This window comes from Cajanus cajan, chromosome 10 (assembly GCF_000230855.2).
Source record: "Cajanus cajan strain Asha chromosome 10, NIPB_CcT2T_4, whole genome shotgun sequence".
Taxonomy (NCBI): Eukaryota; Viridiplantae; Streptophyta; class Magnoliopsida; order Fabales; family Fabaceae; genus Cajanus; species Cajanus cajan.
In genome coordinates, this window is record NC_138526.1 from 4,505,001 (window position 1) to 4,577,089 (window position 72,089).

The window sequence follows — 72,089 nt, forward strand, 5'->3', positions numbered from 1 at the left end:
TGGTGGAGTATCCCGATTATCCTTATTCGGGTGTCTCTCTTTGATTTTCTGATTTTGTAGCCTCTATGTAGGCTATTATCCACTGGGGGTTCTGGATGTTGATTTTGATTTTGTCTCCACAGTCCACGATGCTGCTTTGACAATTGTTTTTGATTTTGATGCCACTGAGGGCTGGATAATGCAGGGATCCGTCTAAGGGATGTGCAGTCATTCACAGGTTCCTGTGCCCCAACTTGCATTGCATTGTTGGTACCCATGGGGAATTTCTGACTCCTTGGGGTGTAGACACAGATGCTCTTTCTCTCTGAGTTGAGCGATGCCTTATGTTTGGCTGACGTCCTTTGACGTTGGTGGAGTATCCCGGTTATCCTTATTCGGGTAACTCTTTTTAATTTTTGGATTTTGTTGCCTCTGTGTAGGCTGTTATCCGCCAGGGGATTTTGTCATTGGTTGTGATTGGCCTCTTCTGTTAGGCAGATCATCTTGATGTTCAATGATAGGCTGAGAGCCGGATTCCGCTTGGGGAATGATTATTGATCTTTTCGATTTTTTCTCTTTTTTGAAAGAGTGCCTCTGAATAGGCGAATTATCTTGATGTTTGATGATTGGCTGAATGCCGAATTCCTTTTGGGGAATGGTTATTGATATTTTTGATTTTTCTCTTTTTGAAGGGGTGCCTCTTGAGTAGGCGACTGGGGATTTGAAGTTCAGTGTTCGGCTGAGTGCCAAATTCCGCTTGGGGAATGGTTATTGATATTTTTGATTTTTCTCTTTTTGCAGGGATGCCTCTGAGTAGGCGATTGGGGAATGAGGGATCTTATGTATCCCAGAGTATTATTTAGGAAGCCTCTGCAGGCTTAGCCTCACTCAACACTTGAATTGGAGAGCTATCTTCACTGAGGAAGTTTTAAGTCCTTTGACTAGATATACTGCTTGGGTGATCGTGCTTCCATTGGAGATTTTGACGATCTTGCTTGATAGCTCTTGCTGGGGATTTTGAATCCAAGAGCATGAGTTGAGGTTTCCTCTGGGGAGTATTATTTCTGCGAGCCTCTCCAGGCTCATTTATTCTGTACAATTTGTCGAGTATTATTTCGGTGAGCCTCTCCAAGCTCAGTTATTTTGTATGAGTATTATTTCGGCAAGCCTCTCCAGGCTTAGTTATTTCTGAGAGAGTATTATTTCAGTAAGCCTCTCCAGGCTCAGTTATTCTGATGAGAGTATTATTTCAGCAAGCCTCTCCAGGCTCAATTATTCTATACAGTTGGGGGAGTATTATTTCTGCAAGCCTCTCCAGGCTTTAGTTATTCTGAGGAAGTATTATTTCTGCAAGCCTCTCCAGGCTCAGTTATTCTGAAAGATGTGAAATCTTTGTCTTTTTTTTGTCGACTTTTGACTTTTTCTGTATGTTTGCCTTTTTTGTCATTTTTTGGCTTTTTCTGTATTTTTGCCTTTTTTGTCATTTTTTGGCTTTTTCTGTATTTTTGCCTTTTCTGTTGTTTTTCGGCTTTTTCTGTACAGAAATGTCTCAGTTATTATGAGAGAGTATTATTTCGGCGAGCCTCTCCAGGCTCAATTATTTTGAGAGTATTATTTCGGCGAGCCTCTCCAGGCTCAGTTATTCTGAAAGAGTATTATTTCGGCGAGCCTCTCCAGGCTCAGTTATTCTGAAAGAGTATTATTTCGGCAAGCCTCTCCAGGCTCAGTTATTTTGAGAGTATTCTTTCGGCAAGCCTCTCCAGGCTTAGTTATTCTGTATGACGCTGTTGATTTTCTGAATCTTTGCATTTTGTTTGCTGCTGTCATACACAAGCAATTTTTCCTATTTTTTCTAATTTATGTAGTTGCCTCATGACGAGGTCTTTGAAAATTTCTTTATGGCCAATACGGCCGCATCCATTTCAGTACGCCCGTATTGAGTTGAAATTTTGTTCATAACCCTGATTTTAGTACGGGTGTACTGAACATGGTACGGGCGCATTGTTTTTTCTGAAATTTATATTTTTTTATTATTTTTTTTATTATTTTTTTATTTTTTATTTTTTTTATTTTTTTGTTTTTTCAATAAACAGAGAATAAGTGATCTTCCAGTACACCTATCATCTGTATGCATGTATGCAGTATGATGCACCTAATTCTATTTGATTCTTTTTTCAAAAGAATTAACCGATGCGTTTTTGTGTTTGGATTTTGCCATTCCTCCAGACGGACTGTGCTCTGCCGATTTCTGTTACCGAGGAATGATGCATATTTGATTTTGGTGTCATCAACCAAATGATTCTTCCCTTTCTTTAGAAGATGTGTCAACCCTCCTATTGACCACTATATCTCCATGTTTCCACTAGATTATTCAAAAATCGTTGGGACAAGAGAGAAAAGAAGGAAAGGATATATTTTCAAAGGTTTGTGTTTTAGAGGGGATTATTTTATTTTTAAAAAATGGTTTTTGTAAGAATGGCGGGCCAATGGTAGGCTTAAGTGTTTAGGCTTGTTCGATTAAACACTTATGAAGTTAAGCACATCTTTGTTATTAATGATTGTGCTTTGACAACTTGGATAGCTTTTCTTGAGCTCCTTGTTGAATTCAATTGATGGTACCATCATGGATTTATTTTTCTTTTTTGACGGCCCTAACTTTTGCCTAAAACACCCTTTTGTGATGTCTTAGCGGGCTTTTGTTTTTGTTCATTATTTTGTAACCCTAATTTTTGCCTAGGTCACCCTTTTGTGGGATTCCTAGCGGGTCTTTTGCTCTTATTTTGCGCAGCCCCCTTTTTTGGGTTTCCTGCCGAGCTTTTTGTTTTTTAGGATTTTTGTCCTGAATGGATTTCTTTTTATCCATGATGGCACTTATTGAGGCCAAGAAAAGGTGCTCCAAGTTGACACACACACTTCCACATAAAAATGATGTGGGTTTATTATTATTAAGATGATTTTAACCTCATTCATGTTTATTCAAACAGGGTTAAAATAATGTGGTCTAGAATTTTATTGCAAGCGAGAAAAGAAGCAATAAAGAATTAATGAAGAATGATTTTATTATAATCATAGTGGAAACATGTGCCCTATCGAGGCTCGGGGGTCGGGCTGTCCCCGAGGAGTGATCTCTAATAGTCACTGAGTCTATACATCCCTATTAGAAGGACAGAAACATTTTGACGACGACGACCGGCCTTGACGCTTGTGAACCGGCCTTCCTAAAGATCTGGCTTAAAGAACGTCGAGAAGGATCTTGATTCCTCTTCGTTCTTTGATCTTTATAAGGGTTGTATCCTAACCCTTGTTTCCCCGGATTATCCTTGATAATGGGTAGCTCCGGGATTCCTTGGGAGTCCTTGCCTAATCCTTGTCCTGGCAAGTATCCGTTCTTGGTGAGCATGGAGGCTACCTTCTTCATTTCTCGGGGAAACGTTTCGACATTGGCGATTTCCAATGCTTGGAAGGCGGTTTCTAAAGCTTCCTCCGTTGCATCCACGTAAGGTATGGTGGATGGCTAACTGATGAGTATATCATCTTCAGCTTGTACAGTCACCAGCTTGTCACCCACAATGAATTTGACTTTCTGGTGGAGCGTAGAAGGTACAGCTTTCGCATCATGAATCCAAGGTCAGCCGAGGAGACAGCTGTATGCGGGAGTAATGTCCATCACTTGGAATTCGACATTAAAGATAGTGGGTCCAATTTGGATTGGAAGATTGATCTCTCCCACTACTTCTCTTTTAGATCCATCGAAGGTTCGAACGATCATGTTGCTCGGGCGCATTTGGACTCCCTTGATTGCCAATTGCTTGAGCGTTCTTTTTGGCATCACATTCAAGGAAGATCCATTATCTACCAAGACTTTAGCGATGTGATACTCCTTGCACTTTATAGAGATGTGCAAGGGCTTGTTGTGGTTTGATCCCTCGGCGGGGATTTCTTCATCGATGAAGGTGAGGTGATCATTAGCCTTGATGTGACTAACAATCCCCTCAAACTCGTCTTGGGAGATAGTGTGCGACACGTATGCCTCGTTCAAGACTTTCGACAGAGCTTGCCGATGCGGTTCGGAACTTAGGATCAACGACAACAGCGTAATCTTTGCTGGCGTCCTATGAAGTTGATCCACGATGGAGTACTCGCTCTGTCGGATAAACTTTAACAGCTCGTCTGTCTCCTCCTCGGATTCTTTTTCCTCGGTTTTCTTTTCTTCTTTTTCTTTATTCTTGGGGGCTTTATCATGAAGATCTTCGGGAGTGTAGATCCTGCCACTCCTAGTCATGCCCCCAAGTCCAGCGATGTTGGAGATATCGCTGTCGGCAGAAGAGTGGATGTCGTATATCCACGGCACAGCCTTATTTGATTCGTAGGGGAAAGGTCTTGGAGCGGTGATCCTTAATGGTGTCGGACCTTCCCCTTTATTCGTCTTGATTACCAACAACGGAGTTGATGTGCGCTCGCTTGGCGCGGTTGTTGGCTTACACTTGATGACGAACGGCGTGCGATCCATTTTTGAACATACGCATCGATTTAATCCTTTCTTTTTATTTATGTTTATTACTGAATTACTAGGAGGGATGTATGAAATGAATGATTCCTAGATCCCTCCATGATCTATATGCATGAGATGATGATGTTGAATATGCATGCATTGTGTTTATTGAACTAAGCATTATCATGTTTTTAGGATTTTCCTAAGATGATGCATGATATTGCTTGGTTTGGGTAAATACATATTTTTCTTTTGAATATTTTGTATCTTTTTTTTTGTATTTTTTGGGTGAAAAGGGAAACTACCTATATGAATGCAATGAAGGTAGATGTTAACACCATGTACTAGAAGATCTTTATTTCTATTTATTCTTTTTATTTAAAAAAGAATGTTGTATGTTTAAAAGGTGCAAATGTATGCTCATACAATGTCACATAAAAATGCACAAACAATTCACTCATCCACGAACAGTCACGAGCGAATCACGAGGTAGGGGTCTCCTACAGAAAAGTGCATATTCAAGGAGGATCTAACTGTTCTCACTTGGTCAAAGGCCCCCAAGGTGCCCCCATTATAGGGACCCAATTCCTCTCGTCGTAAGTCGATGGAAAGCTCCAACGCACTGTCGGACTCGAGTTCATGGTTATCACCTTGAGTGATGTTTTTCCGACAACGGTCTCGTAGGCTCCTATAGACCCATTCAACCGGCCGTACTAACATCCACTCCCTATGGTTAATCACTCATGCCCCCGGGTATAGAGGGAACTGTTGTGTGCAAAGGTTTGTGTACAGTTTGTATTTCAAACAATTGCGGAAATTTAAACATACAACAGTTATTAAAGCCATATAAATAAAGCATGTTTATACAAACAAGGGGTAATGAAGTAATTTTAACTATTATTTGTTAAAATAATCTGTCACTAAATGGGACTGACTCTCGAGGCTTCCCCAGTGGAGTCGCCATCTGTCGCCACCGGCCCGAAACGGGCTTTCGGCATTCGCGAAGGATGGTTGGACTCTTTTATTTGTTTAAAAAAAATATGGTTTGCTAGAATGACTTATTCTCAAACTGAGACCTTGTCAAACGAGCAATTTTATTAAAAGGCTCACCAATCCATATTAATCCCAAGCGGGACCCTCCATGGATTAGTGGTTTTCGCAAAAGGAGGGTTCGTGGAGTCGCCACCAATGTTTTACTCAAAACATTGGAAAAAGGGATAAGGCAATTGATTTTATAAATCAACTTTGGCCATTACAACCAGAGTTGGGTAAGGGAGTCGGTTACGCGTGGGGAAGGTGTTAGCACCCCACAGCGCCCCTTTCGGGTTCCCTATGACAGATTATTTCTAAAATAATAGCGTAAAATTACTAAATTACCCCTATTTATTATAAGCGATTATAAATTAACTATCTACATGATGACAGTTTAAATATGCACACAGAAAGCAGTAAAAGGAAGGATTTAAGAAGAAACCTCTTGAAGTGTGCTTTTATATATTGAGTAAAACTGGGAAGCTTTTTGGCGTTCCCTCGCTCTACAAGCTCGCTCGCTCCTTCCTAAAAACTTTTGACTATGGAAATCCGGAGGATTTCCCTTCGACTAGGTTCGAATCTCCAAGCTAAGTGCTCGGAATTCCAGAACTTCGTCGGATCGACTCCCAGAGAGATTTCTAGGGCAGAACACTGCTCAAAAACCCCAGAATACTCAAGGAGGGAGTCAAAACTCAGTGAAAAAGTGTCCAATGACGTCCAATTGACGTCATATTTATAGGGAATAGGCGCAATACGGCCTACAGGAGCAATACGGCCGTATTGAAATTTTTGAACTTCAATACGGCCGTATTGAGTTCAATACGGCCGTATTGAAGCTCAGAAATTTCAATATGGCCGTATTGAGTTCACTGCGGCTGTATTGAAGCTTCAATACGGCCGTATTGATTTCAGTATGGCCGTATTGAAGTTTCAGAAACTTCAATACGCCGTATTGAGTTCACTGCGACCATATTGAAGCTTCAATACGGCCGTATTAAGTTCAGTACGGCCGTATTGGGCTTCATTCCCTCCACTTCCTTATTTTAAGCTATTCTAAGACCTCTAGACCTACAGAGAACCCTCCTAGGGCCTTCCAGGAGTCCTTCTGGCTGATCTTCCTTCAGTCTTCGAGAGTCTTCAAGCTTTATTTCCGACCCGGACAATTTTAGGGGTCTACACCATGTTAGGTAATAGATTAAAACAGGAGCTGAAATAATTAGTTCAGTTATTCTAACTCGTGGTAATAGATTACCATCACAGGTAATAGATTATCTCTGTTATGAATATAACTGAAATAACTGTTTCCTTGCACATAAAAATTATCTTTAAATAAGATTAAAACTGAAGTTTTTTTTCCAAGAAAAGAAGAGAAAAAAAAAGAATTTTCACACACAGAAAGAAGAGAAATACTTACACGAACAAGAGAGACTTTTTTTTGAATACACATTACTGCAAAAGAGAAAAAGATTTTCTGAAAAAGAAAGAAAGAACATATCTGCTGAAAATCAACTTTTGGAAAAAGAAGTGTGCAAGATCAATTCAAGAAGATGAAGTTCATATAGAAAATTCATTCTAAACTGGTTTACATTGTTGAAGATCATATCTACACGAACAGGTGTACTCGTTTCTGATCTTTTGTTATTGTTTGAATGGTTTTAACTCTTGAGATTAGAGAATCTCTGGAAGAGTTGTGTAAAGAGAAATCTTGAGATAGGTTTTTCTCAAGTAGGATATTGTGGGATCAATATTCTTGGGTTATATGTTTCTTGTGGAGTCAAGAAATGGTTTGTTAATCTTGTAGGTGTCAAGATTTGCTTGTTAAATTCATTGATTGGATATTGCTTGTGCAGGGTGCATGTAAAGAATATCAATAGTGGATTTGACTGGATTTAGAGGTGTATCTAAATCTGAAACTGGATGTAGGCCTTTGGATGGCTGAACCAGTATATATCTTGGTGCATGATTTTCTTAACTCTTACACTCTTTACATTCTGTATAAGTTTCATGATTAATGTTGTATGAAGAAAAACATTATCTGCAGAAATTGAACTTTAAAGATTCTTGGTAATTGATAAATTCAATCTTTACATATCTTGTTATTCAAATCTTGTTGGATAAGCTGTGCATTTATAACTCTGAATTACCTTTTTTGTTTAAAGGTTTGTTTTAAATCAAGATTTGTTTGGTAAAGATTTAGAAAGCAAAGAAGAAAAGGAAAAATAACATAGAATCTATTCAACCCCCCTTCTAGATTCTAACCGTAGGGACCAACAAAAAAGAGTTAGGAGGCTTTTTGGCGCTCCTTCCCACTACACGCTCGCTCGCTCCTTTCCCTAGAACAAATATTAACTATGGAAATCAAAGAGATTTCCCTTAGTCTTGTTCGAGTCTCAAGCTTCAAGGCTCATGACTCAAGAACTTAGTCGGGTTGGCTCTCAGAGAGGTTCCTAGGGCAGAGAATAGCTCAAAAACCCAAGAATCCTCAGCCCGAGGGTCCAGAAGTCTGGAAAAGTCCGGGAGGACGTGCCAATGACGTCCTATTTATAGGATTGAGGCGCAATACGGCCTGGGAGGTCAATACGGCCCGTACTGGGTTTTTGAACTACAGTACGGCCGTATTGAATTTGGTACGGCCGTACTGAAGTTCAAAAACTTCAGTACGGCCGTATTGATTTCACTACGGCCCGTACTGAGCCATTTTGAACTACAGTACGGCCGTATTGAATTTGGTACGGCCGTACTGAAGTTCAAAAACTTCAGTACGACCGTATTGATTTCACTACGGCCGTATTGTAGTTCAAATGGCTCAGTACGGCCGTACTGAACCTCTAGGAGGGCGTATTGAGCTCCAATCCTCGCACACCCTTATTCTAAGCTACTCTAAGACCTTTAGACCTACAAAGAATCACCCTAGGGTCTTCCAGGAGTCCTTCTGGCTGACTTTCCTTCGGTCTTCGAGAGTCTTTGAGCTTTATTTCCGACCCGGACAATTTTAGGGGTCTACAAAGGTGTGTGGCGTTCCATGTTCTCGGGATGGTTTTGCCACTGAGTTCTTCCAATCGGTATGCCCCTTGTTCAGGTCATCGATTACTCGGAATGGGCCTTCCTAGTTGGGCGCGAGTTTTCCTTCTTATAGGTTCTTACTCGCTTCACCTTGTAGTTGCCAAACTAGGTCTCTGACCCGGAAAGATCGGGGTCCCACCCTTGTGTTGTATCTCCTGGAGGCTTAGAGTTTGTAAGCTTATTCTTTGATCCAAGCTTCCTCCTTGAGTTCGTCTATTATGTTTAGGTTTGTTGTTATCTCCTGGATGTTTTTCTCGTTGTTAAAGGTGAGCCGCTGATGAGATGTCTCGCTGACTTCCACCGGGATCTCCGCGTCGGAACCATAGGTCAGCCTATAGGGTGTTTCTTGGGTTGTCGACTGTGGGGTACAATGGTATGCCCAGAGGATGCTCGGGAGCTCGTCAACCCACTGTCCTTTAGCACTCTTTAGCCGTTTCTTGAGTTCTCAGAGTATGACCTTGTTGGCGGCCTCAGCTTGACCGTTGGTTTGTGGATGTTCTACGAAGGTGGCGAGGTGTTTGATGTTGAGCTCTTGGAGGAAACTTTCGAAGCTTTGGGCGATGAATTGTCTCCTATTGTCAGTGACGAGAGAGTTCGGCAATCCAAATCGACAGATGATGTTTTTCCATGTGAACTTTTGGATGTTCTCGGCGGTGATCCTAGTGAGTGGGCATACCTCGATCCACTTGGTAAAGTAGTCGACAATGACAAGGAGGAATTTAAGTTGGCCTTTGGCGGGGGGAAAGGTCTAAGAATGTCCATTCCTCATTGGGCGAAAGGCCATGGGGACGTCATTTGGTGGAGGGCCTTTGGTGGTTATCGGTGTGCGTTGCCGAATTGCTAACACACCTTGCATTTTTGCACGTAGTCTTTACAGTCTAACTTTAGTGTGGGCCAATAATACCCAACTCGGATCACTCTAGCTGCCATGGAGCGTGCGCCGGAGTGCATGCCGCATATGCCTTAGTGAAATTCTTCAATGACGTAGCTGGCCTGGGACTTGGTCAGGCATTTGAGTAGAGGGGCCAAGATACTCCTCTTGAAAAGTTCTCATGCGACAATGATGAATTGGGATGTCTTATCCTCGTTTTTTGAGCTTCAGCTTTGTCCTCGGGCAATGCTCCATCCTGCAAGTAGTTCCAGATGTTGGTCATCCACTCCTTATCCTCAACGTCGTTGGTGTTGATGACCTTCATGTCTAGGCTGGGGGAGTTGAGGGTCTCTTGAATGATGGTCCGATGTTATCCTGGGCGCTTCATGCTGGCGAGCTTGGACAGGAGATCGGCCCTAATATTCTACTCCCGAGGCACGTGGTGTATTGTGAATTCCTCGAAGGATGATATCCACTGGGATGCCTCATGCTAGTATCTTTGTAGTAGCGAGTTTTTGGTTTGGTAATAAGTTGTTCCACCATGAGTTTTGAATCACTGTTACAGCTCACCCTTTGTGCTCTGATGTCCCGTGCCAACCTCAGACCTGCCAATAGTGCTTTGTACTCTGCTTAGTTATTGGTGGCTTGAAATCCAAATTTTAGGGACTGTTCGATGGTGACTTGGTTAAGGCCTTCGAGGATAATTCCTGCACCTCCGCCTTCAGTGTTGGAGGATCCATCGACGTGTAAGGTCCAGATTGAGTTTTATTTTGTGGAGGTCGGGGTGAGCTTGACCACAAAATCTGCTAGGCACTAAGCTTTAAGAGGTCCTCGAGCTTCGTATCTGATGCCAAATTCAGATAGCTCGACTGACCATGCGATCATACGCCCCACAAGTTCTGGTTTTCTCAGTATCTGTTTAATTGGGTAGTCTGTCTTTATGATGACCTGGTGGCTTTGGAAGTAAGGTCGGAGACGCCGTGAGGAAGTGACTAGTGCCAATGCTAGCTTCTCAATCATTTGGTACTGTCTCTCTATATCCTAGAGAACTCGACTGATGAAGTAGATGGGGATTTATTTTTTGTGGCGCTCTTGGACTATCACTGCGTTGATGGCATCCTCTGCCACAGCCAACTAGAGCAGGAGGTCGGAGTGATGGTCTGACCTTTGTAGGGCCGGTGGGGTGGAAAGGAAGCTTTTGAAAGCTTATTCACACTGGTCAGTCCACTCAAAGTTTTTTGGCTTTCGCAGTAGGGTGAAGATGGGTCCCGCCTTTTCTACCAACCTGGGTATGAAACATGAGAGGGAGACTAACTGGCTTGCTAGTCTCTGAACTTCCTTGACAGTTTGGGGACTTTGCATTTGTATGACGGCCTCGCATTTCTCCAGGTTGGCTTTAATTCCCCTGTTGTGATCATGAATCCGAGAAACTTACCTCCCTAGACCCCGAAGATGCATTTCTCAGTGTTTAAGCGCATGTTGTGCTTTCGTATTTGGTTGAACACATCGACAAGGTCGGCGACATGAGCTTCGACCGATGCAGTTTTTACAACCATGTTGTCGACGTAAACCTCCATGTTCCTCCCAATTTGTTGATGGAAGACCTTGTCCATTAGCCTTTGGTAAGTGGCTCCGGCGTTCTTGAGGCTAAATGACATCACGCGGTAACAAAAGTTGGTATGGTTAGTGATAAAAGTTGGGTTTTCCTCGTCCGGTGGTACATCATGATCTGATTGTATCTTGAGTACGTGTCCAAGAAGCTGAGAAGAGCATGGCTAGAAGCTCCGTCAACCAACCTGTCAATGCTCGGTAGGGGGTACGCGTCTTTCGAGCAGGCTTTATTCAAATCGGTGTAGTCGACTCACATACGCCACTTCCTTGAGCTCTTCTTGATGAGTACTACATTAGCCAGCCATGTGGTGTATCTGACTTCTCGAATAAAGTCTGCGTTCATCAGTTTCTGAGTCTCGGCCGTGATAGCCTCTCGTCTTTCTCCTCCAACTTTTCTTTTTCTCTAGGCTACTAGTTTAGCTTCTTTGTGGATCGCCAACCTGTGGCAGATAAGAGTAGGATCAATACCTGGCATGTTGACGCTTGACCATGCGAAAAGGTCAACATTTTTAGAGATCTCGTCCATAAGTTATTTTTGCAGCTCTGGGTTTAGTCGTTGGCTTATCTTTGTGCATTGCCCCGATAGTTTGTCGATTTTGAAAGTCGACTAAATCGTCAATAGGACTTAGGCGGTTGTCGTTGGATTCTGACCTTGGGTCGAGGTCGGTGACTTCAGCCTGAGCTATGTGAGCCACAGTGGGGGTGTCACTTTTACGTCGTTCCTCAGTTGTTGGCGACACTTTTAAACTTTCAGCGTAGCACTGCCGAGCTATTCTTTGATTTGCCTTGATGGAGATTATCTGTCCGTTACTCCCCGGGAACTTCATCGTCAAATGTGGGGTGGACACTACAGCTCCAAGTTAGTTCAACGTTGGCCTGCCTATGATGATGTTGTATGATGTGTTGGCGTCGACAAGGAGGTATCTGACCATTGTTCTTTTGGTATTGGGGGTTCTCCGAAGGTTGTCAACAACTCCATGTAACAACGAGTGTGGACTCGTTCACCTGCAAAACCGACTAGGGGTTCTGTGTGAGGTTGGATAAGAGTATGGCGGATGTCTAACCTCAGAAACATTGGCCAATACAAGACATTGGTCAAGCTCCCTTGGTCGATTAATGTCTTGTGGACCTCCCAATTGGTTACTTCAACCGCAATGACCACAAGATCATCCTGGTTTGGACAAATGCCGATGTAATCGTCATCCGTGAAGGTAATAGGTGGCGTGTTGTGCTGCAGAGCTGAGTTGTCAATATGGACGTTGTTGATACTCTATCAGTTTCGTTTGTGCACCGAGCTGCTAGGGCATCCTCCAGCGAATCTACCTGCGATTGTATTATTGACACCGCGTAAGGTAGGGGTTTTTGTGTCATGACTTACATCAGCTTGTACGGTCCTGCCGATGTTTTGTCAGGATCCGGAGGGTTGGTCAACTCGAGAGTTGGAGCCGCGACCACACCCTCGTCCTCTACCCTACCCCTGGTATCCACTTCTCTAAGACTGGGACCGCTGGATGTATTGTCCAAGGTGTCCTCCTTGGACAAGTTCTTCGATATGGTCCCTAGGTTTTCAGCACTCCTCGGTGGTGTGGCCGTAGTTTCTATGGTAGCGACAATGCTTCATCTTGTCAGCGCTATTGGGACTATGCCCGAGTGGTGGTAGGGTAATCAGGTTGGCATTGCTGGCTTCTTCTAGTATATGTATCCGAGGTGCATTTACGGGGGTGTAGAAGTCATATTTCTAGCCCTTATTTTGTTGCACTTTTTTGAAATTGTTGTCGTTGGAGATTCTCAACTTATTCTTGTGACCTTGGTCGTGTTTTCCCTGTGGTTTTCCACGGATTTGGTTGCGAAACTCAGTATATTCATCCATCTAGATGTATCCGGCGGCCCGAGCGCGTAACTCATCCAAGTTAAGAGGGGGTCTCCAGAAAAGGCTATCGACGAAGGGGCCTGGCTTCAGTGCCATAAGCATGGCGTGTATGGCGACCTCGGGGTTCAAGTTGCGGATCTGAACAGAAACGTTGGTGAATCATTCCATGAATTTCCGCAGTGGTTCTTCATCACCCTGCCTGAGGTTGGCTAAGGCGACAGATGTAATGTGGTGAGGTCGGCTTGTTGTGTATTGTGTCGTAAATCATCTGACCAAGGTATCGAAATTGTTGATCGATCCTGCTGGTAACTGGGTGTACCAGACGAGTGCCGAGCCTTTCAACAAGGTCGGGAAGACCTGACACAGGATAGCATTGTCATTAGTGTATAGGTTCAATTGTGACGTAGTGGTCGACATGTTCGTCTGGGTCGGTGGTGCCGTCATACCGATCGATATTTAGGGGCTTCCACCTGAAAGGGAGGGGTGTTTCCATAATGCCCTCAATGAAGGGATGACGGCGGATGCTTGTCCGGTGTACTGGACCCTAGGTCGGCGCGTTGCTGACTTCGTGGTCTGATCTCTGTGTCGACGCGTGACTGATGTGTCGTTGACTGATGAGTGGTTGTCCTGTGCGTCGTGGGTGGTGGGGAAACTGACCAGCGCTCCCCCTCGTGATGGTTGCTTGGCTGAGGAGGTGGGTTTGGTGGTTGTTGATGGAGTTGAGCGCGGATGCACTCGTTCTCTGCCCGTAGCGTCGCCAGGTCAACTGCATGCTGGGTACACATGTTCTTCAGGTCCATGGTGTGTTGTTGTCATAGTTGGTCGACCTGCTTGAGCAATCGTCGCAGCGTTGCTTCTCCTTCCATTCTTGGTACATTTTGATCTTCCTCGTCTGTCACTCTTCTGTTATGGATTCGGGTGAAAACCATAAGATTGGTTGATAAGAGAATTCTTGATTGGCCCCACGATGGGCGCCAAATGTTCTCACCTGAGATCGGCTGGGGGTGATCACTCTGGTGAGATTGGTGAGCCTCTCCTCCTAGATATGTCGGTTGTGTCGAGATGGGGGTGATACCTGCAAAAGAGACTCCAATGCTAAAGTTAGTTCTTGATAGTGTAGATGTCTCGTATTTATAGCAAACGTACCTTGGTGATTTTAGGGTTTTCTCTCTTTAGGCGAAAGTGGGGTTGAAGTCAGCCCAACATTGACCGCGAGCCCCATTGACTATGGGCCCGCGCACATGGTCGATGTTGTAGAATAATTAGGGCCGACGTGGAACACGGTATTTGGTAGGGGCAGTACACCCCTAATTGTTTTCCATAGGGTTTCCCATAGTAACCTATATAGCACTTTAAATAGATCAAAACACACCGATTTCATAAATTAAACATACACTCATACTCAGAATTTCAGAGGCAACACACAGGAACAATCAAAAGTCAGAACAAAAAACAATTATATAAAACCCTTTCCTATAGGCATACATCGGTTGTGTTCCAATCCTGCTACCCAACAATTATACCTGCACCTTGAGCAAGGTTTCTCACTCCCCCTTACCTTGATTAATCGAAGGCGAAGCGTGAACAGTTTCTTGATGATCTCCTCCTCTTGGTTCTCTTGAGTCTTTAGAGCGCATAGTGTAGAAAAATGCAAGGCAGAAAATGAGAAGCATGAAATAAAACCCTGAAGTCCTTTTTACTAAATAATAATAATAAGGTTAAATACCTCTTTTGGTCCCTTACAATGATTTTTTGTTTCAATTTAGTCCCACTTTAATTTTTAGTCTCAATTTGGTCCCCAATAACTTAAATTAGTGCAATTTGGGACTTCCTTCCAAATGATTTAGACGGAGTTAACTGTTGGCCACGTGACATCTACGTGGATGCCACGTGGATGCACACATGGATTCCAAAATTCCAGAAAAAACCTGAAACCAGAACGGCCCGTTCTGAAACCAGAACGGCCCGTTCTGAAACCAGAACGGCCCGTTCTGAAACCAGTTCTACTTTTAGAACAGGTCGTGCTGCTTTTAGAATGGGTCGTTCTGAATTCAGAACGACCCGTTCCAAAACGCCATGCTTTTTATTATAATTTTTTTTATTATATCTATATTAATAAATATATAATAAATAAAAAATACAATAAATTAATATTCATTTATGAATAAAACTAAAAAAAATCAAATAAGATAAGACCTTCCAAAATATTTATTTGATTTGAATTTAACCAGTTCAAAATCTTGACTAAAATGCCGCAATGTATTTCAAAAATTGAAAATAAAATTCAGGGTTTAGGGGTACCTCCTCAAGAACAAGTTGTTATTGTTGGGGTACATCGTCAATGACTTCAAGAAAAAATACTGTTTCGTTTTATCCTTGACTGTATAGTGTCAATTTGGTAGTAAGTGATTCACTCCAGTTTGCCTAACAATGAAATAAAACTTGTTACCATTGTCCTTAGTGATACACTGCATCATCCTTAATGATATTAGCAAATCTAGTGTTTGAAATGCTTTGTATTTTGGTTTTTCTATGCACGAAATTCTGGACCAGAACGTCCCGTTCTGAAACCAGAACGGCCCATTCTGGTTACACTGTTGGTGTGTTAATTTTGGACCTGGAACGGCCCGTTCCAGGTGCAAATTTTACACACCAATAGTGTAACCAGAACGGGTGGTTCTGGTTTCAGAACGGGCCGTTCTAGTTTCAGAACGGGCCGTTCTGGTTCCAGGTGTGTGGATCCACCTACGTGGCATCCACCTGGCATCCACGTGGCCACCAGTTAACTCCGTTTAAATCATTTAGACGGAAGTTCCAAATTGGAACGATTTAAATTATTGGGGACCAAATTGAGACCGAAAATTAAAGTGCGACTAAATTGAAACAAAAAAACATTGTAAGGGACCAAAAGAGGTATTTAACCTAATAATAATAATAATAATAATAACAAGAACAACAACAACAACAACAATAAAATTACTATACAACCTCCCTTTCACCCTTTTATAAAATAATTAAAATAATCAAATATACTTCCTTCTTTTAATTAAAATAACATATGTTTAACATCAAAATACTAATTGTTCTTACCGCAAATCTGCCGTAGAGGTGATCCACCGAGTAAGATCGGTGAGCCTCCTTCACTGGTACGCTTGATGCTCCAATATGGCGGTGGTACCTGCAAAAGAGACTCCGATGCTAAAGTTAGGGTTTGTATGAGTGTGAGTCTTGTATAAATAATGCACGTACCTTGGTGTGAATTAGGGTTGTGTTGGGCCTTGGGCCCGAGATCAGTTATGATCTGATTAGGATGATGAGCTGACATCACACAGCACGTGTCCGAGGTCGTCCTGCGCTGTGGTGCCGAGCTCGGAGCTCGGCTTTGCAGTACGGATAGTACACTAGCCCCCCGAGCTCCAAAGACCGTAGGTCGAGGAGTTAAGACCGAGCTCGTCAGGGAGTAGTGACCTTTCGCGTATGCTTGCCTGTCAAGATGCCATGTGTTGCAACTGTCGCCTCGTTCCCGAGAACGTGCAAGCAGCGTGGTAACAAGATAGTATCTTTATCTGTTTGATGACGTTGACTCTTTGGGCCGATGTGGTATTCCAATGTCCAAGTTTCATGGCCGAGTTGAGGAACTCGGCAATGATGAGTTTACTACTTGGTCAGGCTGGTAAACCTTTAATTGAGTCAATAAATTGGTGAGGGACAAGTCGGCAACTTGGCTGGCCAGTACACTTGCCCCCCAAGCACCGAGTGATGTAAGAGCGAAGGGGCTTCTGAGGAGCTCCTAAATTTGTTGTTTGAAGGTTCGAGCTCGACCTTGGTTAAGAAAATGTGATCTCAAGGATTGGACTCGACCTTGGCATATCAAGGTTCGAACTCGACCTTGGTTAAGAAAATATGATCTCAAGGTTCGGACTCGACCTTGGCATATCAAGGTTCGAACTCGACCTTGGTTAAGAAAATGTAGTCTCAAGGTTCGGACTCGACCTTGGCATAACAAGGTTCAAATTCGACCTTGGTTAAGAAAATATGATCTCAAGGTTCGGACTCGACCTTGGCATATCAAGGTTCGAACTCGACCTTGGTTAAGAAAATGTAGTCTCAAGGTTCGGACTCGACCTTGGCATATCAAGTTCGAACTCGACCTTGGTTAAGAAAATATGATCTCAAGGTTCGGACTCGACCTTGGCATATCAAGGTTTGAACTCGACCTTGGTTAAGAAAATATGATCTCAAGGTTCAGACTCGACCTTGGCATATCAAGCTTCGAACTCGACCTTGGTTAAGAAAATATGATCTCAAGGTTCGGACTCGACCTTGGCATAACAAGGTTCAAATTCGACTTTGGTTAAGAAAATATGATCTCAAGGTTCGGACTCGACCTTGGTATATCAAGGTTCGAACTCGACCTTGGTTAAGAAAATATGATCACAAGGTTCGGACTCGACCTTGGCATATCAAGTTCGAACTCGACCTTGGTTAAGAAAATATGATCTCAAGGTTCGGACTCGACCTTGGCATATCAAGGTTCGAACTCGACCTTGGTTAAGAAAATGTGATCTCAAGGTTCGGACTCGACCTTGGCATATCAAGGTTCGAACTCGACCTTGGCATATTAAGGTTCGAACTCGACCTTGGTTAAGAAAATATGATCTCAAGGTTCGGACTCGACGTTGGCATATCAAGGTTCGAACTCGACCTTGGTTAAGAAAATATGATCTCAAGGTTTAGACTCGACCTAGGCATATCAAGGTTCGAACTCGACCTTGGTTAAGAAAATGTAGTTTCAAGGTTCAGACTCGACCTTGGCATAACAAGGTTCAAACTCGACCTTGGTTAAGAAAATGTGATCTCAAGGTTCGGACTCGACCTTGGCATATCAAGGTTCGAACTCGATCTTGGTTAAGAAAATATGATCTCAAGGTTCGGACTCGACCTTGGCATATCAAGGTTCGAACTCGACCTTGGTTAAGAAAATATGATCTCAAGGTTCGGACTCGACCTTGGCATATCAAGGTTCGAACTCGACCTTGGTTAAGAAAATATGATCTCAAGGTTTGGACTCGACGTTGGCATAACAAGGTTCGAATTCGACCTTGGTTAAGAAAACATGATCTCAAGGTTCGGACTCGACCTTGGCATATCAAGGTTCAAACTCGACCTTGGTTAAGAAAATGTAGTCTCAAGGTTTGGACTCGACCTTGGCATAACAAGGTTCGAATTCGACCTTGGTTAAGAAAATATGATCTCAAGGTTCGGACTCGACCTTGGCATATCAAGGTTTGAACTCGACCTTGGTTAAGAAAATATGATCTCAAGGTTGTAGACCCCTAAAATTGTCCGGGTCGGAAATAAAGCTCAAAGACTCTCGAAGACCGAAGGAAAGTCAGCCGGAAGGACTCCTGGAAGACCCTAGGATGATTCTTTGTAGGTCTAGAAGTCTTAGAGTAGCTTAGAATAAGGGTGTGCGAGGATTGGAGCTCAATACACCCTCCCAGAGGTTCAGTACGGCCGTACTGAGCCATTTGAACTGCAATACGGCCGTAGTGAACTCAATACGGCCGTACTGAAGTTTTTGAACTTAAGTACGGCCGTACCAAATTCAATACGGCCGTACTGTAGTTCAAAAACCCAGTACGGGCCGTATTGACCTCCCAGGCCGTATTGCGCCTCAATCCTATAAATAGGACGTCATTTGCACGTCATTCCATACTTTTTCCACACTTCTGGACCCTCGTGTTGAGTATTCTTGGGTTTTTGAGCTATTCTCTGCCCTAGAAGTCTCTCCGAGAGCCAATCCGACGAAGTTCTTGAGTCATGAGCCATTAGCTTGAGACTCGAACAAGTCGAAGGGAAATCTCTTTGATTTCCATAGTAAAAATTATCTTTAGGGAAAGGAGCGAGTGGACGTGTAGTGGGAAGGAGCGCCAAAAAGCCTCCTAAACTTCGTTTTGAATATATAAAAGCCCGCTTCGAAGGTTTCTTTCAAAATCCCTTCTTTTACCGCTTTTAGTGCTTTTTGATTGTTGCATTGCATGTTTAGAGCTTTCATCATGTAAATATTTTACTTATAATCGTTTCTAATAAATGGGGGTAATTTAGTAACTTTACGCTATTATTTATGAAATAATCTGTCATAGGGAACCCAAAAGGGGCGTTGTGGGGTGCTAACACCTTCCTCACACGTAACCGACTCCCTTACCCAACTCTGGTTGTAATGGCCGAAGTTGATTTGTGAAAATCAATTGCCTTATATCTTTTTCCAATGTTTTGAGTAAAACATTGGTGGCGACTCCAAGAACCCCTTCTTTTTGCGAAAACCACTAATCTATGGAGGGTCCCGCTTGGGATTAACATGGCTTGGTGAGAATCATTTAACAAAATTGTTAGCTCGATGAGGTCTCAGTTTGAGAATAAGTCGTTCTAACAATCCATCATCTTTCAAAACTTAAAAAGAGTCCGACCATCGTCGCGAATGCCAAGGTCCGTTTCGGCGGGTGGCAACAAAGGTTCGGACTCGACCTTGGCATATCAAGGTTCGAACTCGACCTTGGTTAAGAAAATATGATCTCAAGGTTCGGACTCGACCTTGGCATATCAAGGTTCGAACTCGACCTTGGTTAAGAAAATATGATCTCAAGGTTCGGACTCGACCTTGGCATATCAAGATTCGAACTCGACCTTGGTTAAGAAAATATGATCTCAAGGTTCGGACTCGGCCTTACTTTTGACATTAATGAGAATTGAAATCAGATTTTCTCTCAACTCAAGAGTCCCTAAAACCGTAGAGAACCTCCACTCTAGGTTTTCCCTCAAAGTTTCTTCAAACTTTGTTTTGGTTCATCAAGCTTCTACTCCAAGCTTGAAGTAACCGAACCTCCTTCCAAGGCTGCTCCTCCATTGAAGACTTCTTCAAGGAGAATTCGAACTTATCATAAGGTCAACCTCAAGGCATTTCGGTCCTAAGCATGGAGGAGTTGAAGTTCATCAATCTTCTTCAACTTAGCTCCATCATTTTGATGGAAGCACTTGGAGAGGATTGATATTCTTCCAAGCTTTCCATGCAAGGACCGAAATGCTCCATGAGGTTGAACTCCTTGAAGGTGGCGGAATCACCTTGGAGGATTCTCCAATGATGGAGAAGCACCTAAGAGAGGTTCGGTTTTCTCTTGAAGAAGTGGAGAAGCTTGAGGAACCAAGCTTCTAGGAGAAGGAACTTTGAGAGAAAACTAGGAGAAGTTTTTCTCACGAATTTGACTCTTGAAAATGAGAGAGAATTTCTGAATTCTAAGTCTCATTAATGTCCAAAAGTGAAGGTTTAGGTCAGATTTACAATTATATAGGGAGAGGTAGCTTCTAGAAGAAGCTAACCTTAACTATGGTTCACTAGGAACCATGGTAAGGTGTAGCTAACCATCCATGGTTTCTAAAACTTGTAGGAGAAGCTAACCTTGACCATGGTTCACTTAAGAACCATGGTAAGGTCAGCCCACCCTACCAAGGTTTAGAAACTTGAAGGAGAAGTTTCAAAGCTTGAAGAAGGAACAAGCAAATTTTGGCCAAGAAACTAAGGAAAGAGCTAGGCGGATTAGGCTCCAAATTGCTCCATGAATTATTTTAAAAATCTTTGATTTGGTTTAGTTAGGTTCATCATATAATGATGAGACCTAGCTAAATCAAATCTATGAAAAATTAGGAGCAAAATGAGTCTAATATGCAAAATTTTGCCTAGGCCCAGTTCTGGCCCATTTACTAGTCACACCCTCAAGCATTGCTAAATGCCACCCCTTTTTCCCTACTGAAAAAATTAAAATGAATGTATCAACAAAGGAGGTTAAATGGAGTTAAACTCTCCAAGTAACCCACCCTAAAATCAATATACAATCACTAATTAAAAGAAAGTAAAGTGCCTCACAAATACAAAGGCAAAATTAGACCTATACAAAGGAACTATGTACAAAATATATGAAAAAGGTCTTTAAGATCATCCCATTCCTCTTGGTTCTTTTAAGATATCACCTCTTGGATTCCTTGGCCTTGGCCATAGTCTATCATCCCCTCCCTCTTGAAAAGGATTTGACCTCAAATCTCGAGGGTCTTCATGATTATTGGCCACACCTACAAATATATAATAAAATTCATGAGAGGTGATATTCTCAACAAATAAATGTGAAAGGTATATCCTAGAAGGAATCCTTTCATGGAACATAAAGAAATCTATGATACTAGACCTTCTAATATAATGAATAGGATCATTTCCTAAACATAGACTAGGTATATTACTAAATCCTAAAAATGTGCTAAAACTAAAACTATAGCACACTAAAGACTTAATCCTAAAAACTAAAACATCTTGCCTAAAGTACCCTATGTGGTAACCTAGGCATTTCCTAGAAAATAAGGAAAATACTACTAAGAAATTTCCTAAACAATTTTGGATATTATTTGTTGGATAGTTATGAAAAGAATTTTTCACAAGGAACCTTGAAGGTTCAGATGTTATATCCAGCAAATAATATATTCCATAAATTGGGTGCATTACTGACACAACTAAAGTAGGAAAAGTCCTACACAAAGGAAGGCTATCTACCTTGGGCACCACCAAGGAAGTATCATGAGAAGTGGAGCTAAGTGAAGTCCACTTCTCCTTCACCAAATCTTGAAGTTGAGACTCTTTTTCTTTAAAAATAATGGATTTATGAATCTCCTCCTCAAGACTAGTGGCAGAATGAGGGCAAGAGTTAAGATCTTTATGAATAAAGAGAATTTTTTTCATAGGATTTTTAGTACTAAAACAATTCTCTTTAGTCACAAATCCTTTAGAGGATATTTCTTCCTCTTTACTCTTCCCTACACAAAGCTCTTTCTTTTTTTCTATTTCTTCTTTTCTTTTGATTTTCATTTTTCTTCTTCTTTTGTGTTTTCTCATGTCTTCTTTCAATTTTTCTTCTTCTTGTTTAAGAATTCTCAACTTCTCATCTAGGATAGCAAGTTTGGTCTCTCTTTCAATTTTCTCCTTCTCTTTTTGAAAGGCCTCTTGCTTCTTCCATAGTTTAAGTGATTTTAGCTCTTTTGTTAAATAAGAAATGCTTTTAGGAGAGCTATCACTTCCACTATAGTTGGATTGTTGAGACATTTTAAACAACAAGATTTTTCTCTTCACACAAAAATAGATTTTAAGAAAATAATATTTTTGGAAGTGCTAGACTTGGCACTTGGAGGTCTAAGAGTACAAATTGAACTTTGGAGGGAGGTGAGCTACTATCGAGCCACTTAATTACCAAGCCTCTTCAAGTAAAAATCTCTAAACCCCTTTGTACTTTGCCTTGCACAAAATGTTTTCACAAAGTTCTTTTCAAAAGAAAAATAACAAGCAAGTTCCTAATGTGTACAATTAAGCAATGCAATCAAAACTTGAAAACATAAATTGCTCAAAACATAAATTGCATGAAAACTTAAAGACAAGAAAATATAAACTAGACGTGGAAAGCAATTAAACCTAGGTGAGAGCTTGAAAGGCACCAAAGGCCTTCAAGGACCCTCTCACAAGTACTAAACGAAATTACTATGAGAACACTTATGGTGTGTTTGGATGAGGAATTTTACAAATTCAAGGAATTTTAAATTCTTGGTATTTGAATTACTTTGATTTCAATTTCTATCATTCTTAAAATATTTTGTTTGGATAAGTCAATTCAAATTTCTCAAATTTTAAATTGTTAGGTTGGATATGATAATTTGATTCTATCATGATAAAATTGATTTTAAAAATATATTTATATGTTGAGATTTTTAAATTAAATTTTATAAAAACAAATATTTGCTAATTTTTAAATATTTAATAATTTTAAAAATTAATATTAGATAATATTTAATAATTTTAAAAATATTTTTGAATATTCAATAATTAAAAACATGAAGAGATAAGAGATAAGATAAAATATATAAGTGAAATAAGAAGAAAAAAATATGAGGAATTTCAAATTCTTACTCTTTTGGGAGAATTTGAAATTCTACTATTTCAAGGAATTTCACAAATGCTTGAATTTCAAATTCCTTATAAATTCCTCATCCAAACAAGGTATTTCACCTCAAAGAATTTGAAATTCTTCAAATAAATGAATTACTCCATTTAAATTTTCCATCCAAACACATTATTAAGGAGAGATGGAGATACACCAAAGGCACTCCAAGACACTCCTTAATAAAGGCCTTGTACAAAAATTTGGAAATTAAAAGATTACAAAGATGAAATGTAAATTTTACACCAAATGAAATGCAAATACACATTCAAATGAAATGCAAATTTACACCAAATGAAATGTAAATTCACTTAAAGAAAATTTAGTGGCTACACCAAGAATTTTAGAAACAAAAATTAGCCACTAATTTAGTGACAACTTTAGTGACGGATTTGGTATTGAAATTTTTGAAGAAAAATTTCCATCACTAAATTTGTTACTAAATTCTTCACAAAATTTTCACAAAAATTTTGCTCCTTCTTTCTCCAATTCAGCCACCTAGCTTGCAGCCTCTCAATGTGTTTCACTCCTCTTTAGAAGCAACCTTGATGATGGTTACTCCTAGGTGTTTGAATTTCCAAGAATCTAATCCAATGAGAAACAAGCTCCTAGGTCACCACCAAAGTCCTTCAATATTGGCTAACCTTGAGCTTGGCCTTCAACACCTTCCAAGAGGCACTCAACACACCTTAAGATGCTGGAATATTAGTTCAAAAACTGAAAAGGAACAATTAGGAACAGCTACACCAATTGGTGGAAGAAAATGAGACAAGACTAGAAAGAATTCCAAAAAAATGACAAGCAACAATTAAGACTAATTTGGAAAGCTAGCTCACAAAAGATATCCTATCAAAGGCACTATAATGGATTACAAAAAAAAAGCTAAGATTAGAAACAAAAATAAGACACAAATTATGTGGCTGGACCGAAAAATATGTAAGCAAACACACACCAAAAACCGAGAGCTAGTAAACTAGTTTTTCACTCCTTTTGGCTTCTTCTTTTGCTATTTTCTTTCTTTTCTTTTTGCAATATATTTTGCACTTCTTTTTCATTTAAAAACCAGGAGTTTTAATGCCTTTTTAACATATATGAAACTCAGTTTTGATGAATTAAAACTGCTGCAAAAAATTTTCACACAAAACAAGAGGTTTTCACATGCATCATTAAACTAGTGCTTCACAATTTTGTGCTATTTTTATGTCAAATTTTTAAGCACTTTTTCTTTTGCTTTTCTAATGCTTTTAGAACACTTACACCTCTGTTTTGTCTCTGTTTTAATTTTTATAAAATCGTATTAGGTTTCAGCCACAACAAGACTCAAGGAAAAACCTAATAGGAATTAGTGTTTATGAATTTTTTTGACAAAACTTTTAACAAGACATAATAGAAACCTAACTCTAAGAAATTTGCTAGAACTAATAGCAAATTAAGAACTCAAACATGTAAAGCAAAAGCACATATAGTAAGGTACATATTTAATAAGAAAATACACAAGAATTTCGGACTCAACAATACAAAGACAAAAAATAGGTCAAACAAGCTAGTCTATGAAGTTTCAACATGTAAAAGGACTACACATGACTTTCTAAGACAAAACAAGAGATTCAAAAACAAAATCTATGCTCAATGAATGTTTTCCAATCACGGACACATGTGAATGAATGGAGAAGACTCAAGCAAATACAAAAACGCACAAGAACAAGAGAACCTAAAGCACAACACAAGTGATTCACGGATTAGGAAACAAGCAAGAACATGAATCAACTTACTTCCTATGTGACATATAGGATCTATCAAAAAAATTTAGAAAATTTACATCCATGCAGCAAACACAAATTTAGACAAAGATAAGGAAGGAACAACATGGATTCAATGAAAAAAAAATTAGGAACACATAACCTCAAGAGCACTAGGCTCTGATACCAAAACTGATGGAAGCACTTGGAGAGGATTGATATTCTTCCAAGCTTTCCATGCAAGGACCGAAATGCTCCATGAGGTTGAACTCCTTGAAGGTGGCGGAATCACCTTGGAGGATTCTCCAATGGTGGAGAAGCACCTAAGAGAGGTTCGGTTACCTCTTGAAGAAGTGGAGAAGCTTGAGGAACCAAGCTTCTAGGAGAAGGAACTTTGAGAGAAAACTAGGAGAAGTTTTTCTCACGAATTTGACTCTTGAAAATGAGAGAGAATTTCTGAATTCTAAGTCTCATTAATGTCCAAAAGTGAAGGTTTAGGTCAGATTTACAATTATATAGGGAGAGGTAGCTTCTAGAAGAAGCTAACCTTAACCATGGTTCACTAGGAACCATGGTAAGGTGTAGCTAACCATCCATGGTTTCTAAAACATGTAGGAGAAGATAACCTTGACCATGGTTCACTTAAGAACCATGGTAAGGTCAGCCCACCCTACCAAGGTTTAGAAACTTGGAGGAGAAGCTTCAAAGCTTGAAGAAGGAACAAGCAAATTTTGGCCAAGAAACTAAGGAAAGAGCTAGGCGGATTAGGCTCCAAAATGCTCCATGAATTATTTTAAAAATCTTTGATTTGGTTTAGTTAGGTTCATCATATAATGATGAGACCTAGCTAAATCAAATCTATGAAAAATTAGGAGCAAAATGAGTCTAATATGCAAAATTTTGCCTAGGCCCAGTTCTGGCCCATTTACTAGTCACACCCTCAAGCATTGCTAAATGCCACCCCTTTTTCCCTACTGAAAAAATATAAAATGAATGTATCAACAAAGGAGGTTAAATGGAGTTAAACTCTCCAAGTAACCCACCCTAAAATCAATATACAATCACTAATTAAAAGCAAGTAAAGTGCCTCACAAATACAAAGGCAAAATTAGACCTATACAAAGGAACTATGTACAAAATATATGAAAAAGGTCTTTAAGATCATCCCATTCCTCTTGGTTCTTTTAAGATATCACCTCTTGGATTCCTTGGCCTTGGCCATAGTCTATCAAGGTTCGGACTCGACCTTGGCATATCAAGGTTCGAACTCGACCTTGGTTAAGAAAATATGATCTCAAGGTTCGGACTCGACCTTGGCATATCAAGGTTCGAACTCGACCTTGGTTAAGAAAATATGATCTCAAGGTTCGGACTCGACCTTGGCATATCAAGGTTCGAACTCGACCTTGGTTAAGAAAATATGATCTCAAGGTTCGGACTCGACCTTGGCATATCAAGGTTCGAACTCGACCTTGGTTAAGAAAATATGATCTCAAGGTTCGGACTCGACCTTGGCATATCAAGGTTCGAACTCGACCTTGGTTAAGAAAATGTGATCTCAAGGTTCGGACTCGACCTTGGCATATCAAGGTTCGAACTCGATCTTGGTTAAGAAAATATGATCTCAAGGTTCGGACTCGACCTTGGCATATCAAGGTTCGAACTCGACCTTGGTTAAGAAAATATGATCTCAAGGTTCGGACTCGACCTTGGCATATCAAGGTTTGAACTCGACCTTGGTTAAGAAAATGTGATCTCAAGGTTCGGACTCGACCTTGGCATATCAAGGTTCGAACTCGACCTTGGTTAAGAAAATATGATCTCAAGGTTCAGACTCGAGCTTGGCATATCAAGGTTCGAACTCGACCTTGGTTAAGAAAATATGATCTCAAGGTTCGGACTCGACCTTGGCATATCAAGGTTCGAACTCGACCTTGGTTAAGAAAATGTGATCTCAAGGTTCGGACTCGACCTTGGCATATCAAGGTTCGAACTCGACCTTGGTTAAGAAAATATGATCTCAAGGTTCGGACTCGACCTTGGCATATCAAGGTTCGAACTCGACCTTAGTTAAGAAAATATGATCTCAAGGTTCGGACTCGACCTTGGCATATCAAGGTTCGAACTCGACCTTGGTTAAGAAAATATGATCTCAAGGTTCGGACACGACCTTGGCATATCAAGGTTCGAACTCGACCTTGGTTAAGAAAATGTGATCTCAAGGTTTGGACTCGACCTTGGCAAGTCGTCATGGTTAATGTGCCAATACCGAAAATGTATGGGAATGGAGTTGCTTTGTTGATTTATTTCTAAGGTGTGCCTCGTTAAAACCTTCCTTGGCCAAAAACCCTTCTCTTTAGTGGGAAAAAAGGCTGAGGAGGAAAAAAGAGTACATCACCTGAATTTACAAGTTAAGAGAAATAAAATATGAGGTGGGTGGAATTTCAAGTTCCAAATTTTCCTTTGGAGGGGTCTATTCTTGCTTCTCCCCGTAATCGCCAAACACGGTCGCCAACTTTAAATGTTCGTGGCCTGACCTTGGTCTTGCTTTCCTTGTGGTTTGTCGCGAATTGCCTTGCGGAACTCAGCATGCTCCTCCATCTGGATGTACCCAGCAGCGCGAGCTCGGAGCTCGTCCATGTCGGGAGGAGGTCGTCGGCAAAGGCTATCGACGAAAGGTCCTAGCTTCAACGCCATGAGCATGGAGTGCAGTGCGACCTCGGGATTCAGATTTCGGATCTTTACCGAGATGGCGGCGAATCGTTCCATGAACGTCCGGAGTGGCTCGTCGTCACTTTGTCTGAGACTGGCCAAGGCAGCTGATGTTATGTGATGAGGTCGGCTCGTCGCATATTGTGTTGTGAACCGTCTGACCAGGGTGCCGAAGCTGCCAATTGACTCGGCAAGTAGCTGGGTGTACCAATTGAGCGCGGCCCCTTTAAGCGAGGTCGGAAAAACCCTACAAAATATAGCATCATTGTTAGTGTAGAGGTTTACCTGTGTCGTATATAGGTCGATGTGCTCGTCGGGGTCCGTCGTGCCATCATAGCGATCGAGGTGGAGAGACTTCCAACCCTGAGGGAGTGGTGTCTCCATGATGCCATCCACAAAGGGATGACGGCAGAAGGTTGCTTGACCCCCTGTGACATGAGTTGGGGCTTTGCTGACTTCATGGACCGACTTGTTCGTCGGAACATGAGACCGGTGCGCGGCAGGTCGTGGAGTCGGTGCCCTAGTCGCAGTTCGAGGTTGAGAGACCGAGTGCCCTTCTTCCTCGTGGAGGTTGCTCGCCTCAGGAGGATGATCAGAGGGGCGCCGAGGGAGCTGGGCGTGAATCCGCTCGTTTTCAGCGCGTAGCGCCGCTAGATCAGCTTCATTGGCGGTCCGCATCGCGGCTAGGTCGGTTTCGTGCTGGGCACGCATGTTTCGCAAATCGGCGTCGTGTTGTTGCCGCATCTGTTCGACCTGGTCAATCAGTCTCCTCAATGTGGCTTCGTTGTCCATGGTAGTTGAGTGATTTGCGTCGTCTGTTGCGCGTCTGCTATGGCTTCTGGTGAATACCATAAGCGTGGCCGATAAAAGCTGTCTTGATTGACCCCAGGGTGGGCGCCAAATGTTCTTACCGGAAATCTACCGTAGAGGTGATCCGCCGAGTAAGATCGGTGAGCCTCCTTCACTGGTATGCTTGATGCTCCAATATGGGGGTGGTACCTACAAAAGAGACTCCGATGCTAAAGTTAGGGTTTGTATGAGTGTGAGTCTCGTATAAATAATGCACGAATCTTGGTGTGAATTAGGGTTGTGTTGGGCCTTGGGCCCGAGATCAGTTATGATCTGATTAGGATGACGAGCTGACGTCACATAGCGCGTGTCCGAGGTCGTCCTACGCTGTGGTGCCGAGCTCGGAGCTCGGCTTTGCAGTACGGATAATACACTAATTAAAATCATACTTTATATTAAAATAGAGCTCATATAGAGTAGATAAATAATATTAAAAATTCTTCTAATAAACACATTAAAACATCCAAATAATTACCAACATATTATTAGTATAATTTATGAAAATTGGGGTATTACACCAAGAACTCAAGCTTGACGTCCAACGCATTTTTCAGAAACACATCATGAACAAAAACATCACCAAAATTCATAAGTAATCTTACAATCTTCTTTTACTAATCCAATCGGTCAGAAAGACTTTTTTTTTTTTACCCAAAAACACATTATAACTTTAATTCGTGAATTTTGCACACAAATTAACAATAATCGAATTACTCAAGAATCCTAACTGAATCGCCAATTGCAGAGTAGAAAATGGAAAATCTTAGGAATTTAGGGATTGCTCCCGCTACCCATCCTCTCTTGTAATCCCACATATGAATGAACTTATTTCCCATCCTCGCACCTTATTGTGATGATGTGAAGTAGTTTGATGTAGTTTTGAGATGATCTAAGCACTTTTCCTCATAGTTCCTTCCTTCTCTCTCAATTCTTCCAAAACGCAAAATGAGGCAGATTAGGGTAAACTCTTCCTAACTCCTCTTTTAAAAGTTTACTGAATTGGGTCAACCTGACCCATTTCTCTTCTCTCATCAAATTAAATAAATTAATTTAATTTAATAAAACTGCCTTATTATTTTATTTAATAAAATAATTCTCCACATTTGATTCCAAATAATAATTTTGAATATGATATAATTATATTTATTTATAAATTTACTCATTATTTAATAATATTTATTTTTAAAAAATTAGGATGTTACCATATGTGTAACACATGTTTATTATATATTAGGAAGAAAAAAAAAGATACTTCATACTTCTCTATTAGAAAGGGAGAAAAAAAAAGATAACTAGAGATTATTTAAAGAGAAAGAGGTTTGGAAACACAATATTATTAAAGTAGAAAAATGTTAATTATTTTTTTAGTATTTTATCTTATTTTTTAGATTTATTTTAGCCTTTTATCTATTAATTTTTTAAATTTTGGTTCGTTATCTTTGATATTTGGATCAATTAAATTTTTTTAAAAATAACAATAATTTTTAATTTTGTAACACAATTTAAATTAATTTTTTATTTATTTGATACATAAAACTTGTAACAATAAATTCAACTATATAAAAACTATAAAATTTAATTAACGTTTAAATCAATAAGAGTTATAATAAAATAAAAATCGTGCGAAAATATGTCTCATAAGCAACTAGAAAATAATATAAAATTATAATTTTTGAATTTTCAATTATGTTTTGGAATTATTTTTATGTAATTTTCACTATGTTTATATTACTTTTTATTTAAACTTTGGTTGCATTTAAATATTTTCATATAAATGATTATAATAAAATGAATTTCAAATATTAAATTAATTAAAAAATAATAATTCAAAATTATGTCTCAAAATTAAAAATAATTATTATTTCAAAGGACTAAATTGATGTGAATTTAAAAGATAAAAGACCATAATAGACATTTTAAAAGATAAAGAACTAAAATAAATTTAACACATAAGATAAAGGATTAAAACTATAATTTAACAAAATAAAAGAGAGAATAAATAAATAAAATATAATTATAGAGAAAGTGTTTTGGAAGTAGTCACAGGAGTAAATTAATCTGAAATTTATGTATATTAAAAATAAAATAGAGTATCTCCTTATCAATAGAGTAGATAACTAAAATTTAAAATAAATTAAATATATAAATAAATATTGTGTTTGAATATATAAATTATATTTAAAATTTGGATAGATAGATATTTTTAAATATATAAATTATATTTTATATTTATGAAAAATAATTTATATTGTGACATAAATTATTTGGTTGATAATTTATTTTAAAGATATTAAAATTTAGTTAATAAATAAAAACTAGATTAGATATAAAATTTAAAAAAATTCTAAAAATCTTAAAGATTCTAAAAACATTTTTGTGCAAGATAGTCATATTTTTTACATATAGAGTTAATTCTAGATATGATATAAATGAACAAATAAAGTATGCAGAAAAATTCAAAATGAAAACTTTTTAGGTTAAACATAAGAAAATTATAGTCTCCAATTTCAATATACCAAATTACACATATAGAAAAAAAAACTCATACTTCTCTGCATCTGAAGAGACAAAAGTCCCACGAGAGAATTCAAGAAATTTGATCGAGGAAAAACCATAAAACCACGTCCAACTTTTGCTTGTGATCATAGATTGATTTGTCGTAAGGATTCTGCATAAGTGATTGAAGAATGCTTAAATCAGAAATCGAGCATAAATTCAGGTATTTCTTTTATCTCGACAATCAAATATGTTGTAAATTCTAAGACGTTTAGTGTATTATTCTTGGATATAAACATGTGATGTTTTTGATTTCTGCGTAAAGATTAAAGAATCTTAAAATAAGGACTAAAATTTCCAACATCAAACACATTGATGAAACAAATTCAGAAGCAAATCGAACGTCAGGTTACCCTACAAATATATAAACATTTCCTTTAAAGTTGTGGCTATTGTCATGTTCAACATTTTGTTTTTACTAATTTTTAGCAATCTAAAAGCAAGTTCCTTTTCAATAATTCTTGATTATTATTCTTAGTATGGGGCATAATTTATCATAATTTAATATATTTTTAAAAATAAGTAATATAATTTTCTTTTTATAAAAAATGTGATTATTATAGGTATCAACTTTTATTATCAATTGATGAAATTTCTATGGTATATGAAAATGATGATTATTTTTATAGTTTTGACTTTTTTAAAAACTGTTTAATTTGTCTTTTCTTTAAATTATTTTTTTATTAACACTTTATAAAATTATTAATTTAATTAATGTTTGAAAATATGAATTTTTCATATGAAAATTGATATGTATATATGTTGACCTCTGGAAACATTTAAAGCTAACTTTTTCACTTTTCTCTTATATCACTAAGGATACTTTAGTGACTAAGGATATGATAGAATAGGATAAGATATAATAATTATCTTATCTTATTATAATCTATTATCTGTGGACCAATAAAATATGATAATAATATTTCATATCTTATCCTATTATGCTAATGTATTTTCTATCTTATGAAGGTTGAGTTATGATGTAATAAGATATGATAAACACTTTTTTTTATATACACATTATCTCATGTATTGTATTAATAAATTAACTAATATTATATTATATTAAAAAAATAATAAATATATAATAAATATAACATATATAGTATTAAATATTATTTTATATAAAAAAATATTTATTTTATATTAATATATAATATAATATTATGATATATATATATATCATATTATTAAATTTGTTTTCAAAATTTTATTTTGTATATTTAAAGAATATTATTAGCTAAAATATTAAAATGAAAATTTATAATTAAATAATTTTAAATAAAATATTTGAATAATTATTATAATTTAAAAATTTTGTATAATTTTAAGAAAAGTAACTACATAAATAAAATTATTTTTATATAAGTTTTAAAAATCAATTAGAAAACATTAAAGTTTAAGGTGTCTATAAATAATATGTAATGATTTGTTTTTATCCATAGAAATTGTAATAATACTAACAAGTTGTAATATGATTAAATGATAATTATTTTTCTTAATTATGTTGTTAGAGATTCAATATGTATGAAAAAATGTTTGTTGAAAGAGGTCAATCACTGAATCTTAAAGCTATGAGAGATTATTATGTAACTTTCCAACTAAAGAATATCATAGTTCAACATATAAGAAGATTCAAAAATTCTATTTTACAACAATAATAAAGTTTAATAATTAATTAAAATTTATATCATTTTATAAATAGGAATTTTTTTTAAAATTAATTAAAATAAACTTAAAGTTTAATATGTCTATCTAAAAAGTCGTGGAGTTTAAGAGATTAAATACTCCTTTACTTGTTTTTATTTTAATTTATCAAATTACTCTGTAATATCATTACAGAAATTAATATATCTCCTAAAAATGAATTAGTTTAACTCATAAAATATGTAAAAAAAAAAATACAATATAATAATATACTTTATATTTATTGTAGACAAGTTTTAATATACTAGTTTTTTTATGTACAATTTAGATATATTATATAAAAAATTTATAATAAAATATATATAAATAAATATCATATTTGAATATATAAATTATAATATATAATTTTTTAATATATAAATTATATTTTTAATTTTTAATAAATAATTAATATTTTAAGTCATATAATACATAAATTAAATATTTATTATATAACTAAAACTTATAATAAATTATATATATATATCAATAAATATTATATTTGAATATGTTTTATATACATGGATATTTTTAAATATATTAATTATATTTCAGATTTATAATAAATTTTATATTGTGACAAAATTATTTTGAATTATTAATAATTTATTTTCTAATATTAAAATTTAACTATAAATAATAATATTTTTTTAAAAATCTTTCTTAAAATAAACTGATAAAAACGTTGACAAGTGCAGTCTTGTAGGGATTTTTTATTTTTTTTTTTGTTCCTGAAGTATCCACCACCAATAACAGTTATATTAGAGACACTTTAAAGAATGAAATAGTTGACCCCAAAATTTAACGCGGGCCGAAACGTAGGGATTTATTTCCTCTGATTTAATTAACGTAAGCCGTTGTAATTTGTCTTCAAAAGCTTTCTAGTTCAATAGCCACTCCATTTCTGATTCTATGCGTGGCAACACGTGCATCTCAGGAAATCTTGCCCCACGGATAATACCCCCAATAATAATCTATGTGGCTCCCAATTTTTCTCTTCAATCTCCATAATTCATAAAACAAAATCCTACATAACATACAGTACACTGTAACATACCAATACGCCAAATTCGAAAACTCCTTCATTTTCAGAGAGTAGAGTCCCAGAATGTTGGGTAACTATCGAGTTATAATAAAAGACATGGAAACCAAGCATTGATTGTGTTTTTGCATATCTCAAAGTTTTGGGCCAAATTAAGAATACCCAGAAAGGAAAAAAATGATCTTGCTGACTCAACATGTGCACTCACTATTCACCTTTTCCTCTACCTATAAGTCCAACCCTCCATTGCACCCCCGTGTTGGTTTTGTTGTGCCTACCCCATTTTCTCAAGTGTTAACCATGCCCATTTGCAGAAGGAGGCCTCACAGGAGGAGGAACTTGAGCAGATGTGCCTCTTCTTCTGCTGCAGCACAGGCTCCATTGCCACCTGACCCAGATAAGGTTTGCTTGTATTGTTTGTTACTGTTTTTTTGGATTTTGTGAAGGGTTTGGTTGATGAATATTGAATAGTGTTGAAAAGTTTGAAATTTGTGTTGGAAGTGCAGGAAGAGCGTGATGGTGTAGCTGCTGCACCGGGTGAGAGTCCTGATCTGCAGGCTCTTTTCAGAAGATTCTGGAAGGTAGCAGCTCCTTACTGGTCTTCAGATGACAAGGTGCCAGCTAGGTTGCAGCTTGCTGGTGTTTTTGCTCTCACTTTGGCCACCACTGGAATCAGTGTTGGCTTCAATTTCTTGGGGAGAGACTTCTTCAATGCACTTGCTAGTAAGTTCATGAGTGTTGGAAGGTCCCACATCACTTGCCTCAATTCTTGGGCTGCAACTTATTTATATGTTATGCGATTTTACTTAATGTCAATTGTTTTAGGATAGAATCTAACATAGTATTTGAGTCTATAAGTTCATCTTGGTAAATCGCTTATTTTGGTAGGCTAGCTTGTTCCAATAGGCATATGTAGAGGGGGTGTTGGAAGGTCTCATATTGCTTGCCTCAATTTTTGGTATGCAACTTATATATTTATTGGACAACTTCACTTAGAACTTGCTTGAATACAAGTTAGAGGTGCTTTTGAGAACCTCTCTACCGAGAACAAAGTTATTTTCGGCAGAACAATTCTTAAAAACACTTCTAAACTTGTATTCAAACAAGTTCTTTATGTCAATTGGTTTTAAGATGAAATCTAACAATGAGTATATGTGGACATAATTGCTTTTGTTTATTTTCCATTTACCATCTATCTGGGCATATAGTGTTAGCTTGGATGTGAGGTTTTCTGCTGTTCTTGTTTAGTTAGCTGTTTACTTTTGTATGAAGTGGCAACAAGAAACTGAGCCTTTTTGAATTTATTAATGCAAGATAAGGATCAAGAGCAATTCACGAAGCAACTACTTTACTACTTGGGTGGCTTTGCTGGAGGAATCCCGGTGAGCACATTGCTGCACTTTCTTAGGTATAGCTCTGCTATACTTTGCTTTAGTTCTTAGAGTGATGTGTACTGTCCTATGATCCAGCATCTTAGTTTGAAAGAAACGAGAGTGAAAAAAATACTAACTCATGAATGGATTGCCTAAATGTTTTTGAAAGTTATGCCTTGATAGGGGCTTGGGTGTTATTGGGTGCATAAGTTCGACATCAAGTTGTATGGAATGCTTGATGGAGTACTTCTCTGGCTCTCGGTTCTCCCCCATTGACAACTAGCTTTTAAGGGAGGGTTCTCCAAGTGTTTGGGTGCTTATCACACCCTTTCATGTTTTGGAGCTTTATCTGTCATATGAGGACTTAGACAATAGATAAGATAAATTTTCCTCCTTTGATCTTTTTGGAAGTAATTTCGTTTCTTAATGCATTGTATCATATCTTCTGAATCTGTAATTGATATTCAAATGAACGAAATCCTGGTTTTATAAACATTACATGAAGATTTTATCCCAAATAAAAAGGAAAAATAATGTAAGGGAAATACACGACTATTGTATGGTGGCAATTTTGATGAGGTTTCTTAGTTAATGACTTAGTTGTTTTTGAAGCAGCTGTCAACGGGTTTATGTAGGTCTGTAAAACAATTACACTGATATTCCATCTCCTTCTCTTTTTCTCAACTATTTTTTATTATGAATAGAAACAAGATTTATGCATGCCCTTCTGTATTGTTTTAGTTTGTCATACCCTTATTCCAATCTTCTGCACATGTTTCTAACTTTGTTCATCATTGCATTGCAGTTTTTTGTTTTGAGAGATTATGCAAGAGAAACACTTTCTTTGAGATGGAGGTCTTGGATGACAAGCTATTACATGGATCGCTATCTGAAGAATCAGACTTTCTATAAAATTCAGTCACAGTCAATCATTGATAATCCAGACCAACGAATTGTAGATGATCTAAGTTCTTTCACTGGGACATCCCTTGCTTTCTCCCTGACTCTCTTTAATGCTGCTGTAGACTTAATCTCCTTCAGTAACATCTTGTTTGGAATCTATCCTCCGCTTTTTGTTGTTCTTCTCATATACTCGATTGGTGGGACAGCTATCAGTGTTTTCCTTGGAAGGGTAAGGAATCTTCCAATCTTTTCAAAATGATAGTTTAAATTGTCAGGCAAAACTCACCTGTCTCCCAATTCCCAAATGACTGAAAGGACATTTAAGCTAGTTTCATTTTTATTAATTGGATGCTGTGAATATGTCAGGGACTGGTGACTTTAAATTTCTTGCAAGAGAAAAAGGAAGCAGACTTTCGTTATGGACTTGTACGGGTTCGGGAAAATGCTGAATCAATTGCTTTCTATAGTGGTGAAGAAAGTGAAATGCAACTTCTTCTGCAGCGCTTCAAAAGTGCTTTTGAAAATCTGACTGTAAGATATTCCTTTTTTATTATGTATATTATGTTCTCAGTATCATCATGTTTACCTTTTTTACTTTAAAACTATTTTTGTACATTATGTTGTCAGTATCTATGTTCATGCCAATTGATTTCTTGAGTTTTATTGCATATGTTTCTCACACTTATATTGCTAGATTTTGTATTATCAACATAAGCTAAGCAGCATTTAATGTAAAAGAATGCTGCCCTGTCTGTTTTCTTTTTTCTTGTTTGAAAAACTAGATCTATATAAATTATATTGATTTCAATCTATAGGTAGTTAAAAGAATATTACATTTGAAAGCTGTATAGCTATGTTGGCTGACAAGATTTTGGAAATTGTGAAACTCTATTTAATACCGATGTAAAGTTGTTGCTGCATTGCTTCTTTTTCTTTTTTACGTTATGTAATGCAGTTTTATCCTCTAACTTGTAATAAGGTGATGCTGAATGGTGTTGCTTATTATTTCTTTACAGGAATTGTTGATTGCTTCTCGAAATCTGGATTTCTTCACCAGTGGCTACCGCTATGTCATTCAAGTTCTTCCAGCTGCTGTTGTTGCCCCCATGTATTTCTCAGGAAAAATTGAGTTTGGTGTCATCAATCAGTCAGTTTCTGCTTTTAATCATATCCTTGGTGACTTTTCCCTCATCGTGTACCAGTTTCAAGCTATAAGTGCTTTTTCTGCTGTTATTAATCGGTTAGGTACAACAATCACTTTCCCTTCTATTTCCTGTTACACTTTTAATGTATGCCAATCTCAGGAAAGATATGGACTAAAAACTTATTTTCAGATTCATTTTTGAATCTTTCTTTAATTGATTCAAGATGTGAAACTTATCTCATTAGATTCACTTCCATACTATTTAATTCAACTGATGTTTAAACCAAAAAAATCATAAACATGATGAAAATTGTGTGAAAATGAGTATAATGAGTAATCGAAAAATTTTAAAAATCTAAGTTCAGATTATTTTATGGTTGCTCATAGGATTTATATTTCACACGATTTTGACCATCTGTATAGCCCTTTTGTGTTCAAATATCAATTGGATTTCATAATTTTCATGTTGGTGAATCTAATGGAACAAATTTCATATCTTTAATCAATTAAAAACGATTCAAAATAGTGTTGCAAAATTGAAGTCGACCATTGTTTGAAAAGGACAAATCAACCCAAATTTAAAAGATGAAAGACCAAAATTAACAATTTTAAGGATAAAAGACCAAAATGAATGTTAAAAATATGATAAAGAATGAAAAGTATAATTTAGCCAATGATATGAGCATAAGTGAATGAACTATGAGGGTTTACTTTGCAGAAAAAGGGAAATTCATTTTGATATAATTTGGGGTTATATTTGCATAAACAAATAAAAGATCCCAGAAAAGGAAAAGAAAAGTATTACTCTGCATTAAAGATGTTATTTGTGAGTCAACCTACTATAACTGTCCTTATCTGTGTTACTTTCCACCCTCCATTCCTCTTTTTTTCTTTCTCTCCCTCTCCCTCGTCTTTTTATGCACTGCCGTTCATATTGCAAGTAGTCATACACTACTATCTTTGTCATATTTATCTGTTCTATCTGTGGTCTTATATATGCTTCTGAAACTCCCTTTTATCCACCTATGCGTGTATGTATGCTTGACAGGCTAGGTTTGTTGCTTTGAATATAAAGAACACCTTCGACTAATATATATATTGTATTGCATGTGCAGGTGAATTTGATGATATTTTGGACAGAAGCAGCTCTAACTCTCTCACTGATACTTTGGAAGACATAAGTATTACATATAAAGATTTTAGGAGTTCATCTGCATTGGAATCTAATGGATCCACTCCACCAGAAAAATATGCCACATTACTTGAGGTAGAAGATTTGATTCTGAAGACACCAAGTGAATCTACACTTATCAGAGACTTGTCCTTAACAATCAAGGAAAAGGATAATTTACTGGTAAGATATCCATTGGTCCCTCACTCATCAACAGCATATTAAGTTTAGGTTTGTGTTGCTAAGTTCATAAGATTGTAGGACTATACAAATTACAAATGCACTTCTTGATATAACCACATTGACAGGTAATGGGTCCAAGTGGAAGTGGCAAGACTTCTTTTTTAAGAGCTATGGCTGGTCTATGGAAAACTGGAACTGGAAAGATCACATACTATGTAAAAGGTGGAGAAGATCTTGAGCAATCCATTTCTGCAGATGTGAATACTCCTTCAGTAAATATTGCTCATGACGCATACAAAGAACATAGAAAATACTTAGGCAGAAAATCTGGAATTTTTTTCCTTCCACAAAGACCATATATGGTTTTGGGTACTCTTCGTCAACAGTTGCTTTATCCAACTTGGGCTGATGACGTAGTTCCTACATCAGATAGTACTAACCAAAAAAGTATGTGATTTCTAGTTTCTTTTCCCCCCAAACCTGAATATATTGCTTTTAGTTCTTATTCAAACTCCATATTTTTTTTTAATTAAAAACAGATGTCTTATATTGTTCTCTATTTGTCTACATCTCACTTGCTCTATTGCAATATTAGACTTAAGACAAGAATACCTGTAGTTGTGGGTCTAACATAGGTGATGCTAAAATGACGAGGGATGTATTTCTTTTGGGGAATGCCAAAAATTGCCTTGTAGTTTATTGTGGAAGGCTTTATATATAAAGGAAAGGATTAATTTAAAAGAAAATTTAGATATTGGAAATATGAAATTATATTATCTTTATGCATGTTAGGTCACAGGGATTTGAGATAGAAAGATTTACAGAGAAAACTTGGAAAAGTGATATTATTATATGATACATCAGTGTTTATATAACTTCGAATAGTTCTTTTGAACATGCAAACCATGAAGAAACTTTTAGACAATTATTAATATTTTAACTGCCTAAACAAAGATAATCTAACAGTTAAGCTAGCCTAACCAAAAGCATTTGAATTTTCATCAAAGAAACATCTCTTGAAGTGAACTTTCACTGATCTCAATGAAATGAAGCTGTAGCTGTCCAGAATCTTGCAAAGATGGTCCCTTTTAGTTCTTTCATAGCTGTTAGACAGTTGATCTTGGTTGTTCTATGGGAAATTAATACTTTACTTTTTTGTGAGGATCAACTCTGGTCCATAAATATACGTTTTTAAGTATGTGTTTCCCCTTCAAATAGAATTCAGATTTTATAATCAAGTGAACAAATACAATCAAAATGATCAATTCTGTGCATTGACATTTAGGTTTAAACAATTTCTAATCGAGAAATTATACTTCATTTTTTTTTTCTCAAGAGGATTGTCTTACCAAATTGTTATTAAAGAACCGAGTTAATCAAACAACTCTGAAAATAAATACTATTAGTATTATGAGTAAATTACACTCTCCGAAATTTCATGAAATTGCGCAAATAACCCCTACTATTTCTACCTCTACAATAACCTTCTTGTTTGAAAAATATTATACACTAGTAGCCTTTATACTTTACTTTACTGTAACCCGTTTAATTATTTAAAAAAATTACATTGTGACTCTCTATAAGGGATTAAAGTAAACCTTAAAAAAGTAGAGGGTGTTAGTGCAATTTAGTAGAACATCATAGGGTGTCAGTATAAGTTACTCTAGTGTCATCTAATATGATTAAATAGAAAAATCCTTTCTTATTTACATCACTGTTATTTATTAGTAGTTTGACTGTGCAAACTTTGCTAATTGAATATTAAAAATTGGTGTGCAGATGTGCTTCCTTTCTTGACAAACATGCCAAACTCAGATAACATGAATGATAAGCCTATGAAGCCAACAACAGATGAACTGATAAAGGTCTTAGAGGATGTCCGCCTTGGATATTTGTTGGCTCGTTTCAGTTTGGATTCAACACATGAATGGTCCAGTGTTCTTTCCCTTGGAGAGCAGCAACGCCTTGCATTCGCTCGTCTTTTACTTTCAAAGCCTCAATTGGCTTTACTGGATGAATCTACAAGTGCACTTGATGAAGCCAATGAGGTATCGTTGAAATTCATGTTCACCTAACATATATGTGAATGTGATATATATCATGTAGAAGTTCTTGTTATCCACTAAATTGAGCGTACTTCCCCATTTCACGAGTTTATTATATATCCATATAATAATAATATGGACATTTGATTCAAAATGTCTTTATAAAAAATGCTCTCCCTTGAAAAAAATAAAAATTCCACACATCTATGCACCGTAATCAACATTCTCACTCATGCATGAATAAGGATGTGTATGTAATCATTAGTGTTGGAAATCCCATATCAAGTACCGATATGGTCAAAATGATATATATAATTGAGGGACAATTTTTACCATACAAACCAGAGTTGTAGGATTAAGTTAAGTCCGAATTTACATTTTCAAGATGCTATTAAAGCCTATTTCAACGATTGTTGTTGGGTCTATCAAGTCATTATCGGATTACTTGCGGATATCTGACAAATTTTCACACTCAAGGTGTCTGGTCCTTGGCATGAAGGGAGTGTATCGGAGATTGTACATCAATTAGTGATATGATCAAAATAGTTTATATAAATGGAAAATAATCTTTATCTTAGAAGTCGACCTTGTAAGATTGATTTAGTCCAAACCCACATTCTAAAAACTAGCTAGCTCCTAATAGACACACGGAGTTAGCACATCAAAGGAAATTACTCTTTGGAAAGGATCACTGCAACTAATGTCAAATGGCTTCCCATCCAAGTTCTTGTTAAGTATTGTTGCATGAACTAAACCCTTGAAACATTGTGATTCAGTTTTTAATATAATTAACTATACTTATCTAACTGGCTATATGCATATTTTGATTAGCATATTTTATATTTATAAAAGCATATAATCAAATTTCTGAATAGAGAGAGCTTTTGGCTGAAAAGTTTATTTTATATAAAAGTTCAACAAAATCTATACATACTACTAGAGTGATAACTAATGGGATCCAAAAGAATATAATGATTTGATATTGTCATTATTATGTTCCCTCTTTCATCTTGATATTGTGCTGAAGTTCATTTTTCTTGTGCTTTACCTACAGATTCATTTGTACCAACAGATTGGAGCAGCAAACATAACATATGTGAGCATTGGCCATCGCTCATCCTTATATGCTTACCACAACAGGGTTCTACGCATATCCACATTTAATACCAACAATGAACAGCTAAATTGGTGCATTGAACCCACTACACCCGAGTCCTCTTTAAACTTTACAAATCTATGAGCTTGCAATGCTTTGCTGCTTAGCATCTCCAGAGACATACTGGTTCAATTACATTGAACAATAATTTTGATGTATATGATGTCAATCTGTAGATTTTCCTTTACATATCTATAATTTTGTTAAATCTTGGTCCTCCATGAATTTTGATCTAGTGAATAGAATTGCAAGAACTTTACTGTTACCAATTACAATATAAACTAATGACCTGTAGAAAAATCTAATGTGTCTCACAAATTTTAAGAAAATAAATTTTGAGGATTAATTATAGGGCCCCCAAGTTTGCTCATGCAAGGAGGAAGTAGAAACATTCAAACATTAACTTTTACTGTTAAATAGGTTTTTAGGCTTATCTTGTTCACCAAATTACATAGCCATATGGATCTCTTAATTTAAAAAATATACAGTTTAATCTTGATCATACACCTTAATCTATAGGCTAATGACATTAAGGCTATCAAATAGTAACTAATTTTTATTTAAAATCAATTTATTATATTATTTAATTGCTTCTGGGTTTCTCTAACCAGTTAGTCCTGTTTAGGAGTTCATCCTTACCGAAATTGATGCCTAACTTCACTCACCACTTGATCAACGTTCAATTGTTGCACTGTATGGGCATTTCCACTTTCCCAAACATTGAATGTTAAAAATGTGTTTTGGAACGTCCAATTCAAACAATTTGAGATTTAAAAAATACACCATTCTGAGATGCTAAATGTTCTGGTACACCTATTTTAAAAATGTTAAAATTGTATAAAAAACATATTTCGGAATAGTCTTTCTAAAACGATGAGTCTTTCTTTCACATACGAATAGAGTATCCAAAATTTCTTTTAGGAGCAATCCAAGTTAAGTTTTAAAACTTGGAAGACTGCCAAAATATAATGTCACAAGAGAAAAAGAGAATAAATTTTAAGATTAAGACTTTATTTAGAAGAACTTATGAACAACTTATTTCTATTTATCTTATTTTATAAGTATTTATGAGAGTTTGTATAAACTTATTAAATATTTTATGAGCAGTTAATAAAATGTTTTGAATTTATTTAAATAAGTTGTCTAATATCTTATGTGAGAACACTTTATTATTCACAATTGTTCCTCTTTACTTATTTTTTATTAAATAATCTGAATAATTTTTTTTTTCAGATTGTTGAAATAAAAATGAATAAAAAAAATATTATTAAGAAATATCTAAATTTGAATTTTGTCATTCACATAAATAATTTTTTTTTCATTATTTCACTATAAATCAATTATATGTTTTTTCATTACTTTTTCAAAAAGTTATTGTCTCTCCTTCAAAAGTTTTTTTTTTTCATTTCTCTTCTCCATCTTTTTATTTCTTTCTTCAAAATTCACATTCCTCTATTATTTTAAAAAAAAAATCAAAAAAAAAACTTGTAACTTTTTTCTCCCTGTAAAATAGTACATTTGGAACAATTTTGTTGTTCATATTTATAAAATAATTTTTCTAACATAATTTTATAAAATATACAGAATTGACTTTTATATTTTTATTTGAATTAAATATGTTTTTAATCTATGTAAAATTAGGAGTTTTGATTTTGACCCTTGTAAATTTTTTTTTATTTTTCATCCTTCTAAAATTTGTAAACATTGTTTTTGGACCTCATAAAATAAATAAAATTTGGTTTGATCATTATAAAATATTTTCCTTTGATTTTCATCCCTCTAAAATTCAGAGTTAGTATTTTGTTTTGTCCCTAACGAATATTTAATGGTAGATGAATAACAATTATTTTAAGAATCTAAATGAATTTTAAAAGTGTAAATACTAACTGTACTATCTGTACCGCTATGCCGAGCTCGAGCTCGGCATCACAGCGCGGAGTGACCTCGGACACGCGCTAGGTGACATCGGCTCGCTATCCAATTAGGTCATAAACTGATCTCGGGCCCAAGGCCCAACAAATTACCCTAATACACACAAAGGTACGTGCATTACTTATACGAGACTCATATTCACACAAACGCTAACTTTAGCATCGGAGTCTCTTTTGTAGGTACCATCCCCATCTTGGAGCACCAGCGTACCCGTGAAGGAGGTTCATCGATCTTACCTGGCGGATCAGCTCTACAGCAGATTTTCGGTAAGAACATTTAGCGCCCACCGTGGGGCCGATCAAGACAGCTCTTATCAGTCACTCTTATGGTTTCTACCAAAAGTCATAGCAGACGCGCAATAGACGACCTAGATCACGCAACTACCATGGACAACGAAGCAGCATTGAGAAGCAGACCTAGCGGCGTATCCGCGCTCAGCTACCACACAGCGCACCTCTGATCAACCCCCTCAACCGAGTCACCTAAACGAGGAAGAGGGGCACTCAGTTTCTCAACCGCCAATAGCGCATAGGACACCGACTCCAAAGCCTTCCACGCATCGATCTCATGCACCGACACACAAATCGGCCCATGAGGTCAGCAATGCTCCTACTCATGTCGCGAGGGATCAACCAACCTTCCGCTGTCATCCTTTTGTGGATGGCATTATGGAGACGCCACTCCCTCTCGGATGGAAGCCTCTCCACCTCGACCGCTACGACGGCACGACAGACCCAGACGAGCACATCAACCTGTACACCACACAGGTAAACCTCTACACCAACAACGATGCTATCTTGTGTAGGGTTTTTGCGACCTCACTTAAGGGGGCCGCGCTCAACTGGTACACGCAACTACCTGCTCAATCCATCGACAGCTTCAATACCCTAGTCAAGAGGTTCACCGCGCAATATGCGACGAGCCGACCTCACCATGTCACCTCAGCCGCCCTGGCCAGTCTCAGGCAAAGTGACGATGAGCCACTCCGGACGTTCATGGAACGATTCATCGCCATCTCGGTAAAGATCCAAAATCTGAATCCCGAGGTCGCACTGCACTCCATGCTCATGGCGTTGAAGCTAGGACCTTTCATCGATAGCCTTTGCCGACGACCTCCTCCCGACATGGACGAGCTCCGAGCTTGCGCTGCTGGGTACATCCAGATGGAGGAGCATGCCGAGTTCCGCAAGGCAATTCGCGAAAAACCACAAGGAAAGCAAGACCAAGGTCAGGCCACGAATATTTAAAGTTGGCGACCTTGTTTGGCAATTACGGGGAGAAGCAAGAACAGACCCCTCTAAAGGAAAATTTGGAACTTGGAATTCCACCCACCTCAAATTTTATTTCTCTTAACTTGTAAATTCAGGTGATGTACTCTTTTTTCCTCCTCAGCCTTTTTTCCCACTAAAGAAAAGTGTTTTTGGCCAAGGAAGGTTTTAACGAGGCACACCTCAGAAATAAATCAACAAAGCAACTCCATTCCCATACATTTTCCGTATTGGCACATTAACCATGACGACTTGCCAAGGTTGAGTTCGAACCTTGATGTTAAAGTCGGGTTCAAACCTTCAAATACAAATTACGTTGCCAAGGTCGAGTTCGAACCTTGATGTTAAAGTCGGGTTCGAACCTTCAAATACAAATTACATTGCCAAGGTTGAGTTCGAACCTTGATATGTCAAGGTCGAGTCTAAACCTTGAGATCACATTTTCTTAATCAAGGTCGAGTTCAAACCTTAATATGCCAAGGTCGAGTCCGAACCTTGAGATCACATTTTCTTAACCAAGGTCGAGTTCGAACCTTGATATGCCAAGGTCGAGTCCGAACCTTGAGATCACATTTTCTTAACCAAGGTCGAGTTCGAACCTTAATATGCCAAGGTCGAGTCCGAACCTTGAGATCACATTTTCTTAACCAAGGTCGATTTCGAACCTTAATATGCCAAGGTCGAGTCCAAACCTTGAGATCACATTTTCTTAACCAAGGTCGAGTTCGAACCTTGATATGCCATGGTCGAGTCCGAACCTTGAGATCACATTTTCTTAACCAAGGTCGAGTTCGAACCTGGATATGTCAAGGTCAAGTCCGAACCTTGAGATCACATCTACTTAACAAGGTCGAATTTGAACCTTCAAACAACAAATTTGGGAACTCCTCAGAAGCCCCTTTGCTCTTACATCACTCGGTGCTTGGGGGGCAAGTGTACTGGCCAGCCGAGTTGCCGACTTGTCCCTCACCAATTTGCTGACTCGGTCAAAGGTTTACCAGCCTAACCAAGCAGTAAGCTCATTATTGCCGAGCTCCTCAGCCTGACCATGAAACATGGACATCGGAACACCACATTGGCCCAAAGAGGCCACGTCATCAAACAAATAAAAATACAATCTTGTCACCACGCCGCCCACACGTTATGGGAACGAGGTGACGGTTATGACACATGGCGTCATGACAAATAGGCGTACGCGAAAAGTCACGACCCCTTGTCGAGCTCGGTCTTAACTCCTCGACTTACGGTCTTCGGAGCTCAGGGGGCTAGTGTACTATCCGTACCGCTATGCCGAGCTCGAGCTCGGCATCACAGCGCGGAGTGACCTCGGACACGCGCTAGGCGACATCGGCTCGCTATCCAATTAGGTCATAAACTGATCTCGGGCTCAAGGCCCAACAAATTACCCTAATACACACAAAGGTACGTGCATTACTTATACGAGACTCATATTCACACAAACGCTAACTTTAGCATCGGAGTCTCTTTTGCAGGTACCATCCCCATCTTGGAGCACCAGCGTACCCGTGAAGGAGGTTCACCGATCTTACCTGGCGGATCAGCTCTACAGCAGATTTCTGGTAAGAACACTAACATAATATCACTAACAATCCTATATAACATCTAGGATGTTCACTTAATATTTTAGTAAACAAAAGGTGTTCAAAACAAATGATCATAAAAAAAGGAACTAAAAACAATAGTTTCAATTTTAGACGAATGGAAGAAAAAAATTATACAGGAACTAAATTCAAAACAAGCTAATTTTACATGGTCTAAACATTTTAAAGCTTTTTTACTTTATTTTTGTCAAAAATTTATAATTTATAATTTTAAATAAAATATCATCTTATAAGTGCTTAAATAATGATACATCAAAAACACTTTAAAATTGTTTAAGTATTTGTTAACATGTATATCAAAATGTAATAACTTATTAAATTTTAAGCAATTATAACATAAGTTCTTTTTATAAAAGAACTTATTAAAGAACATCTTACATAAAATGTTTCTCCAAACAAATCCTAAATTAGTAATGTACTTTAAAAATTAAACATAAAAATCAATGTATTATTATCACAAGAACTTCAAAATATAGACGAATGATTTTTATTATTAGCTCAATTGATAAAAAAAAAAATTAATAGTGATCTGCATATTTTCAACATGTTTAATGTTGATCCAAGAAATTTAATCATTGATTAAAAAATGAAGAAAGGTAAAGATTTCTCTTTGAATGAATTATTAATTAGAAAGGAAAAATCATTGATTAATTTAACATAAAAATTCATATGGCATGGATTACAAAGCAAGAAAAACGTGAGTCAGTGCAGGAAAATATACAATCATAATTTTAGAGGTGGGGTGGATGAACCAGATCCTCAAGCCGGCTTAAATCTGAATAACTATAACAAAAAATTTTTTTAGATCTTATAATTATGTTTAATTATCTAGCTTAGTCCGTAAAGTATGTGAATTTGTCGGACTTAATTTGCGGACTTTATTAATTAATTATTATTATTAATTATGTATTTAGATTTTAAAATTATTAAGATATTAAAATGTTGGTGTGTATTTATCTTTTGAATTATTTTTAAAATATTTTGATATTTTTATTGTTGAGAACTTGAGATTATTATATAAATATTGGTAATATTTTTAGTCTTAAGACTTTAATATTTAATGTTTAAGATCATCCTAAATATTGATACATAGGTTTTAGCTTTAAAAATATCATGTAATTTTATGTATTATTAATTATTTAAAATATCTTTTTCAAATTATTATTTGAACCTATTAATTGGTTCATTATTAGGGATGATAACGGGACAGGTCGAGTACGAATTTCATGATACCCGTCTTCGTTCATGCGAGTCAAACTCATCCCGTCCTCGTACTTGTACCCGTAGGATATATAATTTTCATCCTTACTCCCGTCTCTGTTGGGTATCGAGTATACATGTACTTGTACCCGTACCCATCAAATATAAACTTAAAAAAGATATTTATTTTGCAGGCTGAACTTATACAACTCATTTAAAATACGAATTTTATGATTTAGACCTTATTTCGAGTCACATTTAAATACGAACTTTGTGATTTAGACCTTATTCGAGTCAGATTGGTTTGTATACCTCTACACAATTTAAAGAAAAAAAAATCAAATTCATTATATAATGGTAAATTGAATTTGTTTGACTATGTTAAGTTGAAATATTTTGTATAAACACGAAACAAAATTTAATCCAAGGAATAAAAATGTTCTATACAATTGAATATGTGATATGCAATTGTTTAATCTTGTTGCTTTGCTTTTACAATGTATGATTGACCATAATGATGATAAAATTATGCGATTGAATGATTTTGGTTTACAGATCTGATACCAGAACACCAACTCTCTTCTCAAAGTAGTTATTTTTATTTTGTCCCACTCACTTACTCAATCACGTGATAAATAATTAAATATCAATGGGGAATTGTTTTTTCAAATAAAAAATATTATGACATTCTATTTTCAGTCAATTATTACATGACATTCAAATCATCAAGGTTCAATGTATGAATATCTTGCATTATTCATGATGATCAGATTCACGACTACACTTTTTGTTTGGAATCCTTCAGCAAAGTCTAAAAAGTCAGAGTAGTAGTGGCTCAGTTAGAGACCTAGTGATGTGGGAACTCAGATGGGGTCCAATGAATTTAAGGAAAACAGATTTTGGAATTTGTACAATCCAATAGCAGTATGGACCTTCTATTTCCCATGTAGAATCAGCTTTATTATTATTTGCCAATTATTTAGACAAAAGGTGTTGTAATTCAAGAGAGACATGTTTATCTATATTCCAAAAGGCGAATTTATTTTACCATTTTGTACATAAAAATGTGCAATGTCTTCATTCCTCATTTTTTTTTTTAAACACTTAATTTAGTCTCTTATAATAATTAATAGTTTCAATTTCGTCCTTCTATAATTTTTTGTTTCAATTTGGTCCCAATAATTTAAAAAATATCAATGTGAAACTTTCCGTCCAAATTTCACAAACGGTGTTAAATGTGATGACGTGGATGTCACGTAGATGTATAGGTGGCATGCCTCCTCACCCCCTTCTTTAATGATCTGGAACGACCCGTTCTGAAACCAGAATGGTCCGTTCCACTTGCATTCTTTGTGTGTTAACTTTGCATTTGGAACGGGCTGTTCCAGATGCAAAATTAACACATAAAGAATGCAAGCGAAACAGGTCGTTCTGGTTTCAGAACGACTCGTTCCAGATCCAAGGATTGTTGTTGATTTCTTAGTTCTCTCCATATTGAAATTTTGACCAGGGCAAATTGTGAACCAGGATTGATTTTCTTTACATTTTTTAATACAGAGTATCGTCTCAATTTGGAGGAATTCAATGGTATCTTTGGATTTCAAACCATAGGGGAAAAAAACACAAGATCATTTAATCCATACATGTTTTGGGGATTGTAACAGGTCATACACAATGGTAGGCTGGTAAATGCAATTCATTTACATTTCGTCACTCTGCCATTAGAATTATGCATAAGTTTATTGCATTTACTGTTCTAGGTCGTGACGGCTCAGACAGTAAAGTACGCATAACTAATTTATTATTTATATGGCAATGATGAAAAATAGGGATAAGAAGATCAATTCTGGTGCATATTTTAATATTTGAATTTATGTTATGTTATAAATTTTTGTTTTCAATCTTTGAATCACATTGTTGCATTTTGTTAAAATGTAACACTTAAATTTAAAAATCAGTCATTGCTCCTTTAATGTAACACTTAAACATAAATATAAATATAAATCCTGGTTGACGTTCTAGAACGCCCATTCTGATGCACTCGTTGTGTGTTACATTTGCATCTGGAACGGCCCGTTTCAAATACAAAATTAACACATAACGAGTGGGATCAGAACGGGCCGTTCTGGTTTCAAAACGGTCCATTCCAGGTGCATTAAAGAAAGAGTATGGGACCTTGCCACCTATATATCTACGTGGCATCCACGTCATCTACATTTAACAATGTTTGTGAAATTTGGACAGAAAATCCTACATTGACATTTTTTAAATTATTGGGGACCAAATTAAAATAAAAAATTATAAAAGGATAAAATTGAAATTATTAATTATTATAAAGGACCAAATTAGATATTTTGCCTTTTTTTTAATAAGCCTCTAGAACCTTAAATTACACGTTTTGATAAGGGATTGAAATTCATGCATTCAAAACAGCTTGAATAAAAAAAATATATAAAAAAAACTTAGTTACAGCTATTTAGGTTTAATGGATAACGTTATCTAATAAAAACTAAAATTTTACATCGATAATATGAAAACGCATATTAATGAAATATACAATAAATATAGATATATATTATTAAAATAAAATTTTAATTTAAATTAAAGAACATCAACTATACTTCAAATATTGAACATAAATTATCTTAAATAATTAATTTTATATGAAAAATCAAAATTTTTTAAAGTCTACTTAATCTTACTTCGTTCAATAATTCATGTTCTACATCAAATTTCAAGAATCAACCATTGAATTTAAAGTTCTTAATGTATAAATCAAGTTTACAAATTTTTTATAAATTTAAAAATTATTAATACTTCATTTTATTAATTCAAATTGACAGATAATCATAAAATTATTTTATACATTAATTTGAATTAATAAAACAAAATATCAAATAATTTTTAAAATTTTTAAAATTTAAAGATTTGTTTAATGTATTAAGAACTTTAAATTCAACAATTAAATTGTTAAAAGATAATATAAAACAAGCTATTAATTAGAATAAATCTAGACAAACTTACTTCTGAAATAGACATATCTCTCTTATTTTATACATATATATATATATATATATATATATATATATATATATATATATATATCCATCCATCCATCCATCCATCCATCCATCCATCCATCCATCCATCCATCCATCCATCCATCCATCTATTGAGTCTTGTAAAGAGACATCTTATTTGTTTTAACCCACTTACTCTCTTGAATGGATCCGAGTAGAATCACTAAAATCAATCTAATAATAGAATTGAGATAATCTGTACAAAATCTTAAATTTGAACCTTATAATTTAGAGAGAAAAAAAGTAGAAACCAATATTTCATTTAACTTTCGGCTAAGAGATATTGATTTACCAAAAAAATAAAAACACCACTTCCTCCGTGGTCTACAACTTCATCTGATTATTTAAATTCAAGGTAAAAAAAAAAAAAAGGGAGCAAAGCAAGTGTACCAAACAAAATTAAACTTCAATGTTCACCATAACAGAGTTTTACATTAATGGCACTAGGAAAAGAAAACACTCGATTGAAAGTAATCTTACACCTTCAGCCTGTATACTAAGATAAAAAATCCTAAACATCACCTTAAAAGCCACCAAAGCCCAAATATTTGGCATGATCAAGTCAAGTTTTGGCCCACATTTGACCAAATTGTGAAACCAATGGTGGCTGCAACTGCCACACCATAGCACAACGGCACTAGGAAATATAAAAAGCTGTTAGACTCAAAATTTGTTTCATGCTTGAGACAAGTCCCTAACTAAGACCTATCCACTCACTAACTGTACAAGCAACCGAGGACAAGAATGCCCTTGGATATAGTTATACCACCATTATTAGAATGCACCAAACACTGATATGATGACTAATAACTACCATCCACATACACACCATTGCCATTGGTATATACATCATTTAAGGAGCCATTGGTTGATTTGAAGCCATTTCCATTTTGGTGTGCTTTCAGTTTTGGTGTGTGTCCATTACACATTCCATTAGTTAACTTGGGATGACCATTAATTGCCATAACTGTCCTCTTTGGTTCACTTGCTGCTGCTATTAATCCTGTTTTGTCAATGAGGAAGTAACATTTTAGTGTATAGAATGGAATTGTTGCTCTAAGCCTACTAGAGCTAAGTAATATATGGATCTGTTTTAATGAACTTATCTAGAAGCACTTCTAGGAGAAAAATAGAAAAAAAATTCAAAATAAGCTCTTCCATAAGTTAAAACTAACTTATGTATGAGTTAAAAGTAAGATTTTATAAATGCTAATAGAAGAGAGCTCTACAAATTAGTTTATGCATAAGTTAATTTTAGATTATGGAAAAACTTATTTCATTTTTTCTTCCTATTTTATTTTTGTAGAAGTTTTTCTATAAAAATTTACTCATAGGTCCTATAAAGAAAAGTGAAACAATAGTATTTACTCATTGTTTTTAACTAATCCTTGCATCACTAGCTATACCTGACCTTACCCACATAGATTTCAAACAGGTGAGGGAATATGACAGATTAAATGAACAACCAAGATTTCAACTAAGTTTGGAACTTCCAAGTTAAACATACAGATATACAGACACAAATTTGATTCATTCTAATACTGGTGTCATAAATAGTCTAATCAATGCAGTAAATTCCAAGTACAGTTCAACCCTAATAAGGGTACATCGATAATCAACATGATAAGAAAACCAACAGAAAGCATAATGACAAATTTGAAGGACAAAAGTAAAATTTAATAGATCATTCCATAGAAAAAGGGCTAATCAATAACCATAAGATTTCATGATTGCAATGACAACATCAATAAATGAATTTGAATGAAAGGAACATAAGCTGGGAAATGACTCTGGAGAAAATTTACCTGAGAAGAGTGGAGAAGGTTTCCCTGGTCTAGACTTGAACTCAGGGTGAAACTGAACGCCAATAAAAAAAGGATGGCTAGGCAATTCAACTATCTGCACTCATGCACATAATTACCAGAATTATAATTATTAATTTTGCATACCAGTTTCATGCCATTATACAGTTTCAAGTAAAGACTCACCTCCATGCGCCTCCCAGTTTCATCCTTGCCAACAAAAGATAGACCAGCACTCTCTAGCTGTGATATCATGTCAGGATTAACCTGTACAACATAACAATCATTGTTAGTGACTATGGTTGCATACATAAAGAAAGTTTCTGCTTATGAACACCATTCACCTCATATCTATGGCGATGTCGCTCATCAACATAGCTCACATTGCCATACCTATAAAGAATTCCATATTATACGCAATATCAACATATGATGGAGATGCAGAAGTTAGCATTTTGAAATAATACATGTGATAGTGATTTTTCTTTTTTGGCTTAAAGAATATAAATATTTTCAGTTAAACAAATCCAAGTACAAAATCACATTGAGCTTGGTTCTTGATTCTTACAATTTTGCGGATTTGCAGTCAGCAACTTCAAAGTATGTTCTTCTTGAACCAAGACGCATAGTTCCTCCCATATGAGTCTTTGAGCCCTATCCACAGAATACAAATCAGCTTAACTAGGTTCTCAGAAGGAACAAATCAATTCATGCTGTACATGAGTGCAAGAAAATATACTTCTGGCATAAATATAACACAAGGGGTCTTGGCTTCAGGATCAAATTCTGTGCTAGTAGCATCACGCAGACCAAGAACAGATCGTGCAAACTCAATGACCGCAATTTGCATCCCCAAGCAAATGCCTAGAAATGGAACATTATGTTCTCGAGCATACTTAGCAGCAAGAATTTTCCCTTGTACTCCTCTATCACCAAAACCTCCTGGAACTAGAACCCCATTAGCACCCTGCAGCACAAGTACATTTACAGAAAACCAGTTAAACAATCTATCATTTAAATACATTTAAGCAAATACATACTAGTATTACAATCCGAAAATGGAAGATAGATATTAAGTCCAGATAGTAGGAAAACCATTAAAAGACTCCAAGCAGCTTTATATGCCTTAGGATCCTGCAATAGTACATTAAACAATCATCAGAAGATTGCATAAAGCAAAACCAATAAGTCAACCAACATTTGTAGAAGAACACTACATACAGCAGAAAGATCAGTAATCACCTCTTTATAAGTAACATCTTCAAGATCCCCAGCTGGAACCCAGTCCACAGTAAGTTTACGGTTTCGAGCCACAGAAGCGTGTAAAAGTGCCTTTACAAAAAAACCAAGTATATTAGCTTATGGCATATACCAGGGTTCAGTTAATATTTTAGACCAGAATATTCAATATGCCTCTTCAATTCATGTACTATGCAAGTTGAAGAGAATGCAAAAAATGTGGAAATTATGTATTTCTAATTAGTAATTTTGGAGTAAGTTACCTTCAGAACAGAAAGATATGCATCTGAAAGGCCAGTGTATTTTCCCACCATAGCAATTCTAACCTGTGAAGCACACAATAGTTGTAAGCTCAACACTTGCCATTATTCAGAGAATCCGATACATATTGATTTTTTTTCTCTAGATGATATACTCACAGGTTCATGACACCTGTCATATACTTTTGTCCTTGTAGTCCACTCCTTCAAATTAGGCTCTGCAGCAACACTGCAAATAATAAAGGCATTAGTCGAAAGACACAAATACTTTACCTTACACCTGTCACATAACTAACAATACATAATGGATTAGATTTTTATGGGGAAACGGGGGTTATACACCAAAAAAGAACGAGTTTGTCAAACCAACCCTAGCAAGTTTAATGCTTTCAGGATCGCCTCATGTGCCTTCTGGTCCTATTTGTTACAGAAAATAAATTCAAGAGAAAAAGTTTAGAGTCTTGCATGAATTAAACCACTTAAATGGAAAAGTATGCAATTCAACTTTTACAAAACAAAAGTATCAAACAAGGAATTAGCAAATTAAACTTCATAAATATGGTTCCTGCAGTCCTTTAAAACATTCACACAAAGCTTAAAATAAACTAGAATTACTTACTTTCAATAGCAAAGGAATGTGCCAAATATTTGGAACATCATGGAGAGTAAGTATGTTTGACAGCTGCATATACAGAAGTATGTTTTTAAGAATACATGCAAGGCCTTTGTGACAAGAAAAGTCAACTTTGTCAACATTAGTATCACATTACCGGCACATGACAAAATTGAGCAAGTTTTGCCTTGACATTGTCATCAAGTTCCTGATAAAAGGACAAGTCAAATATAGATTTTTTTAGTCATTGTTACAAGGAGCCAGCAGAATAATAAAAATAATAAAAAAGACAAGAAACACACCTTCGAACTGCGACAAGCAAGAAGATTAGGGGTCAAACCTAATCCTCTAAGTTGACGAACACTGTGCTGAGTTGGCTTTGTTTTCTACATATTAAAAAATACCAAATAAGTGATTATCATACAACTTGAAAGATGCAACAACAAAATTCCAATCAGTTTATTCAGGACCAATAAATTGAAACTTAAAATTTCAATTTTACACTCACTACTCGATATATTTTATTTCTATTAAAAATGTTTCAGTGATAACATGTTTAACACCATACCGGTTCACCAACAACATGGATAATAGGAACCAGGCTGACATGAACCAAACAGAAGTTGCCAGCGCCTACAGAAAGGGGAAAAAAATATTAGCAAGAATGATTTACTGAAGCACACTAATAACCAAATTGATATATAAAAATAGAGTATGAGGTTTGAAGCATGACAAAGCATTACCTACACGGTATGAAAATTGGCCAAGTGCTTCAATAAAAGGCATGGACTCAATATCCCCTGCATGAAAGAAAAGCCATTTTATCAAATGAAATCCTTTAAAATAAAGCTGACCCCACTCTTGGTTGTTGTTTTAGAATATATGAGTTCTAGAATTTTCACAGTACCGATAATATCAATATTATTTTCTCTCACTATTAGCCAAATAGAAGTCATTTTCAATTTTTAGTTTTCTACTTCTACCTAACCCATGATTTTTAAAGTTAAAATACGGAAAATTTTGAATGGATAATTGAATTATAATAATAGTACTGAAAATCAAGTTCTATCTTAGTATTGATTAAAAGTTTCCTCTGAGTATTATTTACCTATAGTTCCACCCAATTCAATAACACATGAGTATTATTTACCTATAGTTCCACCCAATTCAATAACACAAACATCAGCTGGCCCTTCTTTCCCATCAACTGGTATCTTTGCAACACGTTCTATCCACTCTTGGATAGCATCTGTAATGTGTGGAACAACCTACAAACAAAGGAAAAGCAAAATGAAATCAAGGCACCAACAACAATTACAAAAGCTTCAAAGAGGAGAAATCAGAACCAGAATGATTAAACATACCTGAACAGTCTTTCCAAGATAATCTCCTCTTCTCTCCTTCTCAATAACAGACTACAAACATTCATAATAAAAAAAACCATTAAGAAACATCAGGAACAGCTAGCTAAAAACAAAGAAGATGTTTAAAGGGAGTGTACTCACCTGGTATATTTTTCCAGTGGTGATGTTATTGTCACGGGTTAATTTGATGTCCAAGAAACGTTCATAATTTCCAAGGTCAAGGTCAACCTTCAACAAACAAAAAAGAAAGAATAAGAATAGCAATCTCAGAAAAACAATTGTTACTACCTCTTATACTACAACTGAAATCAGTGATCATACAAATGACAAATTCAGCTGTAGTTTTGAGTAAAATGAGAAAATGAATGAAAGGAAAAAGGGAAAACACAACATAAGTAGATTCACACAATGGCTTATGGCATGTCACTGAAGAGTAACAGATACAATCTCAACCTTCCCTTGAATTCCAGAAAAGAAACTAAAAATTGGCATCCAAGTGGTTGAAAAAAAATTAGTTTATTTACCTCACCACCATCATCTAAGACAAAAACCTCCCCATGCTCGAAAGGAGACATTGTTCCTGCATCAGTATTCAGGTAGGGATCTGCAAATGATAAAATAAAAAAATAAAAAAAAATAAAAATATGGAAAAAAATAGCATTGTTTTACATAAAATGACAATTAAAGAAGACAGGATTTTGATTTCTCATAAGAGGGAAGAGAAACACTGAGCACAAAATTAAACTTGCTGCTCTTTTTTATTTTCAACATAAAAGAAGACAACACAATGCAGGATGAGGATTCAAAATCCCACAAAACCAAAGAAGAAAAACATCAAAGCAGTCACTTTGTAAATCACACACGCAAAAAACAAAATCCCCTTTTTCTTAAACAAAACCATTTCCATTCAAAAGAAACTCAGCCTGTTACATCCCTTTTTCTTACGTGAGACTCCAAATTTATATTCTGTTACATCAAAAGCACAAAAATGCATTCTCTTCTAGAATTAGGGGGAGGGGTAGTGAGAGTTCAATCTAAAGAAAGAATAAGAAGAAGAAAAATACCAATCTTAATAGAGGTAACTCTAAGGCCACAGGCCTTGAGGATCAGCCCAATACTGCTGGCAGTGACTCCTTTCCCAAGTCCACTCACAACACCACCTGTCACCAACACATACTTCATTTTTCCCACCCTTAAAGTTGGACAGTGAAACTCCTCTGCTGTTTGTCCAATGCACAAAGGCAGAACAAGCCCCCTGAAATGAGCACTATGAGAAAACAAAAACCTCCAAAACACAACCTAGGAGCATAAGAACAGACACATGCAAATATAGTGCCAATAACACCACCACTCAAGTACTAGTACTTATACTGAGACCCACTAACCCCTTTTAGCCCTCTGATAAAACTATGAATGATGACAACAACAGTACAAGAAGGAAACAATGCAAGAGTGGCGGTATCTAGTAAGTGGGGTGGTTCGGATAAGATAGCTATCTGGCATATTACATTACTACTACACACATAGATATCATAAGCAAAGGAAAATGGGAAAAAATAGAAAAAGGTTGGAACTTTGAAGAACCCCACAAGGGAGAGAATAATGAGGAACCTTGTTCACAATGACGGGGTTTACAAGGTTCTTCCTTTCACTGCTTTTCTGGGAACCAACCCCCTTTTGGCCCCAAAGCCTTTCTCTTTATAGCCCCCCAACAAAGAGAGGGAAATATCCACTTGCTGCCTCTAAAAACGGCTCAATCAACCCACAAATGGGAAAAACACTTGGAGGGATTGTGTGGTTAGGATTGTTATGTGACACAAAATGGGGTTTGGACTTTGATCAAGATGAAGAAGATGCTTTTTGGGTTTGCCTCTATGTTTAACAAGCATCAAAATGTTGTATTCTACTCTCTTCTCTATCTCTCTCTCTCTTGCTCTTCTTGTTCTTGTTACAGGCGGCGGGTGAACATGGAAGATGGCTTCACCTTTCAACTTTAAAAAGAAGCATCCATGCCCCAAAAAAAAAAAAAAATTAAAAATTAAAAATTAAAAATAAAAATTGAAAATTTACTCCTCCTTTATTGGTTTGTTATTGGATTAGGTAAATAAAATAAAATAAAAATGAAAAAAAGGGAGGACTTTCATTTTTGTTTTTGACGCAATCATAAAATCAACCAAGAATTAGGAAAAGTGTGGTAGTTAGTTGCGTTGATGGGAGAAAATTTTGTCAGGTCTACCGTACTTATTATTTTGTGGACTTTGTCAATGTATTTATGCAAAATTAATACAAATTATTAATGAATTTCTTTTTTTTTATTTTTAGGTATTTAACAGAGATAATAAATGTTTCTTTTTTCAGGAATTAGTAACTTTCTCTTGACCTAACTCCTGTTAGTACCAACCATAAAAGAAATAACCTAACTATTGTTAACGTATCAAATGTTTGATTAAATTATACTTTTATTTTATTTTTTAAAATTTATCTTAATTTTTTATTTTTTAAAATATGAATTTAATTAATTTTTTTGAAATAATAATTATTTTTAATTTTGAGAGATGATTTTATATCTTTTATTGACTAATTTAAAACTTAAAATTTGTGTATTTAAATTTATCTATATAAAAATTATTTAACAGAATTAAAGTTCAAATGAAAAGTGTTAAAAATCTAATGAAAATTACATATAAATAAATCTAAAAAGTAACAAAAATAATTCTAAAAATTTAACTATATAATTTTTTTTAATTGAACATTAATTAAATTTCATAATTTTTATGTAGATAAATCTAATGAGATAAATTTTAATTTTTGAATTAATTAATAAAAGATTCAAAACCATCTCTCAAAACTAAAAATAATCACTATTTTAAAAGGACTAAATAAATATAAATTTAGGAGATAAAGGAACAAAATTAAAATTTTAAAAAATAAAATACTAAAATAAAATAAAAATATATAATTTAATTTTTTCATTTTCTAGCATGTGCTTTATAATTAGGGATAACAAAGTTGGAAGCAACTTTAATTATTTTTGCTTGACTCTACTTTGGGGAGGTAAGTTTAGGGGTTTAAAAGAAGGTGAGTACTAAAACATTTTTTGTGAAGAATTTCTCCACCTTCTTTTAATTTCATTTGTTATATGTATTATATATATATATATATATATATATATATATATATATATATATTATTAATTAAAATATAAATGGTATATAAAATTAATTTTTATATATTAAACATGAATATTCTTTCTTGTGTGAAAGCATTTTTAAGACATTTTTTCGATAAGAGGAATTTTTAAAATTTTTGTTAACATCTTATTTAATTTAATTTTTATTCATCATAATTATTTATGAATTAAATTTTAATATTTATAAAAAAATTATTGATAAACAAAAATAATATTATGTTATAATATAAATTATTTATCATAAATCTAAAATATAATTTATATAATTAAAATATTTATTTATATAAATTTTAAATTTAATTTATATATTTAAATACAATATTTATTAAAATATAATTTATTATAAAATTTAATTATATATAATAAATACTTAACATGTGTATTACACATATTAAAAACACCGGTTAATAAGTATCACGACATTTACATTAATGATTTTCATTAATAAATTTTAAAAAATATAGCAAAGAAGTTTTTAATACATTTAATTAAATTGTTTTAATTATTTAAAAGATTTTTTTGGGTATAGGATTATTTAAAATATCTTAAGTATTAAATTAAAGAATTTAACCTCATACATGAGATCATTTAAAAAATTTAATTAATTTACTTACAATATTTATAATATTAAATTTATCAATAATTTCTATTTTTTTTCAAAATTACTCCAAACTATGAGAATTCCATTCTTATAATTTCATTTTATCCAATTAATTAATGCATCTCCATTTAAGACAAATTTTCTATAAAAAAAAATAAAAAAATCAGATACAATATTTTTTCAAAATACGTTTGTATTTCTTACACCAATACTAAAGAATTAATGATGATGGTGTCCTTAACATTTACATGAATGTAGTAGCTTTGAAGAGTATTATTATTATTATTTTTTTAATTGAATGAAAATCATTTTTACAGTGATTTATTATTTGTTGTGTCTTCCGCATTGCATATTTGACTTGTTTGTGACCACTTGTGGCTTGACAAAATCTTATGACAAAAAGAGAATAAATGTGCCACGTATGATACAACAAGTCCCTTGGCATGTTTCATTCCATCTAGAGGATGAATTAAAATCTGACACATTTGCTTTTTCTTTGCTTCCACAGTACATGCCTTCAATTTCGGAAATTGTTGCTTATTTTTAATTTATTCTATTCTCATTATCTCATTCTCTCTATTTGAATATACTCACATTTTAACTTGTTCTTTCTATTTTTTCTACACTTTCCTGCTCAGTATTTTTTTTTTTACTTTTGCAGTAAAAAAAGTACACTATAAAAATGTCATTTACCAACAAGTACAGTGATATTCAATTTAAATATTTTAAATAAAGTTTTAATTTATATTTTGTATGTGAAAATAACATGTGTTAAGAGGAAAACGTCAGCTAAAAATGGTCATATTTTTTTTTCACAAAAATTAGCTATCGATAAAATTAGTTTATTTCGCATTAATAATATAGTAAAAAAAAATTATATAAAACCAAAATTCTCGTGTGAAAGTGTTCATAAAGACTTTACATTTCTTAACCTGCAATTCTTTAAAGAAATATATTGATCATGTAATAAGTTAAGTAACATTATTTTATATTAATAAATATTTTAATATGACATTATATTTATTAAATTTAAGAACCTAACTATAATAAAGTATAATTATATATATATATATATATATCAACTATAAATTATTTGAATTAATTAATATGAGATTGTTTCACTTTAATTATTAATATCAAATTCGAGTCTAAAATAAACAACTATATGTGAAATATTCAAATAAGAAAGCCTGTTACTTATAATAATTATATATGAGTCAAATAATATTGTGTATCGTAATAGATATCTGTAATTTTAAACAGAATAAAAATTTTCTTGTACAATATGATAATTAATTTTTATAATAATTTTAAAAACTCTATATAAAATAAACTTTAATTAGTTAATATATAGTGTAAAAATTCATTACACTACCAATACCTAAAAAGTAAACTCTAAATTTAATCAAATATATTTCTAAAACATAAAAATTCGAGTTACATAATAACTATACTTTTTTGTATGCATACTTTTGAAAAATTCGGTGTACACACGGTATATGTATTATATAGTTTGATAATTGAGGTGATAAGGAAGTATATTCTAAGCAAAGATTGATGAATGTGAGAATGCATGTAAAGTGCATTAGCACCGTTAAATTATGAATAAACTTTTGAAACGATGTTGATGTTGGGATTTGTATCGATCAGATTCTCCTTCCACCTCTTTTCACGGAGAAACTTTTCATTGGTTTGTTCCACAAAAGCAATCTGTAACCGTAGAATCAAAGATAAAAAGGTCTTGTTGTTCCATTCCATGGTCATTCATTCACACCAGACAAATAAGAGTTTTCAACAAAGGGTGTCTCATGAATCAACACTTGGCAACCTAAATTACCCCAACAAAAAAAAACAAAGTTCATGTTGTTGTTAGCTTTTGCTTCCGATTATTTTTTTATAATCTTGTTATTGATACGAAATATTTATCATTTTTGTCAATAATTAATCTGTATCAAAAAATATAGTTAATTAAATTTAAAGAATTTTGTCTTAATTATTAAGATCGATCTAGTATTAAGATATTAAAGTAGTAGTATACATAAGATTATATATTTGAACTCTTACATTAATGTAATTCTGATAGATAAAAAAATCTCACATCTTAATTACATTTTTTTTAGGCAAAAATACATTTTTCATCCCTTATATTATTTATTAATGTCAATTTAGTTTCACTTTAATTAATTGAATCAATTTAGTCTTATATTTTTAAAATGTATCTCAATGTTTGACATTCCGTTTTCTCTGTTTAAACACTTAACAGATTTTCACGTGTCATGACATGTGACATGATGACATAACATATGATATGACATGTGTCACATTCGTTTAGTATTTAAACAGAAGAAATGAAAGGTCAAATATTGAGATACATTTTAAAGATATGAGACTAAATTGATTCAATTAATTAAAGTATGACTAAATTGACATTAATAAATAATGAGTTAATCACTTATACACTGTCAGTGTAAAGTTTTTTTACATTGATAACCAATTAGATCTTTTAGTTGTGTCACTGTTAAAAGTAAATGTGTTTATAGTGACATGGTACAATTAAAAGATTTAATTGGTTGTCAGTACAAAAAAACTTTACACTGGCAATGTATAGGTGATTGACTCATAATCATAAATAATATAACGGACTAAAAGTATATATTTTTACTTTTTTTATTCACAAATTCAAATCTAAGACGTAGTTTAAAAAAATTGAATATGGTATTATAGGGCCAACGACCTGTTAATTACTTTTTTTTTTTTCTATAGATGCCAATGCCAAACCTTGAAAATGAAAGGCCATCATTCCCTGTGGTTGGTTGCATGGTAGACCCTACTTCCTTAGATTACGTTCATCTTCTGCATATTTTACATTATCCCTTAGTTATATACTTAGGTTACATCTATCACCCATTGTTTATCTTTCATAGATTAAGTTAAACAAATCTATATCCCTTTCAGTTGAGATCATAAACAAATCCATATCTTAGTTACTGTGTGGAAGATAGATCTTTTCTTTAAGGCAAAGCTATATAATTATTTACTAACTTTTACATTAACTCAGATTATATCCTTTCTCTAATTATTGTTAGAGACACACATAGGATTTTCTTTATAATTTTTCAAAATATCTTCTCACTTTGTTAGTGGGTAACCCTTGGCAGTTAGAGACCACAAATCTGACGCCATTAATGAAATTTCCAGAGTTAGAGGTCACAAAAGTTAAGACTCCATTATGAAAATAAATTTGTATATTTTTTTTCTCTCTTTATATTCTACTTAAAAGTTAAAGCATATTCCAGAAATCTATTATTTTACTTATTAAGTTTTTAAGTGGTTCTTATCATATAAATATATCATTCATATCTATTTTTATAATTTAAACAACTCATCTTTCTAACCTATGACAATTGTAAAAGAAAAAATTGTAAATAAATCACACAAATTTCTTACATCTTTATATTATTCTATCGCTATTTTATAAAAATACATAAGCACAAAACTCGCAAATTTTTTAATGATTAATATTATTTAAGCACATGTTTGAGCAGTGTCTTGTAAGCCCCAGTACTTAACAAACAAAAGCATAATGGAGGTGGTTTCTAGATTCTCATGTACTTAGAGAACCTTTTTTTTTTAATCTTATTTGAACACGATAGGAAGGAAATTAATTTTTCAAAAAATGTTTAGATAAAGAAACAAAAGCTCCTGTTGTATTTGGATGACAAGGAAAATAATAGAGGAAAAAATATAAATAACAGTATTTTTTTTAGTTCAAGAATAAAATAAAAATAGAAAGAAAAAATAATTCCTAGAAACAAAAATTTAAACCATTCTTTTCATGTTTTTTTTTTTCTTAAATTCAAATTTCAATTTTTTGTTCTCTTATTTTTTTTTCCCTCTGCCAATCACAGAATCAGTGATATATTTTTATTCACATGATTCTAAGAATCAAAATTAATATATTTTAATGAATTAAGAAAACCAGATTCAAGTCTAAAAAAATACATCTCCATAAACAATAACTCAACCGTTGTTTGTTAAGATTGATTTGATGTCACATGGTAGTTTGTTAAGATACCTTTGTTGTCACATGCAATATAGTTTCGGTTGGAAATTTGGAGCCATGGAAGTTATGAAATCAAATGGTCCAAGAAAGGAAGTTAAAGGTAAAAGGCATAAATGTGGTAAAAAAAAAAGTTGAAAAAATAAAACCAAGTTGGTCAATCCCAAGGACCATGTTGTCTTTATTGGACCTGCGCACCTCAATGTTGTTTTCTTTTCTTTCTTTCTTTTATTAACACATAAGAACAAAAACAATCCACATGCAGCTGCTGCATTTTCTTGTGTTCTGGTTCCTGACTCACATGTGAGTGTGCAATAGACTCATAATTTACTATTTGGCATATTTTTTATTTTATATATAAATATAATCCATTCGGTGCACCGAAAAGTGAGCACATTCAATTTATTTACTTTCTACTCCTTTCATAAACATTTTTATATTATTTCTCTCACCATTCGTTTTATTTTAAATCTAATTTATAATTAAGGATATCAATTTGACTTACATTCGACTTGATTGAATCATTAGAGTTGGGCTTATTTTTAAAAAATTATAAACTAGTCTGATTTTGCAACGCTAAGACAAAGCCTTAGATAAAATTGAATCAAGTTTTACATTAAAAACAAATACACTTGACACTTATGCATGAAACAACCAAAGTCACATGATATAACTAATGTGGCAAATTTACTACTAAAACTTGATCTCATCGTCGTTGAAACCATCATACTACGACTAGAAGCCTAATTTTTTACTCAACTTTGCAAGAAATCTAATGATGTATTTTAGTGGTAGCAATTAATAATTTAAAATGAATTTTATTCAATCTAGTACAATTGTATGTTTGTATTGCTTTTTCTTCTGTATTACTCACATGATCCTAATAGGAGACAATTGATGGTGGTTAGAATACTTATTGTCCAACCGTCAAGGTAGTGCGAAACGATGATGTTCACTTGCAATGACAATACCGGTTTGGAATTGTGCAGGTTAATTAAGAACCAACCAAGTATTAATCATGCAAGTATATATAAAGAACATGCCTAAGAGTGAGAGAGTGTTGGTGAATAATATGCATTTGGGAGGTGACATGTTTGGTGATCATCTTATGTGAGTCGTTTGTCCACTATAAAGAGAGCTACATCATGATGAGAAATGATATTTGTGTAAATGTATTTTTGATTTTATTAAATATTATAGTTGTGTAATTTTAGTCTTTTAAGTTTTAATTAAATGATTTTGTCCTTATCACCACTAGTGAAAAAAACACTTTTAAAATCGGTCATTTTTTACTTTTAAAATCAGTTCTCTGACCGATTTTAAAAGAGCCGATTTTAAAAAGTGGGACTTGATGTTAAAAGTGAGACTTTTAAAGTTGGTCAACAGTGATCGATTTTAAAAGTCCCACTTTTAACATCGGTCAACAGTGACCGATGTTAAAAGTGGGACTTTTAAAATCGGTCAATGCATGACCGGTTAAAAGTCTCACTTTTAACATCGGTCATGGCATGACCGATTTTAAAAGTGGTTAATTTTTTTTTAAATATTTGACTTATTTTAGGAGGATCCTTGAACAAAACCTGCAAATTAATAAAATACCAGACAATTCATATATTTTTAAAAGACCAAATTACATACAAATGACAAGAGTTGGTAAATCTCAACCATATATTTAATCAAAGTAACTTACAAATTATGATGCATCCTAAATTACAAAATGAGTAAAATTATAAACATAACTCGTAGCTGGTTAATGTTTCAATGAAAAATGTAGCCCATTGCTCCCTAATGGTGTTTATATCTTCTAGCGACAATGGTGATCGATCTATAAATATCTATTAAGAAAATTTAGAATAATTAGAAGTAACTCTTAAAACATGATAAAATGCAAACTTAAAATAAAAAATTTAGTCATATGTTCACTCATTTACTTTAACAATCTCATCTCAGTTATGCTCTTTTTGTGCGACTGTAGTTGCAATTGGAAAACATTGACTCCCTCACTACCATAGAGCATCATTAGTCTAATAACTGTCAGTAGAAACAATAAGCACTCTGCTCAACTAACTAGGCTAATCTTCTTAATAAATGATAAACACTTTACAATCACAAATTAAGTTATTACATTACTGTGAGGTCAAGGGAGTAGGGCCGGTCATATGTACACAACTTTAAGCTACTGAGAGGATAGGTTGTGAGCATTGCCAGAACCCATGAGGCCATGACCACAGGTAACAATGCAAACAACCTCACCATAACACCTAGGCTCACCCCCAGATAATCCATCAATTGCCAACAATAATATGCAATAACAAAGTAACCAACGAACAATGAAAGAAGCAGAGATAATTATGAGGCAATACATTTCCTTCGCCATCTGTCTAGAAATGAACTCCTTGGAATGAGCAATGACTTTGTCCGTTTTGTTGCAGAGAATAAGCAACGGAACCTGAGTTTACTCGGAATGGAGAAGGAAGGTGTCATGGTTGGGTTCCATGGACGTAATGGTAGCCTCGTGAGAAGAGCCATCCCTAAGCTAGAAAAGTAGAAGAATTAAACATAACAATTAATTGAATTGCAGAAAGAGAAGGGAAGGATGGGTTACTTGGTAGAAGAGAAGGTGAGGCTAGTGAGCAGAACGGTGTTGGAGCTGCGGCGGTTGAAGAGGCGAACTGAGAGGAAAAGAAAGAGTTTGATTTGATGTGAAAAGTGAGTGAACATAGAAAAGGAAAAGGAAAACAAGGAATGAGATAAGGGAAGCGCTGACGTGAGAGGAATTGGGGGAACAGTGAGAATTTGTTGCTTCAGTTGTTCCATTTCCATGTCTTCCCTTTCCTTTCGATCTGACTTGTGTTGTCCCGCCACCTTCAATTTCAAATTGTCTTCTAAAACCACACCAACTCTTAACTCCATGCACCACCTTCAAGTTAAAGCATTTGAAAGTTGATTTGGAATATATACCTAAAAGTTTTGTCTGGAACGGCCCCAATACGGCCCGTACTGCTTGTAGAATGGCCCGTTCTTCAAGCAGTACGTCCCGTTCTACAAGCTGAACGAGCCGTTTTGGGGCCGTTCTGGGGCCGTTCCAGACTCAAAATTCCCCGACAACAACGAAATAAGAGACAATAGAAGACAATGTTACCTTGATGTTGTATTCTTCCGAAAAAATGAGAAGCTGCACACTTTAAATAAGAGCCCGAGAGAGTAAAGAGAGGAATATATGAACTATTGAAGTCAAAGAGTAGAGAATGGAGCTAGGGGGAGAATGGGAGCGGAGATAGAAGTTTAAGTCTCTGATGTTACTTTTAAAATCGGCTGTTCAATAACCGATTTTAAAAGTGATACTTTTAAAATCGGCTATTTGATAGCCAATTTTAAAAGTAGACTTTTGATTTTAAAAGTGGACTTTAAAAATCGGTCTTCAAGAACCGATTTTACAAGTGGACTTTTAAAATCGGTCTTCAAGAACCGGTTTTAAAAGTACTGTCAAAGACTTTTAAAATCGATCATAACATAACCGATTTTAAAAGTAATGCCATTATTTACAAAATTGCCACCGCGTCACTTTTAAAATCGGTTACCTTATAACCGATTTTAAAACCCCGATTTTAAAAGTCATTTTTGTACTAGTGCACATTTGTGTGATTTTGGTTCTTTATACTAGTGCAAAAATAAGATTTTTTTATGTGATTTTTGCATCAAGTGTTATCCACACAACATAAAAAGTGACGCGCCGTGACATACTTATAAATATGTCAAAACATTTTATGATGGGTGTTGTGTGAGACCTGTAAGCCTTTTCTCCCCCCTCTCTCATTTTTCCTTTCTTTCTCATTCTCTTTCTTGGTTAAGCCATGGTGTTGGTGGTTGATTTGGAAGGTTGAGCTGGTGAGAAGCAAGGAAAACAACAAGGTTGTTGAAGTCTTCCTCCCGAAGCATCTTCATTTCTTCTTCTTATTCTTCTTCAACCTCGGAGTAGCTCGGAGATCATCGTTCACTCCGTTTTGAGGTAAGGGAAGGTAGTGTTGAGATTGGGGGAGCCTGAGCTTGATGAGATCACCTCTGAAGTTTGAAGAGTTTTGATGATAACAAATATGTGCCGAGGACAACAACAACTTAGAAGTCAAAAGAAAGTGCTATGTAATAGGAAATAGTTTATAAAATTGTTTTGATTGAGTTTATCTTTTGTGTGTGCTGTGTGCATAAGCTAAATCTATGTCTAATCTGATTAGGGAGTGTATGATGATGAGTTTAAAAGGTTAAGAAGTTATTTTGAGACTTAAAACAAAGTTTTGAAAACTAACTCAAAATAATCGATTATCATTAAATATAATTGATTATTCCAACAACAGGAAAAATGGGATGCCTTGCTGCAATAATCGATTATTTGTGAAATAATCGATTATCCCATAAATGACTCTCTGGAATAATCGATTATCCAGCAAAATAATCGATTAAATTTGTTCTTGGTTGATTTCCAGAAATCATGAAGAACAAAATAATCGATTATTCTTTAAAATAATCGATTATCTGGTTCTGAAACTTTTATAAATAGTTTGAACTTTTTGAAACTTCAGAACAGAGTTAGAATTGAGAATCAAAATTAGAAAAGCGTTTTTGTGAAGTCTTTGTGACAATCTTGGAGAGTTTTCTTTGTGAATCCTAGAAGAAAAACGTTTGTGAAAAACTTTGAAAGGATCATCATCAGCATCACATTCTTGAAAGGGAAGAGATTAAGATTTGCTTCTGAATTCCAGGTGAATTCGTTCCTTAATTCTTTGTGAATACTTGTAAATCTTGAGAGGATTTCTCAAGTGGTAAGGAATTCTTGTAGTGGGTTTCTACAAGGGGTGCTTTCTTGAGGTCAAGAAAGTGGTTATCTTGCATGTGTGGTATGCTTGTAAACCTTCTTCATTAAGATAGTGGAACAAATCTTGATCAGGTTGTGATTGAGGACTGGATGTAGGTCACATGTGGAGTGGCTGAACCAGGATAAAAGACTTGTGCAATCTTCTCTTACCCTTATCTTTTACTTTGTGTAATATCTTGATTGTGCATTAAAGAAGATTGTTCTTGATTAACATGTGTGCATGAATAATGTTGGTTTAAACTGAATTAAAGCATTACATATTGGTGTTAACTTTGAACCTCATTATTGGGTAATCAAGAAAACATATAGGCTTCATTCTTCTATAACAAGTCTTTAAGAAACTTCATTGAAAATTCATTTTTAGAAAAGTTTAATTGAAATAAAGATCCTAAATACTCTGAAAAATTTTTAAGTGTCATAGAATCCAATTCAACCCCCTCTTGGATTGAGCCATTCTTTTCTAACAATTGGTATCTAGAGCAAGGTTCTTGAGAGTTATTCAAGATTTCAAAAATGGCCAATAACAACCTACCCTATGGTGAGGGTGTGTCTATTCATATACCTCCTATTTTTAATGGTGAAAACTATGTCTACTAGAAAATTAGGATGAGAATTTTCATTGAAGCAATTGATATTGCTGTTTGGGATGCAATAGAAAATGGACCCTATATCCCTATGACAAAAGATGATGATGAGAAGAGAGAAAAACATTGGAGTGAATGGAGTGATGATGAAAAGAAAAGAGCCCAATATGACTATAGAGCCAAAAACATTATTACATCTGCATTGTCTATTGATGAGTTTTTTAGAATATCACAATGCAAATCTGCTAAAGAAATGTGGGATACTTTGCAAGTCACTCATGAAGGAACAAGTGATGTAAAGAGATCTAGAAAGCACACTCTCATAAGAGAATATGAGTTGTTTAGAATGAACAATGGTGAATCTATTTCTGACTTCCAAAAGAGATTTACACACTTGATAAATCACCTTGTTGACCTTGGCAGGAAATTTGAAAAAGAAGAGCTGAATTTGAAAGTGCTGCAATGCTTGGACATATCATGGCAAGCAAAGGTGACAGCCATAGAAGAATCAAAGGATTTGACCTCCTTGACACTTGCTACTCTCTTTGGGAAGCTAAGAGAGCATGAGCAAAAGCTACACATATTTGAAGAAAATGAACAGCAGGACAAGAAGGGCAAAGGAGTGTCATTAAAGGCCTTGAAATCTGCCAAAGGCAAAGAGGTGTGTGAAGAGTCAAGCTCCGATGATTCCGAAACTAAGAACTTCAACTTGTTGGTGAAGAAGTTCAGAAAATTCTTAAGGAAAAAGAGGAATTCCCCCTACAAGTTCAATAGAAAGACCAATAAGAAAGAGGAAGCAAGCACATCCTCCTTCAATTGCTTTGAGTGTGGAAAACCGGGACATATGAAAGCTGAGTGTCCAAACCTCTTGAAGAAGCAACAAGAGGAGAAGAAAATGAAGAAAAATGGCAAAGGGAAGAGAGCCTACATTGCTTGGGAAGACAATGACTCAAGCACAACAAGTGATGAATTTGAAGTTGAAGAGAACAACTTGTGTTTGATGGTTGGAGCTGACCAAGACACAATTGTTAGTGATTCTGACCTTGAATCTAATCCGGACTATGATCAACTCCAAGAAGCTTTTATACAAATTCATAAAGAGGCTGTGAAATTAGATGCCTTGAATTCAAAGCTTAAAAACGAGCTGAAATGGTATGAAAATGCTTTAATTAAAGCTGAACAAGAGCTTGAGGATTTGAAACATGAGCATGAAAATCTTCAAATTATTTTCAACTTTAGTGAAGCTCATTGTGAAACCTCCTCCTCCTCAAAAGATGTTTGTGAAAATTGCAAGACTTTTGAAAAAGAAAATGCTGATTTAAAATCCACTCTTGCAAAGTTCATAAATGGAAATTTAAATTTAAATATTCTTTTGGGAAAACAAAGAAACACTTTTGATAGGAGTGGACTTGGTTTTAATCAAAGCATGAGCATGCCATTCAAGTCAAAGAAAAGAGTTTTTAAGAAAAACCAAGATTTCAGAAAATTTAAAAGCAATTTCTCTAGACAAACAACTTGCTATTATTGTTGTTAAAGAGGTCACACAATAAGGAACTGCTACTCTAGGAAATATGGAGTTCCAAATGGAGAAATGGTTTGGATTGAAAAGAGCCAAAGCCTGAGAACTAACCTACAAGGACCCTTCACATGGGTACCTAAATTTTTTCTCTGAATCTTTGTTGTAGGAATGCTTGGGGGCCAAGAACTTACTATGGTATCTTAATAGTGGCTGCTCAAGGCATATGACTGGAGATCCTTCAAAATTCTCAAGTCTGAAATTGAAGAATGAAGGGTATGCTACCTATGGTGACAACAACAAAGGGAGAATTTGATAGAAGTGAGTGGGAGAAGTGATGATTGAACTCCTCCAAGCTCCTTCTAGGCACGGATCCACTTCAAAGGAGATACTACCGAATGAATGAACACCTTAGAAAGGTGAGAAGCTTGCGGAATGAAGGCCTAAGCCTTGAAGGAAGCATCCAAGCTCAAGAACATCAAAGGATTGCACACTTCAAAGGGAAGGAAACTAGGTTTTCCTAAGTGAATTTTGAAGGCACTCTCTAAGGTTCTCTCTTGAATGATTCGGTGACTCTTGAAAATGGCTGAAGCAACTCAGATTTTCATATATTCAAAAGTGATTACAATGTGTAGGAGAAACACTTTAAGTAGGGACGGTTTTGGCACCTAGACTAAACTACACAAGTTGGCGCCTAAAATTTGAATTCAAATTGGAAATTTGAATTCAAATTTTGGTGCACATGGGTGTGGCCGTGAGTTTAGGTATCTAATGTGCATCTAGGTCTGATTTGAGAGTCATTTAGGGTTAATTTGAGTGTCACATGTTCAGCCACCAATTGGTGCAAAACATGTGACTCAAATGTAACTTAAATGGCTTCCAAATTAAACCTAATTTAACCTAGTTAACCTACTTTAGTATTTCTTGTATTTTCCTAATCTAATGACCTAAATACAATGGTCAAACAAATACAATGGAAAGGAAAAATTACAAGAATGAAAATGAGCCCAATATTGGGTACCAAAAGCCCAAAGGCTTATGAAGCCCAAAACTAGGCCCAACAAGCCTAAAACCTAAAATGCTACTCTATGTGGTCCAAAATACAAGACCAAAATATATGATACCTATACTAACATGATGTATAAAAAACATATGAAAATAGCTATAACAAAATATGGCCCATGAAAAGTTCAACTTGGGCCTTCCTAGGCCCATTGGGCCCGATGGGCCCTGACTGGCCCAAACCTTCATGTCTAGCCAACTCCTCTTGGATCTTTGAGTATGTCACCTCTTGCACTCCAAAGCATGATTCCATCATCCCCTCCCTCTTGAAAAGGATTTGTCCTCAAATCTCGAGGATGAATGGAAGAAGAAAAATTAACA

General features: G+C 35.3%; 2 protein-coding genes and 1 long non-coding RNA gene across 3 annotated transcripts; 1 reads left to right on the top strand and 2 right to left on the bottom strand.

Annotated features, from left to right (window-relative positions):
* Nucleotides 1-33,830: 33,830 nt before the first annotated feature.
* Nucleotides 33,831-41,770, top strand: ABCD2 (ABC transporter family protein). The gene is made up of 10 exons (XM_083064620.1): nucleotides 33,831-33,932; nucleotides 34,037-34,253; nucleotides 34,845-34,912; nucleotides 35,709-36,035; nucleotides 36,173-36,337; nucleotides 36,823-37,051; nucleotides 38,066-38,304; nucleotides 38,430-38,751; nucleotides 40,084-40,352; nucleotides 41,404-41,770. The coding sequence occupies exons 1-10, from the start codon at nucleotides 33,831-33,833 to the stop codon at nucleotides 41,587-41,589; spliced, it is 2,124 nt and encodes a 707-aa protein (XP_082920746.1). The 3' UTR covers nucleotides 41,590-41,770.
* A 9,222-nt stretch (nucleotides 41,771-50,992) lies between these two features.
* LOC109817809 (uncharacterized) lies at nucleotides 50,993-57,876 on the bottom strand. Its single transcript, XM_020383149.3, has 22 exons — nucleotides 57,497-57,876; nucleotides 56,950-57,140; nucleotides 56,410-56,489; nucleotides 56,027-56,113; nucleotides 55,886-55,936; nucleotides 55,672-55,789; nucleotides 55,265-55,321; nucleotides 55,090-55,154; nucleotides 54,824-54,907; nucleotides 54,679-54,729; nucleotides 54,528-54,590; nucleotides 54,279-54,325; nucleotides 54,068-54,137; nucleotides 53,912-53,974; nucleotides 53,652-53,741; nucleotides 53,505-53,543; nucleotides 53,149-53,376; nucleotides 52,978-53,063; nucleotides 52,754-52,802; nucleotides 52,596-52,676; nucleotides 52,413-52,506; nucleotides 50,993-51,610 (listed from the first exon to the last, which is right to left on the bottom strand). Exons 2-22 carry the CDS (start codon nucleotides 57,065-57,067, stop codon nucleotides 51,411-51,413), a joined length of 1,821 nt encoding a protein of 606 aa, XP_020238738.1. The 5' UTR covers nucleotides 57,068-57,140; nucleotides 57,497-57,876; the 3' UTR covers nucleotides 50,993-51,410.
* A 7,603-nt stretch (nucleotides 57,877-65,479) lies between these two features.
* LOC109817807 (uncharacterized) lies at nucleotides 65,480-66,661 on the bottom strand. Its single transcript, XR_002241376.3, has 3 exons — nucleotides 66,504-66,661; nucleotides 66,342-66,408; nucleotides 65,480-66,272 (listed from the first exon to the last, which is right to left on the bottom strand). It is a non-coding gene; the product is annotated as an uncharacterized LOC109817807 (long non-coding RNA).
* Nucleotides 66,662-72,089: the final 5,428 nt, after the last annotated feature.

Bases quoted from the DNA above. Each gene is read 5' to 3' on its own strand.
- ABCD2 (XM_083064620.1), top strand. From the start codon at position 33,831: ATGCCCATTTGCAGAAGGAGGCCTCACAGGAGGAGGAACTTGAGCAGA. The intron at 33,933-34,036 runs GTTTGCTTGTAT...TTGGAAGTGCAG, and splicing joins TGCCACCTGACCCAGATAAG to GAAGAGCGTGATGGTGTAGC. The intron at 38,305-38,429 runs GTAAGATATCCA...CCACATTGACAG, and splicing joins AGGAAAAGGATAATTTACTG to GTAATGGGTCCAAGTGGAAG.
- LOC109817809 (XM_020383149.3), bottom strand. From the start codon at position 57,067: ATGAAGTATGTGTTGGTGACAGGTGGTGTTGTGAGTGGACTTGGGAAA. The intron at 56,114-56,409 runs GTAAATAAACTA...TGTTTGTTGAAG, and splicing joins TCTTAGATGATGGTGGTGAG to GTTGACCTTGACCTTGGAAA. The intron at 53,377-53,504 runs GTTTTCCTACTA...CTTGTGCTGCAG, and splicing joins CTGCTTGGAGTCTTTTAATG to GGTGCTAATGGGGTTCTAGT.